The sequence below is a fragment of the Dermacentor variabilis genome, chromosome 5, assembly GCF_050947875.1.
Source record: "Dermacentor variabilis isolate Ectoservices chromosome 5, ASM5094787v1, whole genome shotgun sequence".
NCBI classification, from domain to species: domain Eukaryota; kingdom Metazoa; phylum Arthropoda; class Arachnida; order Ixodida; family Ixodidae; genus Dermacentor; species Dermacentor variabilis.
The window spans coordinates 163,085,825-163,157,913 of NC_134572.1; positions in this window are offsets into that span (position 1 = coordinate 163,085,825).

Here is a 72,089-nt window from a genome sequence, read left to right on the forward strand (position 1 = left end):
TTGTATGAGGCATGTGCCATAAGTGTGTTAAATTGAGCGACTTCAGTCATTCTGCGCCGACTTTCCGTGTGTAAATCAGTTTGTAAACGCGTTACGTTGTGTTGCAATGTATAAAGCCTTACGTGTTAAAGTTGAAGCGGAGGAAATGCTATCTTGATTGTGGTGGTAGTAGTAGTGTCGCGGATCTCTCGAAGACGACCAAATTTCGTTTGATAGGAACCCGTTCATGTGACCCGCCCGTGGCAGGCGCACAAAGTGCCTCTGCTGTATCACTGTCCACTGCTACGCCACAACTACAGGAGCCTGACTCTGACGCAACGCCCCTTCACACAGACAGCCATACAGCAGAATTAGGCGATGATGGTCAGAATGAAGCTGAACTGTTTTCCCAGTTTTCTGATAACAGTGAATGTTCTGCAGTGTCTAGAAATATAAAATAGAAAATATAACTTTTTCGGATCTGGTGACCGGAGCAATACTGGGACAGCTTCTGCAGAAGATGATGGTGTCCATGAAGACGCACACAACAGTCTCCCGCCGCATGACTTGCTTGCCTTAAAGTGAATTTTGCTATATAGTTTGGGCTTCTGTGGGTTGGCGTCGAAGCTCTCCAGAAGCTGATCGCGTAGTTCTTGACAGGAACGACGTTCCTGCAACCTTTTCGAGAAGTATGTTGGTGCAGGTGTCGAAGCCGCGAGGTTTCACGTCTACTGCGCCGAATGCCTAACGTGGCTGGCTGAAACTTCAGGAAAATTTCAAGAAAGACACAGCGTTGAGGGCTGCTGTTCAATCTGTCATAAAAAAGTAGAGTGGCCGCAAAATGATCCTCGATGGCCACATTTTATTGATGTTGCCACTCCAACAGCAAATCTCCTCTCTCCTTGCTGATACATCTGTGGCATCTGCCCTTTACAGCCAACTTTAAGACATTGCTCAGAACAAACATAACAGCCAAATGACTGATTTCGTTGACGGTCAGTTGTGTAAAGACATTAAGGCGAATATTTCACGTCACGACTTAACACTGCTGCTCAATGTAGATGGGGCTCCGATTTTCAAATCATCCAAGTATTCAATTTGGCCTATTCAAGTTACCATGAGTTGCCACCACACCTGCGTAGCAAGAATGTCCTGATACCAGCTTTGTGGTACGGACAGTCTCATGCTGACATGACTATGTTCGTAAAGTCATTCGTGGAGCAGATGAATCAGCTTGAAACAGCCGGAGTCGCATGGAAAGCTGGGTCGCAAAGCATTCACTCCGAGGTAATTGAGGTCAGGCAGATGTCTGTGATAACTACTTAGCAGTATTTTAATCTCACATCTTACTCTGTCATTTCAGGTATACTGGTAAGTTGTACTGCTGATGCACCGGCAGGAGCGCTCCTCCAGAACAGCGTCCAGTTTAATGGCTACCATGGCAGTAGCCGGTGTCTTCACCCAGGGGAGAGAGTAGATGGTGCGAACATTCTTGTGACTATCCTTTTTTGTCTTTTTCTACTCTCTTCATCCAGCTTTTAAATCCTGCTCATGCATTGTGGCAAACTTGCATCTGTTCAACTTACATGGCTATCTCTGTGGCATACGTATAGACTTCATTTAAGACAAAGATACTGTTGAAATTAGTACCTCTTCTCAAACGTTCAATTTAATGCACTGCCATCAACCGAACCTTCAATTCAACAAAATTCATATTGAAATACCTTGGGTGCGATTTCATAGGTTCGTTCGATTCACCGGCACCAATGTGAACCAGTCCACATCAACGCTTGAGAAGGTCATAAATGGTGCAGCTGGATTACAGCAATGCAAACAAAGCGCTACACTTGAAGACAGAATGCTGAGTTGTAGATGTAGCGCACGCCTTATGTATGTCTACATAATGTGCGGTGTCTGTGCAAGTTTGGTAGGCCTTAAACCACAGGTACATGGCAACATCTGAGATGTTTGGTCTTAAATACAGCAGGAAGGAGTATGCATTTACATAATATACTTTCGGTTAACGAATAAGAATTTTTACGCTGCCAAAGAACAAACACTCTAACATAAACATGTCATGCCTTCACTGGCAAACATGTGGATGATTATTTTTCCCTGTAATTTTATTGCTTGGCTTTAGAGGGCACTAAATACACAAGAAAACCACCTGCGCTGACCATTTACCGACATTATGTTGTTTAACCCAAAATAGTATTGCTAATCGATGGGCACAAACGGTGGAATTGTGTGTTATGGCAAATACACATACACAACATCCTAGCATACATGTTTGACTTAAACAGCGCACCCCACATTGCATAGACACAGCAGATGCATGCGATCAGGGTTTCAACGGGGCTTGTGCACATGTGCTGCATTGTCTGCTTCGTATCTGCAGGTCTGTGCTAATGTGGTACTGTCAGTAGAAAAGTTGCAGAAAAATCGGGAATCATCCCAGCAGCTTTTTCTGGCATTGTTCATAGGCGGCCATTGCTAAACCGCTGAAACAAACTACAGGGTGCAGCACCTCTTGGCTGGTTCAGGTGGTGCAGGCAAATTAAACAGACCTCATATAGTGATGCATTGTAGTTTGATGTGTAATATACCATGTTGATTTAATTTTGTAATATTTAAATTTTGCAGTCCTCTAAACTTAGAGCATATTGTATTCAACTTCCATTTGTTTTTTCTTAATCTTAGGAGTACCTATATTTTTTTACTAATATCTTGCAATCTTTTCAGTTGCAGTGAAAGGTAAAGCCCAGCGTTTGACGAAATTTCGTCTGGTCGGGAAGAATGATGGCGAGAACAGGAAACAGCCAAAACAGAAAAAGATTGATTGCCTCAAAAGTACTGCAGTCAGTTCTGTGGTATGGTTAATTTATACTTTTATGTACATGCATGTAGGAACCATCAAGTACCCAGCAGATAACATTCCCAAAGAACGAACGCATGACCTAAGAATTCAAGAGATGGCTGTAGCTGCATCATATGGGACATGAATCAGTGGTATCAAAGGGCCGTCTCATCTCATCCTGAGACACTTCGATATAATTTGGGGATTTACTCCTGATTATATGCACTGTGTGTTGCTTGGAGGGACTCGGCAGCTCACTCATTTGTGGCTAACAGATGTCAATGAGCCATATTATATTCGGGCACCACAGGTTCTTGAACTGCTGCACAACCGCCTCCAAAGTCTATAGCCGCCACTCTACTTTGTTCGCCTTCAGCGTTCTTTGGCTTTGAGAAAGTACTGCAAAGCTACAGAATGGCAACAGTGGCTTTTGTATTTTGCACTTCCATGCCTTCAAGGAATTTTGCCGTCCGAATATAGGAAACATTTCTCCCCTTTTGTAAAAGGCATTTTCCTCTTGCTGAAGGGCTGTGTCTCCGCGAGATGTCATGGAAAGCACACACTCCCTTGCGAGATTTGTTGTAGACACACAGTTTCTGTACAGCAAGAAGCAGATGGCTTTTAATATGCACCTAATCATGCACTTGCCGAAGAGTGTAGCTCTTTCGGGACCACTTTGGGCACATTCATGCTTTGCATTTGAAACAAACCTTGGTAAGCTGAAAGAGCTAGTGACATCAGCCAAACGTGTTTCATTGCAAATTGTTGAACGTTTGCTGATGAGTAACAGCAGCAAAAAACTGAAAGCATTGGCCACCATGCAAACACAGAAATTAATGTCAAAAGCTAAGAAAGCCTTGTGCAAGAACGCGGTGCTGCAGTTAGGCAAACGACGAGAACTGCATGAACCACTCCTTGGCTTTGTTAAATGTAAGCTTCGTGACATTGTAACTGATTCTATAGTTGAACACGACAGAGATGAAGTCTGTGGGTATGTGTTCCACAGTGAACAGTACAGCAGGCCACACAAGACAGATTCTACGGCTCTCATGACCTCTTCGGGTTTATTTGTAAAGATTGAGCACATAGTGTCATTTAAGAATACGTCAACTAACCTAAGGTGCTTTGCAGTCTGCAAAAAATTTGTAGTAACAGCAGCACTCATTTACTGCACATATCTTGAAAGCATACCAGCTGCCCCAGCAGAGCCTTGTAGAAATACTCCCAGGGGCTTTTCCACGTATATATATATAGACCTAGGGACAAAACCTATTTTGTAAAAGTAGTGCGAAATGCTTTGCATATAAGTGATTGATCACTTGTTTTCTCTACATGCTACTGGCCTCCATCTGAGACCTTTTTCTAAACCTTCATGATGCCTTAAACATAATATATATGGTGTGTAACATAAGTATCAAAGAAAATTTGTTAATCATGCAACGTTCGTAACACCACCAAAGACTTGGTCACCTATAAAATTGCTTCTGACACATTCAAAAATATTTATGGGGTGCTAATTATCAGTAGTTTAAGCTTGCAATGCCCAGCATATCACGTTTGCTATGCTTAAATTGATACTTCATTATTCAAATTTAAGCATTACAAGCTTAATGCATAGCCTGTTCTAGCATTCTTGATGTGCTGGAGTGGGGTTTCACTTGTAGATACGTCAGTTATTAATTATTTACTATAAAAGCTCATGTGTTGCTCAAAACACATTTTATTTTGTTCAACTGTACTCTCCATGGCCAGAAATAAAGCTGCCTAAGTTGTTTTCGCTTTGTGTGCACATTACAAGGCTAATGAATGTTTGCTGTCTGTGATAAAGATAAATCCGAAGTTTTGCAGTGTTGCAAGATTTATTTTGATGGCTTTTTTGACATCATTGACATCATGTGGACCTGATGGTACAAACACAAGACTGCATAAAAATACAAATGCTCCCTCAGTTATCAAGTGTTCAATCTCAAGAATGGTGGTTTAGGAAAGGCAATGTTCCATGGTGTTCTTTTTGACATTAGCGCAACTCTAAGTGAAGGAAAAATAGTGCAAAAAACTGGAGAACACTTTATTACATGATACCTGTGAATTGCTTTTTACTAAGTGTGCAAAACAAAAACTACTCATTCAACACTTTCTGACAGGCCAAGAAATACCAACTCCTTGCATAATAAAGGTGCAGCCGGCAAGCTCATACGTCATTAAAATCATGTTATAGCTTCTGCTTTTGTAATCTCGCTTGTAAGCAGATCATAACTATTATAAACAGTGGATCTGCTCTTGCATCGTGCAAAAAATCTGTTTTTCTTAGTCTTTTGTCACATATCACATGATCTGGTTTTCTTCACTCAGTATAAAAGCACTTTAAAGTGACATGTAATAAAATGTTCAAAGTTTAGCACACCTCCTGTCTTCTATTTCTTAATTTGCCTATTTTTCCTTCAATCATTCTGAGTTCCGTTAGTGTAAAAACACCTTGGCATGGGAAGTTACCTGGACACTGAAAGGAATGTTGCACGATTCCACGCCCTAAATGTCACGAAAGCACTCAGCAGCTAAACATTGTCTATCTAGTCGTTTCCATTGAAATTTGAGCTTTCAAACTGTTTGATAGATAATTGTGTAGATTTTCTGCATTTAGTTTCTTCAGCCTTCTCTGCTTTACTCCATCCCATCATGACCTTCAAAAGTATTTCTTGATGTCTTTGACATTGAGCTTACACTCTTTTGTTTTGCAAAGCAGTTGTCAGAATTGTTTGCTTTAGAATGTGGGTAGCCAGAACATTGACCGTTCAAACTGTTCACAGTATGTGCGCACTAATGGTCATTACTTTTCCTTGTTAGTGGTCTCCGCCCTGCCCTGAGGCTCTGCTTGTGCCATTGTTATTTTTGATGTGCATAAGACTTCCCTGGCAACCTCACATCACCAATTAAACTTTTCTGGTGATTGCATACCAGAACAAACAATATAAAAAACTGACCCTAATGTCATTTCTAAATGATTATAAGTGAAAGATGGCCCTTAACACAGATAAATGCAAAATCTGTCTTTCATGTTGCGGCACATTGTCCCCTTGTTCTGTAGTACAGAACAATGCCTCATTCCTCTGCTATATCGTAAATGTCCTACATTAAATCTAACACCCAGCCTCTCCTAGCATGGGCATGCCACATCTATTTTTGCCAACACTAATAGGATGTACGGTTCCATAAATAATTTCGTGGCGCACGTATCCATCAGCACTCAAGTTGCATCTGTATAAAGCACTTGTATGCTAGAAAATTGAAATGAAATGTTTAAGTATGGGTGCCCCGTTCTTTACATTATTGCTCTTGAAGCCGTGTAGAGTCGCGCTGCATGATTATTCTTGTTTATAGAGCGTTTTATCGGGCAAGGAGGATAGGGCGCGCGGAGAGCCTTTCCTCCTCTCTGGCTTGGGCGATCCGGCGCGGCGCTGCTTGAAAGTATTGCTGTCGCGTGCTGCGGAACGATTTCGAGATGTTTTAGATCTTACTTTGCGAAATTTACGCCATGTTCGTTCATATAAGGTCGTCAGGGAAGCCTTTCGGTGCATCGGTAACTACTGTAGACGGAAATATGTCTTGGGGGCGCAAAAGCAAAAATGTGACGCGCATAATCAGTCGTGGTGTACGCGCATTATAAGTCGCGGTGCGTATATGAGTTCTTTACTAGTTTGCTTATATTGATTTTAATTTAACAAAGGAAACCGGCGTCTCTGTAATACTAGCATTAAATGATAAATCAGCTCACTGTCTGATCGATTAGCGTAGGGAGTAAAACACAAAACATAAGAGCGCATGCTCGTGCACGGCCAATCTAAGGCAACCACGAAACATCTGAGTGGCAGGCGCTATCAAATATTTGTGATACACTGGCATCGTTCTCACGCATTTCAAGTCTAGTGTGCTTGAAATTACCATATGTCTACGCTAGCCTTGCTGCATGAGGCCCATGGCGCTGCTCAACACAGCGATCCCTGCGGTTGGTGAGCCAGCACGATACATACATAAGTTCTGTGCTTCGGCATTGCCTTCTTGGCCTGTATACAGGCATAGTAATTGAGAGGGTTCGCATAAAAAGAATGCGATGGCTATTTGTGAGCGCAAAATTTCCGTAATACGTGTCAGGGCGTCGTAGAGAATTGAACGAACACAACCGAAAAAAAATTCGGTTATCATCCTCTTTCTCTAAAAAACAAGTTAAACGGGCTAACGCCGCACAACGTTTCTAAATATATAACCGCTGATGCCGCATGCTTGGACCATACGCTATATAGAACAAATATATCTGTAACCCAGCGCCTACTACTGCTTAGGACGCTCGCGCAGTTCGTCAACGGTCGCTTTGCTGCACAAGCTTATTTCAGACTCTAAGATATGCTGCTATTAGTAGCCAAAACTATTTTATTCATGGGTGGAAACCTCATCCATCCAACCAAGTAGTCACGCGATGTAACCTGCATCGAACAGTTTGAACGCTTGTCAAAGTAAAACAGCACAGCTCCTATTGTAGCAGAACGGTACCCACGCTGTTACGATCGTCGCGTATTTTTCATGACTCCTAAACCGCAGTTTAGAAATAGAGGATAATACTGCAATACGGTCACATTATTGATTGGAACATTCAGAAATACACAATTTATCTCCAAGGCTGATTGTAGGCTCAAAATATGCGCGCACACATCGCGCTGCGTGTTCCGTCCACCTCAACGCCAGCAGAAATTCCGGCCATGACGCCTTAAACCACTTCAGCACGTCTCACAGAACCGTTTACCACGTCGAAGTTGCACGTCATACTAAACAGACCGCACGACCGCGAAAACAAACGCCGGAACCTGCCGCCGAGCGTATACCTGCCATGCAAAAGACCGCTTTCACCCAAGCCAGTATGGCGCTGCTCATAGGCGGCGCCACTGCGTTCACAATATGGCAGCGCCTACGAAAAAACGGTCTATAACTGTTCATCCAATGCAACATACATGGATTTCACAGTGCACTAATTGCATATGTTAGGTTGCTGACATGCCTATATTTGTCATTGTTAAGAACGGCCAGCTGCAGTGCAAGTTTTGCCAACCAGTTGCGACTGTGGAAGCAACATCTCGGGAGCATCGCCGCCAACCTCTATGCACGGCGTGGCGAAGACAACTTTGTGTCGATATCAATACGCGCATCCTTCACTCTCCGTCGGTTCAGCTAGGATGCGTTGTGACTGAAGGAGTTCGACGAAGCAGGCTTTGTGCGCAACACGACAAAGCGGACCTGATCTCCTACGGGCGGGGGATCTGCCGTGGGGACACCGACGGACACTCCTTCCCACGCACCGACCGAGACGCAAGACAACGCGCTACCCGGAACGGCTCCGAGTTCTATGAAATTCGTGTGGTGTCGGTTTCGGAACGTAAACACGTGTGTGTATGCGTGTGTGTGTGTGTAAACCGTGCCGCAGGGAGGCGGCTAGTTTGCGATGACTAAACGAACGTTCGCATCACCTTGTATCGGGAGAGGACCGAGTGTTTAAATACCGCTGTTGTGCGGCTGCTCAGCTCACTCTCTCTCAAACAGTCATGTTAGACTGATATAAATACTGTAAATAAACCCATATTCCTCGTTCTCGATGAGAAACAGTCCTTCCCTTCATCAACGTCCTCAGCGTGGATAAGTTCGACGACGGCATGGGCCAGCTACCTTCTAATTCATGCCCGACTCCAATCTTGACAACGGGTCACGAGCGATGGTATTGAATCCCCAATCATAACACCATGCAGTAAGTCAAATGAATTCATTTCTGGAACATATGGACTGCAATCGCTCTGCATCATATATAGCAGCAATCAACACTGTTTAGGTATTTAAGAACAAATTGCTTAGGCTTTTAGAATGTCATGCTAATTAAAAGGTTTGTCCCTTTCTTTTCATTCTTATTTACTAGCTGCTTATATATTTTACCATAATATCACTAGTGTGCGTATTACATAAATTTATAGAGTAATGAAGTAGAAAAGAAAGTTGTGTAATATCCTTGTTTATCATGTTTCAATGCCACTTAAGACTTACCTCAAGGCATTTGAATGTTCATTTGGTGTTGTTTCCTTGTAATCCAATTAGTGTATGCTTTATTCACTATATCATCCTTGTAATTATGTGTTGTGTTAAACTGACCGTAACATAGTCTATGCCATCCAGGTCATGAGGCTACAGAAAAAAATAAACAAATCTTGCATCGGACAAAAACCATTTGTTAGAATTTTACACTGTTGTTTTCCCGTCCGACTTATTTTGCCTCATACTATTTGTAAAGAAGTGCATTTTGTGTGCCTGTACAACTACTGCATGCATTGCACTTGGATTTATAGTGATCTTTTCATGGCCTACAAATAAAGCAGTTGCATCCAGTTTTGGTGTCTCCTAAGTGAATGAATATTCATTTCCATTTGAAAGCTCAGATGGCATACCATGCTTTAATAAGTGCACCTATGTTTATAACGACCAGACATACACAAATATGTTAAACCTTTCAAGTAGGTTTAAGGTCACTTTCCAAACTGAATTACTCAGTATAAATAAGACTAGCTGCTCCTGTTTCGCAAGTACTGCATGTCACTTGCTTTCAGTTAAACTACTGATCACCATTCCATTTGGATCCTAACTGGAACCAGCTGCGACCCGTGCAATTGGCCAATGTTTCAGTTGGATGTTAACTGGAACCAGTTGCTACTGATACAACTGGTCAAATTTCCGAACGCAACGGGAACCAGTTGATCCCAGTACAACTTGTCAGATTTCCAGTTCGATCCCAAGAAGGACCAGTTGGTTTCCAGCTGAGACCAGTTGGTTCCAGCTGAAACCAGTTGGATCCCAGTGTGAAATTTTCACCTGGGAGGGATAAGACTAGATACGAGCGGGAAATGTTAGAAGCCTTCACATTGCAAATGAGAAAGAAAATTATGTCAGGGATGCATCAACGTGTTTAACCAACAAGGAACGTGCTTAGCTATCGGGTAGGTAAAAGGTGATTAAAAACTGACATTGATTCACGGGGTTTGGGAGGAGTTCGAGTTGCGCATGCGTCGGTTGTTTTCGTGCGGCAGTGTACTTTTCGAGGTGTTATCCATGCACATGTCTTAGGAGGAGTTGAAAATACGCATGTGTCGGAGGTTATGTGCGGCAATGGGAATTCCAATAAAGTACAGTTGAAGGTTTGGCGTCCGTCCGTGTCTAATGCCCCAACCACTGGCACGCGCCGAAAGCTTCGGCGCGCGCTGGCAAGCGAACGCGTCGGTTCGCTTCGGCTGGAGGGAAAAGGCGCGCAACCACTGGAGACAAGCTCTGACGCGCGCCGGCGCTCGCTCCTCAGCTGCGGCGCATTGTGCCTTGACGATTTTGCTTAGCATGGCCTAAAACAGCGTGCTGTCAACTGAGCTAGAAACTGTGACTTTGTGGTCTGTATGCGTTTTGAGGTATAAAAAGACATTTGATTAATGGATATACGCTAGTTTGAACAGCTTTTTTTCTTGCCGTTGAAGTAACAACGAACGTTTTTGGATGTATAAAGGTTCGTAAAAACAGCCAGAACATTGTCCGCAAGTCATCGACATCAACGCTTGCGCGGGCAGTGCAATACAGACGCGCGGTTTGCGAGTGGCCTGCCAGCGCGCGTGCACGACCATCCCAGCTCTGTCCAGGAATAACAAAGTCATCCTTTTCATGAAGATGGCTGCGCTGCTGCTGTTAATGAAAAAGAAAAAGCAGAGACGAGAGCAGCGGCGTTCGTGCCGTTGGTGGGTTCGCCCTGTTTTCATGGCGCGCAAACAGGAAGGTCTCTACCACACCTCGGTAAGTTTCATTCGCTGCTCTCTTCTCTAATCACGCGGGAAAGGAGAAATTGTTTTTCTCCTTCAGTAGTAGTTAGGAGGAATGTAGTCACTGCTGGGAGCAAAATTTCGATTTACGCTGTTGATTTTTGTCCTATTAATTATTGAACTTAATGTTCTCAACCCGACACTATAGATTTGCCTGCTTCGTAACTCTGCAACGGAAAACGATATCACAATTCCGAAAAGTGAATATTATATATATATATATATATATATATATATATATATATATATATATATATATATATTGGTTATCTATTGAATATATATTGGATCATCTAAAGCAGACAAGATTGATATATTATACATGGCTCTTAAACACAACGCTGATATATGAGTAGGACTTTCGTGATACCCTTTTAAACATTTCAATAAATTTCAATAAATTCAATTCAAGATTTCAATAAATTCACGTAAGATATAAATCACTATTTCAACTTTGTCCACTTTGGTTTTTCTAACGGATGCAGTTTACATAAGTGTGATATTTGTTTTTGGTAGAGTTACGTATTTGGAAAATTCGTGCTTTTTGAACTTGCCGATTTTCGGCGATTGAGGTAAAACAACTGAGGTTCTCACTCGAAATTCTCCTTTCAACAGTCACCACTAGAATTTAATTGTTCTCTCAAATGCCACAAATTTCAATAAAACAGGCCGAGGGGTTATCTAGAAAAAGCATTTTTGTGTATTACATGTATTTGGATAGGCGCATCGCAGTTGGGGCCGAGCTAAAGGTTCCTATAGAACGAAACACGGGACTAATTTATCCCTCTCTCATGTATAGATTCGCCGAGCTTTGCAGCAGAATACTTGTGGTTGGTGGCATTGCCGCATTTCAGCATACCTGTGAAGTTGACTGACAGAACTTGAGCAGGCACTTCCCTTTCAGCACCACGCATATGAGTCTTGCCTTTGACAGAGGACATCACTTCGTGCAATGCATGAGATGCTGTTTACAAGCTCTAAACCACCACACTTTCTGATAACGGCAATGCTATTAAAATATTAATTTCACATGCGGAGTTTCCTGATAGATGTCACAGTGCTAAATATTTCACCCAAACAATTGGTGATACTGCACAACTGTAGAATATGCCATTGTGGCAAGCATATACAGTTTCCCCTGAGATTTGGAAATGTACATATCAGCCGATAGTTAAATATTATAAATACTAATGCAACAAGATTAGTTGCACATGTATGCACACTTCCATGTAATAACTGAGCTTCCTGCACTACTAATTGTTCACTTGGAGCACCAGTTATATTGCTGTGATTGCTGGGATACATAGCACAAGAATGACACAACGACGAAGCAGGAATAAGGGACGAGTGTCCTTGTGTCATTTTTGCGCTGTGTACGCAGTTTGTATGTTTCCCACCAACATGCTCAAGCTTATTCCCTGCTAATGTTATTGCTGGCTTAGCAGCAATGACATGAAATAGCCAATGAACAGCTGCTGCGCATGCATGTGTGCACTACCCCGATATCCGTAGTAGTGAGATACAGTATACTTAGTTGTGGTGTAATATTGATAAAATGCTGTCAAAAAAATTGGAAACCAAGGCTATATATCACATTTAATGTGTGACTTCTTCGTACATCCTAATTGATCAATTTGAGGAGAAATGTATTGAACGAAATTGTGAATCGGCTAAAATAAAATGTACGCATGCTGTTGTATGTGTGTCAATTTTGTCGGAAACAGTTTCGTTCACGTGAATTTTAACTTAATTTTCCTTTTGTCAACAGATGCGTCGTATGCGTGAAGGGGACCATGGCTTTTTTTTTGTTTTTCCGCATGAGAGTCTCCGCTAGGGGGCCGTGAAGTACTGACCTGCCTCACATGGGCTCCTGCGTCTTGCGCTCACATCTACAGAAAGGCCACTCCTCCCTTTCATTTTGCACCGACAGAATCGGCAAGCTCCAAGGAACCAGCGGATACCACCTACTTTAAACGTGAGTGCGTTTTTGTCAAGATCTCGAGCTTCATCTTCACCGACCATCCCGCGCCTTGTTAAGCCTAACGCCGCGCGAGACCCCACTGGCCCGCCGGGGAGAACCGCCGTCGCACGTGCAACAGGCACACGGTGCGCGTGGAAGGAGGCCGACAGCGCTCGCTGCCGCACGTGCATGGCACGTGCACTGTGGGCCGAAGAGGAGGCTCGGCGCTCGCAGGCGCTGCGGCTGACAAGCAGACTTTGAGATGAGCCAAGAAACACCCGCGACGGACGCGACGTCAAGCGAACGACAAGACGAAACCAGCGCAATGCATACAGACTCAGCGGAAGAAGCCGACGTCACACAATCTTGGACCTACGATAACAACAGCGGCAGAACTATAGACCTCAAAGACCAATGGCTGACATGGGAAAGGAAAGGCAAGAAGGAAATCACGCGCATCAAAGCCCCCGCAGTGACCCAATCCACACGACAGCCAGCCATGCCGCCGCCGCCGCCGCGCAAATCCAGAATGCCACCGCTACCTTTGGACGACATCAAGATTGTCTACCGCCCACAAGCTGGCCTTGAACTCGCCAAATGGTCACTCGTCGCAGTCACTCACGCAGTCGGAACATCCAGCGGAATATTGCTAAAGGAATTCCACGACAACGTGCGAGTACAAATGCAAAAAGAAGAAAACCTCATTATTGCAAGTGCAGCAAACAAGAACTATGCTCAAAACTTAGCCAAGGTCACTAACATACAGCTTGGAGGCAACATTTACAACGTAAAAGCCAACTGTCGTCTACCCGAAGATGTCAGCAAAGGTGTTATTTACGGTATCACGCCTGGGACTTGCAGTGCGGAACTAATGAATGGAATTCGAGTGCCAGCACGCTATACAGTCCTCAACGCCCGCATGCTCGGACAGTCCACGGCGGCGGTCATCTATTTTGAGGGCCCACACGTCCCCTACAGCATCATTTATCAGAGCGGCGACTACCGATGCAAGCCCTACCGCAAATCAGTTCAGTATTGCCGAACCTGTGGCAACCTCGGACATCGTCAAGACGTTTGCCCAAAACCAACCCCAAATTTCTGCTACAAATGTGGCAAAACAAACGAACCCCCGAGCCATGACTGCCATCCCACGTGCAAGATTTGCGGAGAAGGACACGAAACGGCTGGGAAAGAATGCAAGAAAAAGCTCAAGCCCAACCCACCGCCTTACCAAGTAAGGCAGCAATGGCAAAACAGGATCCAAGAGCGAGACAGTCGATGGAGCTCCAATCGCGATGAGTTCCCTGAACTAGGCGCTGCCAATGGATGCACCGCCAACTCAAGTGACGCCTCCAGTAGCACCGCAAGAAGTAACAGACCCATGTCAAGATCACGATCAAGATCGCGATCGCGTTCCCGAAAACGCCTGAATTACGCTGAAGTGGCCGGCAGCTCAGGCAGTGCCAGCGTCGGATCGGCAGAAGCGGTAGCCGTAACAGCCCTCGAGAGCAAGCTACAAAATCAACAAAGTCTCATAGACAGGCTATTACAAAGATGCAAAGAATATGAACATGAAAAATCAAACAATCATTTACAGCGCTAACCACGGAGGCAGTTGATTCCGCGATCGAAGCTAGAGTTCAAAAGCACCTCCAGCTTTCGAGGACGTCTTCACAAAGAACATCCTTGCCCTGATTGAAAACATCACCAAGCCTATCGTCGAGAAGATTGCGACCCTTAACACCCAAGTCACCACCCTCGCAAATCAAGTCGCCACTCTCACAAGCCAGGTTACCGGCCTAACAGCCCAGGTCAACAATTTCATAGCACAGGCGAAGAACAATTATGTCACCAAGTCCTATCTCGACAGCCTTCTCAGCACGACCGAGCAGGGTAGAAAGAAGGCTCGCACGAACAGTCGCAATGCCTCCCGCTCGATCTCACCCAACCATGAAGCTGCCTGTGAAGCTGAAGTGCTTCATGATGGCGACACCTGAACCCACAACAAAGAGCCCGCAAAATACTCTGCGCATCTGGCAATGGAACTGTCGATCCTTCCGTCCCCGGTATGCAAACCTACAAGAACTCGTCAAACTGGACCACCCTGATGTAATTGCCCTACAGGAAACCAATACCCGCAATGTCCGACTTCAAGGATACACCGCTCATGCACAAACTCAACGCACAGCCATCCTTACCAAGAAAACTCTCACAACGCAGGAACACGATATAGAAGACATCCCCATCGAGTACACCCTAGTGGAGATTATACCCGACAGAAAAACGCAGTAATGCCTCTGTATCGCCAGCATATACAGCGCTCCTCGTGATCAACTTCCGGAATTCGACCACTTTGTCCGTGAACTCAGGAAACGCACGAAAGGCCATCAAGTTGTCATAATGGGAGATTTCAACGCCCCACATACATCATGGGCTTATCCAAACACCACCAAGAAGGGAGCGCGAGTGCACGACACTGCTCAACAACACAGGCTGACACTCTGGAACGACCCACTGCAGGCCACGAGAGTCGGGAACAGTGTCTCCAGGGACACCAAGCCGGACCTTACGTTCACAGCTAACGGCCACTGGGCCGAGTGGAGTCGACTCTCGCAGACGCTCGGAAGCGACCACCACATTATCCAACTTGACATCGCGCATAACGGGAAAACAACCAAGACTGGAGTTGCTCGACTAACAGACTAGAAGTCCTTCAGAGGCAACCTCAGCGGCAACACGACAATCGACGACATCGACCATTGGCTCAAGGGCCTTCTCATCACCGCGGAAAACCACACCAAGAGCATCCAGCTAAGCACCAACACCCCCGCAGTCGACCCGCATCTCCTTCATCTATGGGAGGCCAAAAGAAGCCTCCTGAAGAGGTGGAAGATACAAATGCTCAATAGCAAACTTAAGCAACGAATCGCCCTTCTCACCATACAGGCCCAAGATTACGCGGAGCAGCTTAGCAAGCAAAATTGGCACACCTTTTGTGACAGCATACAAGGGACACTCAGCACCAAGAAAACCTGGCATCTCCTACGCGCTCTCTTAGCTACCGATCGCACCAAAACGCAACAGAGGCAAGATCTGCGCAGGCTGATCCACAATCATGCTGGATCGGAGCATGATCTCCTTTGTGAGCTTCAGCAAAAACTTAGCAGCGATAAGCCCGCTTCATCAGCGAGCGGGAAGACGTACGACGGTGCACCAAACCCGGATCTCGACCGACCATTCACCCAGGCAGAGCTCCACGCAGCATTAGCCAAACTCACTAGGAACACCAGTCCCGGCTAGGATAGAATAACTAATAAGCTCCTACGCAACCGCCCGCAATCTGCCACTACAGCACTGCTACAGTACTACAACGACTGCTGGGAAAAGGGGGACCTACCAGCAGCCTGGAAGCATTCCGAGGTCACCATGATCCCCAAACCCAACAAACCCCTTCTCATCGAAACCTACGTCCCATTTCCCTCACATCTTGCGTGGGCAAACTCCTCGAGCACATGGTGCACGACCGGTTAACAACCTATCTCGAGGACAACGGACACTTGCCGCACACCATGTTCGGATTCCGACAGCATCTGTCCACGCAGAACGTACTCCTGCTCCTCAAAGAAGACTTGCTGGATTACCTCGATCAGAGATGCAAATCATCAATACTGGCAATCGATGTAAAGGGCGCATTCGACAACGTGAGCCACGAAGCCATTGTCCGCAACCTCGAAGATACAGGCTGCGGAGCCCGTATCTGTAACTACATCAGCAGCTTTTTGACACACCGAACAGCAACAGTAGACGTCTGCAACCTCCGCAGCGATAAATTTCGGCTACCCAACAAAGGAACCCCACAAGGATCAGTTATTTCACCCCTCCTTTTGAATATCGCAATGATCAAGCTACCGAAACAACTCAACGCCATCCCAAACCTATACCATGCCCTTTACGCCGACGACGTCACGCTCTGGACCAAAGCACCTACTACTGGACAACAAGAACGCAATCTACAAGAAGCCGTCGATACTATCGAAAGATACCTGCGACACTGCGGTCTCCAATGCGCACCCGAAAAGTCGGAGCTTCTAGTCCTGAGAGCACGGACACGAGGAAGACCACCTAACTATATCGACCCCGATCCAAGCGTCTCGCTCAATGGAACCAAAATCCCTATAGTAGACTCTCTTCGCGTACTCGGACTTCACATCCACAAGGACGGATCAGGGGCGGCCACTCTGCCGCGTCTCCAACGCACACTGTCACAAGTTACGCACCTCGTCAAGAGGATCACAAACCAAAGAAGCGGACTGAAGGAGCACGACACACTAAGCATAATTCAAGCTTTCCTAACTAGCCGTATCACCTACGGAACTCCCTACTTGACGCTCAAGACGGCAGAAATCAAGAAACTCAATGTAGTCATTCGAAAGGCAATCAAAGTAGCCTTGACCCTCTCACCCATGGCATCAACGGAGAAACTCCTCAAGCTCGGCGTCCACAATACGTGGGAAGAGCTTGTCGAGGCTCATAAGATCAGCCAACTAGAGCGGCTCAAGCCCACACCCACCGGACGTGCAGTTTTGCGCTACCTCAACTACAGTGAAAGCTTCATTGCAGACGCAGACCAGAAAGCAAGAATCCCACCTGCAGTCCGGGACTGTATCAGCGTTGCAAATATACCGCGCAATATGCATCCAACTTATCATAAGGAGCGTCGGCAAAGCAGAATCCGCGCACTCAGCAAGAAATACGGAGAGACCCTGATACAAGGTACACCGATGCTGCCCGGTATATTAAACGAAACGCCTTTGCCTTAAGCGTCACGGATCACCAAGGCAAAGAACTTGCAGCTGTCACCATCCGAGCAATAGCCTCCGAGACTGCAGAGGAAGCGGCAGTCGCTCTGGCAATGACAACTTGCCCTGAAGTAGCAGTAATACTAACAGACTCCCAAGCAGCAGCGCGCAACTATCAAAAAGGACGCGTATCAGAAACGGCGCTCAAAATACTAAAAAATCACATCGCACGCGCCCCGCTCCCCGACACCCACATCAACTGGGTCCCAGGCCATCAGGGCATGACAGGAAATGAGGCGGCACACGCCGCTGCCCGCAAGCATACCAGCCGGGCTTTCCTGCCATCCCACACTAGGCCGGCCACCAACGTTGATGACATCACCCTGAAGTACTCGGAGCTTCCGCAACACCACCGACTCAGCAGAAGAACGTACGCTTCATCATACAAGAATCTGAGCAAAGAGAAAGAAGTCATCCTGCGCCGCCTACAGACCAACACCTACGTGCACGGAATAATCATGCACAGACTGTATCCTACGCAGTACTCGTACACATGCCCCCATTGCGACGTTCCACCCCCATTGCGACGTTCCAGACACCCTGCAACATATGGTCCAGGATTGCCCACTGCGTGACAAAGCCGCAGACCCTACCTCACAAGCTCCACAAGACGACTCCAAAAGAAAGCCGCCCCGTAGAAGCCATAAAAGAGCGCCCCAACTCACCTCAGATCCATACAACTGAAACGTGGGAGGCCAAGCTTTCCTCCGATGACCTGGACGACCAACGCAGTCTCGTCGCCCGGGCCAAGGAGGCAGCCCAAGCCAGAGGGTTCTTGGAATAAGGAATCCTCCCACCTAGGGTGAACCGGGTTCTGACTCGGTTTACCGTTTCGGAAAATAAAAGTTTAGTTCTCTCTCTTTCCGCATGACGCCAGCACTGTTCGACACGTTGTTGGGGTTTGTGTCAGCAGACCTGACACGGTGGCATGTCTCCAGGGCTCCCCTGGAACCTGGTGAAAGACTGGCTATAGCCTTGAGGTTAGTAGATCTTTAGTTAAAAGATGAGCTCATCATAAGCAGAAATTTAAGATTCTAAAATACCTTTTGCTTGCATTTGCCTTTTTGTTGTTGCAGTTACCTGGCATGTGGGCAACATATTCCCTCCATTGCATTGGCCTACCGGGTAGGAAATGAGACGGCACGTTTGTGCCTTCACCTGTCATGTCGTGCTATCTGGGCACGACTCAAAGACCATGTCATGAAGGTAAGCTAAAGCACTGACGCTTCATGGAAACAGACAAACGTCCATTGTAAAATGCTTGCATAGGTTCATATAATATCAATATGCAATTATTCTGTGCCTTTAATAGAGTTGAAAATGTTCAGTTTACTCACATTTCCACTGATGCATGGATGCTCAAGTGCTCATACACAAAAGGTCTGTTGCAAGCACAGCAATCAGTAGAAACTGCGCTTTAATATACCTTAATTTTATGTACTGACACTTACCAGCACACCAGGAGATGCACACATCAAGGTGCACTGCAGTATAGCCCACTGAATGTTCCTTTATACTGCATTCATGTTCTTTCTCAAAGTGGCCAGACAAAAAGTAGGCATGGGGAGGTATAGCATAAGTATCGCTTGCAAAAATGCAAACACGGTACACTGTTGATATGTGAAGTATCGAGTTAGAGTGATTGTAATTTATTGTGAGGCATTAAATAATGGTATAAAATTTAACACTCAAAGCTTTTTTCTAATCTGAATGGCCCTTTCATCCTGGTTTCTGTAGCCCAATAAAACAAGGCGTGATAGAGCAGGAAAATCTGCAATGTGTGCCCATTTACCGGTCATGCTGCTCGACTCGAGAAATGCCATAAGTGGGTGGCCACAGAGATGATGTATCGGAGAGATAGGGAAGCTGCACTTGGATTCATGGGAGTAATTAGAATGAATGAAAGGATAGACGTCACTGTCTGCTAACTTTGGATAAACCAAGTTTCACGAGCATGAACACTTTAAATCAGGATAATTGGATGCGCTTCTGAGAATTCAGCTGTTTGCTGTGTCCGAACAGGTAACACAGTGCTTGTCATACATGTACCTAATCAGGGATAATCATCAAATGGCATGCCAGTATGGGGGTTACATTGGCTGTGTCACTGAACAGCTGGGCGTTTTATTTCAAACTGTATCATGCGCGTAGTTGTTGAACTGATGGGCGCAAGTCTCCCTTGTTTAAAAAAAGTGGTTCTAGGCTGAGGCCTCTCATCTTGCTACTGTTTATTGCACCTGTGTTTCAAATATAATACATATTTGTTTATCACATGATATATTGTGCAAAAACAACTCTTAATTGGCTCACTGCATTACCACTGTTTACTTCCAGAATCCTACCAGAGCAGACTGGGCACATGTTGCGGAAGGCTTTGCCTCGCGGTGGCAGTTCCCCAACTGCTTGGGAGCTGTTGATGGCAAACATGTTGCAATAGTCTTCCTCGACAGTCTGGCAACACATACTTCAATTATAAGGTAAAAGTTCATGTGGATTCGCATTGTGGGTCCCTCGCTCATTTTATCATTGCATGCTAACAACGGCACTAGAGAGCAAAGTAGGTTTACTTGTTCTAGTAGTCTCCAACAATTCCAAAAAGGACACTTTTTTGTAAAAGGAGGGCCAGTAAGCTTAAAAAGGTGCAAGAAATGAGACTTGTAACATTACCTTGAAGTCCCCACACCAGCTTCCTGTGATGTGAAGAATTGTGACACCGTCTGTTTGTGCCTGCTGTAATAGTTATCCTTACATCTGGAGAAAATTGCTTTATAAAGCAGCGGCCACAAAGAACCAACAGATAATGAAGTCAAGCAGAAGACTAAAGGAAGTGTTTTGTTGTTTTGATTGAAGTGTAGAAATGATAAATTGAAGGAGAAATGAAAGTAAATGACAAAACTACCTGAGTCCGGTGGCTACTGAACCTACAACTTTTGCGTTATGCGAGACAGTTAGAGGACCAAGTTTCCAGAACTTGTTCATCAAAAGAAGAGTCAAGATACCAAAGAACGCACAGAAATTTGTGACATCACGCTAACATTGCAATTGAAGAGTTTTGCTGTAAATTTTAAGGGATGAATGTATGGGCCGTCATTTTCCATTCTAGTAATCAGTCTGCAGCTGTGGCGTAGAGCTAGAACACCCGCCTCCCATGCAAAGAGGTCCCTGGTTCGAATCCTGGTGCCGGCAATTTTCCACCGGATTAAAAAAAAATTCGCGTGTTGATAAAATTGCACAAACAGGCCTGGAGTGTGGCCTGATCCCGGTGACCACAACCGGTAACGCACCCCCTCACCAGAGCAGGATTGGCTACCCTGGTGCAGTATTTGGCCACAACCTCCTATATGAACACAACAATCAAACCCTGGCCCTCAGTCCCCAGCAGCTGCGAAGCAACTGACCACGGCGGCAGTCAGACCTGCGACGCAGCAGAGGGTGCTAAGAATTACTGGCTCCGGACAGGCCGCCATTGGAATATGAACCTGGCAACGTTTAACGCTAGAACGTTATCTAGTGAGGCGAGTCTAGCAGTGCTATTGGAGGAATTAGAGGGCAGTAAATGGGATATAATAGGGCTCAGTGAAGTTAGGAGGCCGAAAGAAGCCTATACAGTGCTAAAAAGCGGGCACGTCCTGTGCTACCGGGGCTTAGCGGAGAGAAGAGCACTAGGAGTCGGATTCCTGATTAATAAGAATATAGCTAGTAGCATACAGGAATTCTATAGCATTAACGAGAGGGTGGCAGGTCTTGTTGTGAAACTTAATAAGAGGTACAAAATGAAGATTGTACAGGTCTACTCCCCTACATCCACTCATGATGACCAGGAAGTCGAAAGCTTCTATGAAGACGTGGAATCGGCGATGGGTAGAGTGAAAACTAAATCACTATACTAATGGGCGACTTTAATGCCAAGATAGGCAAGAAGCAGGCTGGAGACAAGGCAGTGGGGGAATATGGCATAGGCACTAGGAATAGCAGGGGAGAGTTATTTGTAGAGTTTGCGGAACAGAATAATATGAGGATAATGAATACCTTCTTTCGCAAGCGGGAAAGCCGAAAGTGGACCTGGAGCAGCCCGAACGGAGAGACTAGAAATGAAATAGACTTCATACTCTGCGCTAACCCTGGCATCATACAAGATGTGGCCGTGCTCGGCAAGGTGCGCTGCAGTGACCACAGGATGGTAGGAACTCGAATTAGCCTAGACCTGAGGAGGGAACGGAAGAAACTGGTACATAAGAAGCCGATTAATCAGTTAGCAGTAAGAGGGAAAATAGAGGAATTCCAGATCAAGCTACAGAACAGGTATTCGGCTTTAACTCCGGAAGAGGACCTTAGTGTTGAAGCAATGAACGACAATCTTGTGGGCATCATTAAGGAGTGTGCAATGGAAGTCGGTGGTAGCTCCGTTAGGCAGGATACCAGCAAACTATCGCAGGAGATGAAAGATCTGATCAAGAAACGCCAATGTATGAAAGCATCTAACCCTACAGCTAGAATAGAACTGGCAGAATTTTCGAAGTTAATCAACAAGCGTAAGACAGCTGACATAAGGGAGTATAATATGGATAGAATTTAACATGCTCTCAGGAACGGAGGAAGCCTAAAAACAGTGAAGAAGGAACTAGGAATTGGCAAGAATCAGATGTATGCGTTAAGAGACAAAGCCGGCAATATCATTACTAATATGGAGGAGATAGTTCAAGTGGCTGAGGATTTCTATAGAGATTTATACAGTACCACTGGCACCCGCGACGATAATGGAAGAGAAATTAGTCCAGAGGAATTCGACATCCCAAAGGTAACGCCGGAAGAAGTAAAGAAAGCCTTGGGAGATATGCAAAGGGGGAAGGCAGCTGGGGAGGATCAGGTAACAATAGATTTGTTGAAGGATGGTGGACAGATTGTTCTAGAGAAACTGGCCACTCTGTATACGCAATGCCTCATGACCTCGAGCGTACCGGAATCTTGGAAGAACGCTAACATACATCCTAATCCATAAGGAAGGGGACGCCAAAGACTTGGAAAAGTATAGACCGATCAGCTTACTGTCCGTTGCCTACAAACTATTTACTAAGGTAATCGCAAATAGCATCACGAACGCCTTAGACTTCTGTCAAGCAAAGGACCAGGCAGGATTCCGTAAAGGCTACTCAACAATAGATCATATTCACACTATCAATCAGGTGATAGAGAAATGTGCGGAATATAACCAAGCCTTATATATAGCTTTCATTGATTACGAGAAAGCGTTTGATTCTGTCGAAACCTCAGCAGTCATAGAGGCATTACGGAATCAGGATGTAGACGGACCATATGTAAAAATACTGAAAGATATCTACAGTGGCTCCACAGCCACCGTAGTCCTCCATAAAGGAAGCAACAAAATCCCAATAAAGAAAGGCGTCAGGCAGGGAGATACGATATCTGCAATGCTATTCACGGCGTGTTTACAGGAGGTATTCAGAGACCTGGATTGGGAAGAATTGGGGATAAAAGTTAATGGAGAATACCTTAGTAACTTGTGATTCGCTGATGATATTGCCTTGCTTAGTAACTCAGGGGACCAATTGCAATGCATACTCACTGACCTGGAGAGGCAAAGCAGAAGAGTGGGTCTAAAAATTAATCTGCAGAAAACTAAAGTAATGCTTAACAGTCTCGGAAGAGAACAGCAATTTACAATAGGCAGCGAGGCACTGGAAGTCGTAAGGGAATACATCTACTTAGGGCAGGTAGTGACGGCGGATCCGGATCATGAGACGGAAATAATCAGAAGAAGAATGGGCTGGGTGCGTTTGGCAGGCATTCTCAGGTCATGAACAGCAGGTCGCCATTATCCCTCAAGATAAAAGTATATAAAGCTGTGTCTTACGAGTACTCACCTACGGGGCAGAAACCTGGAGGCTTGCGAAAAGGGTTCTACTCAAACTGAGGACGACGCAACGAGCTATGGAAAGAAGAATGATAGGTGCAACGTTAAGGGATAAGAAAAGAGCAGATTGGGTGAGGGAACAAACGCGAGTTAATGACATCTTAGTTGAAATCAAGAAAAAGAAATGGGCATGGGCAGGACATGTAATGAGGAGGGAAGATAACCGATGGTCATTAAGGGTTACGGACTGGATCCCAAGGGAAGGGAAGCGTAGCAGGGGGCGGCAGAAAGTTAGGTGGGCGGATGAGATTAAGAAGTTTGCAGGCATGGCATGGCCACGATTAGTACATGACCGGGGTTGTTGGAGAAGTATGGGAGAGGCCTTTGCCCTGCAGCGGGCGTAACCAGGCTGATGATGATGATGATGAATCAGCCTCTCACCATGAAATTAATAGAGCTTTGAGATAATGCTGCTTGTCTAAACTAGAGTCTGTCTTTAGTAATCCTGTATGCAGCCTGAGTGAGTGTGTTGGGTGAGCCTGCATGCATCTTAAATTGTAGGTCACATTTTTAATACATTTCAGAGTGCTCATATTTCTCTTTGCAATGACTTACAGGGTAAAGGCACTCTAGCCCTTCGAGACAGCATATCAGCTATATCAGCTTTTCCAATTAGTTGCAGTGGTGTACTTACTGAAGCAGCACACATGTTTTCACTGCATGAATGGCCACTTCAGTTACTGACATTGCATGCTGCTTGCGAAGCGCTAATAAACGAGCAGAATTTATGTGGGATGCAGCACTGCTGGCACAAGACGTTGCAGTTAGATACTCATGATGTCATACTATCATCGTGTGGTATACTTACACATCAGGTATACCCAGTGGTGTAGCTAGGTCATCTGGCACCCGGGGCCCTTGGCTCTTCTGTCACCCCCCCCCCCGAGTGTAGTCGAGGAAGGCGAGGATCTGGACAATTTTCGGGTGTCGTCAGATGTATATGACACTCCTCCCCCTACAGGCCCCATGTACCCGGGGCCCACGGCCCCCCGCCCCCCCCCCCCCTCCTCGTTGCTACGCCACTGGGTAGACCTATTGCTTATGTGCGGTTGCGCCTATAAGCCCACGTAAGTTGTCAAAAAAGAAAAAAAGTGTACCAGTAATATTGCACCCTTTCATTCATTTTGGGCATATAAATGTTCATGGCTGATGATGATGATGATGATGTATGGGGTTTTTTGGCGCAAGGGCCAGGTATGGCCAAAGAGCGCCATGTCTGTGCTAATCGGTTTGCAATGTACTAATGATTACTATGAGGTTGGTGTGACGTGGCTGTAAAGGGGCCTTAAAATATACGCAATAAAGTGCGTAAAATCTGTATAATAAAATTATGGCGATGACGTATGACTTGTACTATGAACATTTAGATGCATTTAAAAAGAATGATACGATAGGTAAAATATAGCAGATTATAAGAAATGCTAGAGCACTGCTGCCTCCATATGGCCCTTGAAAACACAAGGGCCTGGAGGCATGTGCTATTCAGAACAATTATCGCAGCAGCATCCTGTGGAGCGAGGATGCTCTACGAATTTATTGGGCTTATAACGTGTAGAACTACATCCTTTAAGAAGTCGAGGACTGCCTTGGTATTAAAAAGCGGTTCCTTACCAAGAAACATAGCTGGGTGAAGAGGTATGCAATGACGATATGCAAGAGGAAAATGCTTCTTTCTTTCAGGTTCGGCTTCGCGACACTCCAAGAGGACGTGGAGGACGGTCAGCCTCTCACCACATCGACCACAGGTTGGCGGTTCGTTTCCAGTAAGAAGAAAATGGTGTGTACCAAATGTGTGCCCTATTCTCAGGCGGCAAAATAGGACATCTGTTCGCCGTGATTTTGATGGGAAGGGCCAAAAACCTAGCTGTGGCTTTATAACGTGCAGTTTATTGTTTATTTCTGCGTTCCACATGCGTTGCCAGTGTTGTCGCAGTTTCTTACGCAAGAAAGGCTTCAGATCTGTGACCGGGACAGCAACTGCAGAAGAAGTGTTTAGTGATGTGAGTGATGTGGCCATTTGATCAGCCAGTACATTGCCCTCGATACCTCTGTGGCCAGGTACCCAGCATATTATAATGTTCTGGTTAGATGTGTACGCTTTACACAATACCGAATACAGTTCATTGAATACGGGATTTTTATGTTTGTAGAGTGACATTAGGGCCTTCACGACGCTTAGAGAGTCTGTATAGATCGCTGCTTTTGGAAGTTTTGATCTTCTAATATGCTTCACAGCAGCGAGTAATGCGTAGGCCTCGGCCGTAAAAATGCTGGTTTCCGAATGCAGTACATCGGATTCCGAGAAGGATGGGCCGACGGCTGCATAGGATACCCCGGCATTTGACTTCGAAGCGTCTGTGTAGTACTCTGCGCAGGAGTGTTTGTACTGCAGTTCTAGGAAATGCATTCTGATTTCAGCCTCAGGAGCGTGCTTTGTAATTTTTATAAAGGATATGTCACATTGTATAACCTGCCACTCCCAAGGAGGTAAGAGATTGGTTAGGTGCATTAAGCGATGCTCGAGGAGTGGGACATGCATTTCATTGCTAAGCTCCTTCACACGCAGCGAAAAAGGCTGTCTTATGGAGGGACGGTTGCTGAAAAGTGTAGCGCACGTCATATCGGTAACGGTATCAAAACATGGGTGTTCAGGATTAGAGCGCACTTTAAGGAGATATGTAAAGCTGATGTATGACCTCTGTAGGTAGAGAGACCATTCATTGGATTCGGCATATAGGCTTTCAATCGGGCTTGTTCTGAAAGCGCCTGTGGCTAAACGGATACCTAGATGGTGAACAGGGTCTAGCATCTTTAGCGCGCTCGGGGCGGCAGAGTTATACACAACGGCACCATAATCCAATCGAGACCGAATTAGGCTCTTGTATAGGTTCATTAAACACTTCCTATCACTACCCCATGTAGTCTTGGATAGAAGTTTCAATAGGTTCATTGTTTTCAGACACTTTTCTTTAAGATGTTTAATGTGTGGGACGAAAGTAAGTCTATTGTCAAGTATAACACCTAGAAATTTGTGCTCTTTGTTTACAGGTATCTGTTGTCCACACAGTTCTAAGGAAGGGTCCGGAACCAGGCCTCTCTTTCTTGTAAACAACACACAAGAACTCTTGTGAGGATTGATTTTAAATCCATTTTTCTCTGCCCACCCTGACACCTTGTTCAAACCATGCTGTACCTGTCTCTCGCAGACTGCGAGGTTACAGGACTTGAAACCTATTTGAATGTCGTCCACATAGACAGAATACAGAATGGCCGGTGGTAAGGAAGCACGAAGTGTTGTCATCTTAACAATAAAGAGTGTGCAACTGAGCACGCCACCCTGGGGTACACCAGTTTCTTGCGTAAAAGGACGTGAGAGGACATTGCCAACTTTTACCCGGAAGGTGCGATTGGACAAGTAGCTTTTTATTACGTTTAGCATATTACCATGAATGCCCATTTCTGACAAATCTCTCAAGATTCCGTAGCGCCAGGTCGTATCGTACGCCTTCTCCATATCGAGGAATATCGATAAGAAGAACTGTTTGTGTACAAACGCGTCACGAATATGTCCTTCAATACGTACAAGATGGTCGGTTGTGCAGCGCCCTTCTCGGAAGCCACACTGATAGGGATCAAGCATTTTGTTCTGTTCAAGGAAATGGATGAGACGCCGATTTATCATCTTTTCAAATACCTTGCACATGCAGCTTGTGAGGGCTATCGGGCGGTAGCTTGCCACTGAAGAAGGGTCTTTCCCTTGTTTCAAAACAGGGACCACAATGGCTTCTTTCCATGCCGTTGGAAGGTACCCTGCGTCCCAGATGCTGTTGAAAAGCGTAAGTAGTGTTACTTGCGTGTCATTGTGCGTGTTTTTGAGCATTTCGTACATGATTCTATCAGAGCCCGGTGCAGAGCTTTTGCATGCGCTCAAGGCAGCTCTCAACTCGGCAATGCTGAAAGGACAGTTGTATGGTTGATTCTGTTGACATTTTCTCATGAGTGGCTTACATTCTTCTATTTGTTTATATTTCAGAAAGGATTGCGAGTAATGGGTGGCACTTGACACGCTCTCAAAGTGCTCCCCAAGCGAGTCCGCCTGATCATGTAGGGTATCGCCTTCTGTGTTTACCAAAGGGAGTCCATGTGCTTGTCGGCCTCTTATCCTATTGACCCTGTTCCAGGCTTTCGCCTCATCTCTGAACGAGTTAATACTCGATAGAAATTTCTGCCAACTTTCTCGTCTGGCCTGTCGGCGGGTTCGCCTGCCTTCGGATTTTGCTTTTTTAAAGTTGACTAGATTCTCTGCAGTGGGAGAAGCGCGTAGCAACCCCCACGCCCTGTTCTGTTTTTTACGAGCGATCCTACAATCGTCGTTCCACCATGGGACACGCCGTTTGCAGGCCAACCCTTTTACTTCTGATATGCATTTAAATGCGACATCTATTATGAATGCTGTAAAAAACTCGACTGCAGCGTCAATTCCTAACGAAGACAGGTCAGCCCATGAGATACTAGCTAGAGATCGAAATTTCTCCCAATCAGCTGTCTCAATCTTCCACCTAGGAGCGTATGGTGGATATTCGTTTTCTTTATATGATCTTAGCAGTATAGGGAAGTGGTCGCTACCGTAAGGGTTGTCGGTAACTTCCCATTCAAGTTCAGGCAGTACAGACGGAGACACTATACTAAGATCTATTGACGAAAAGGATCGGTTTGCAAGAGAGTAATATGTGGGTTCTTTCTTGTTGAGAAGGCACGCTCCGGAAGAAAAAAGGAACTGTTCAATAAGGCGACCTCGCGCATCTATACGAGAGTCGCCCCACAGGGAGCTGTGCGCATTGAAATCGCCAAGAACAGCATAAGGTTCTGGCAATTGATCGATCAAGGAGTGAAATTCATGTTTGTTCAGTTGGTAATGCCCGGGTATGTAAAGGGAGCAAATGGTGATGAGTTTGTTTAGTAGGACAACTCGGACCGCCACTGCTTCAAGGGGCGTTTGTAGCTGTACAAGTTGACACGCAATACTTCTATGAGTAAGAATCGCAACACCACCCGATGATGCGACGGCATCATCGCGATCTTTGCGAAACGTAACATACGTACGGAGAAAGTTTGTGTGTTTAGCTTTTAAGTGTGTTTCCTGTAAACACAGCACTTTTGGATTATGTTTGTAGATGAGTTCTTGCAAATCATCACGGTTTCTAAGGAGACCTCTGATGTTCCATTGAATTATTTGTGTATTCATGTTTAAGGTAAATTGGTGCTGTGTTTACGGAAACGGAGTGGATGCCTTAATTTACAGAGCCCTTTCGAGGCCCTGTAATAGGTGTTTTGTTCTTTTTGAAGCGTTCGAGCGGTTCTCGACGCTCCTTAGGCGTTTGTTGCGCCTTGGGGTCAGGTGTAGTGTCCATTGCCTCGTGTGAGACGCCGGACAAGCGCTCTTGCGAGAGAGAAGTTTTTAGAGGGAGTCCCGCCTTGGAGGGCAAGACCCCTGCGCCCACCAGCCCGGAGGTCGATGGGGCTCCCTGAGGGATTTGGCTGCGCTGGCCGTTGCCTGCGCTGGAAAGGGCCGGGGAGGTTGGGACAGCCTCGGCGGCGGCAACCTTCGCGGTCGATGGTCCCTCATTCTGGGTCGACGGAGCAGCGCTAGCTGCAACCGCCGCGGGGGCAGATGGCGTAACTGCCGACTCACTGCCTGTGGGTCGGACAGTTGCCGGAGGCCGTTGTGGCGCTGCCCCCTGACGCGCCACTTCGGCAAAGGTTTTCTTGGGCAGGTACGATACCCGCCTGCGTGCCTCCTTGAAACTTATATTTTCCTTTACTTTAACTGTTACAATTTCCTTTTCTTTTTTCCAGGATGGGCACGCACGCGAGTACGCGGCGTGCTCCCCATCACAGTTTACACAGTGGAGAGCATTCTCACAAGCTTCAGATGTGTGTTCGTGGGCACTGCATTTTGCACATGTTTGGCGGCCGCGGCAGCTCTGCGAACTGTGGCCGAAGCGCTGGCATTTGAAACATCGCAGTGGATTTGGCACGTACGGCCTGACACGGAGCTTGATGTACCCGGCCTCGATTGACTCGGGTAGGACACTTGAATTGAAGGTGAGTATTATGTGTTTGGTCGCAATCTCTTTACCGTCGCGCCTCATCTTTATTCTTTTCACATTGACAACATTTTGCTCACTAAAGCCCTCCAAGAGCTCTGCGTCTGTTAGCTGAAGCAAATCATCGTCTGAGACAACGCCGCGGGTAGTGTTCATAGTGCGGTGCGGAGTCACTGTCACTTGAACGTCCCCAAATGACACGAGGCTTGGTAGCTTTTCAAATTGTTTCAGATTCTGGAGCTCCAAGAGGAGATCTCCACTTGCCATCCTTGTTGCCTTGTAACCTTGACCAAGAGCCTCAGTTAAAGACTTTGAAACTAGAAATGGGGAGATTGTGCGTACTTGTGTGTCTGACTTTTCGGAGTGAATCACGTGAAATCGTGGGAAGTTGGGTCTTTCACGACCAAAGAACTTGAATACATCTTCGGTGCGCCCTCTTTTCTGAGGGCGATCAAGGAGGGGTGGGAAGGAATTTGCCATAGGAGAACTTAATTTTCGGCAATAACGCCAGCCACCCACCGTGGAGCCCTACAGGGGGACGCTACAGGTACTGTAAAAAACAGGTCCTGTAAACGCCAGCTGTACGTTATCACTATAACCAAATATGAGATAACCTAGGTTGGCTATTCACACAAGGTTAACCCTCGCTGCCTGGAAAAATTGGAAGTAAATGGAAGCTAGGAGAAGACAGGAAAGATGAAAAAGTAAGAGAAAGACGAAGGCTGGAGGGAGAGAGAGACAGGAAAAGGCAACTGCCGATTTCCCCCGGGTGGGTCAGTCCGGGGGTGCCGTCTATGTGAAGCAGAGGCCGAAGAGGTGTGTTGCCTCCGCCGGGGGGCCTTAGAGGTCCGAGCACCCAGCATCGGCTCAACCCCCAGGATCCCCTTTTCCCCAGACACGGCTAAGCCGCGCACGGCTACACGCGGGAGGGTCCAACCCTCGTGTGCTCGGGTACGTGGTGACGCAACACACCAAACGCCTGCTTGCGCAGACGCCCCTGCGGGGAATGTTCATGGCTCCAACTGTGTTAATTTTATGTGCCGCGCTTGATCTTTCAGGGACAATTTTCCATAGTACTGATGGCAGTCGTGGACAGTGAGTGCAAGTATGTACTCATTGATGTGGGCGCCGAAGGTCGGATGAGCGACGGTGGGACATTCAAGAACTCTGACTTTGGCTGTGTTCTCAGTCATGGCCAACTTGACATCCCCTCGCTTGGCTGTCTACCGGGAACATGAACAAACGCTCCATATGCCTTCGTTGGGGACGAAGCTTTCCAGTTGAGGAAGGATTTCATGCGACCATTCCCAGCCAGGCACCTCAACGACAACAAACGGATTTTCAATTACAGGCTCAGCCGGGCAAGGTGTGGCGTAACAGTGTTTCTCTGATTTCATAGCAACACCAGCACTGTTGGCTAAAAAACAAGTTCACATCCACCTACAGATGGTAGCCACAACTCGGTGGTCCTTGTAAGCAAGTTTGGTAAAATGCACTTAGTCTCTGCAATGTAGAGCACTGCAGTTTAGCGTGAACATGAACACTTCGAGTAGCTATCGCACAAGTGGTTAGTGTACAGTGGTAATGCGGAAAATGTTGTGAACATTTTGTTATCAGAATTTTCCGTTCTGCATTCCGGATGTGGTTGTGTTCAAGAAACATGCTGGAAACAGTAAAATGTGAATGTGATAGCGATTTTTACGCAGGCATTGGTCGAAAGTAGAAGGCAAGTACGACTCTATCTGTAACAAAAGTAATAATTTGTTTATCATGTCAATGTAAACTGCAGTTCATGTTTCCTGAAGCGTTGAATTATATTTATAATAATAGGTGGTGTCTGAATCTCCAGCAACAGCTCCCTCCACGTAACATAAACTGATCTCGAAAGCCATGCTTTTGCAGGCTGCATGCGCGAAGCCTTTTTCAACTAAACCAAGCTAAGTGGTAGGATATGCCAGTAGTGGTATTATTGCAGGGCTGGCACCCATTCATGGCACAAATGGTCGATGGCATTTTGTTTCTCTCAGTGCTCTGGGCACCAAATTGCAAACTTGGGTGCATACAGCAGCCCTAATATACACCACAATACATTGAATGGATCCGCCCGCTCTGCTGCTCCACTCGTTACCATGAAACTAGCGCCGCTCATTAGTGTGCACTTTCCTGCTGCATAATACGTGTACAATAAATCGCAAAAGCCAAATTACATAAGTCTTGCAATTTTAAACAACTATGTGCCACTTTATAACGACCGGCTAATCTACAGTAATCTCATATACCACATTCAAATTACGAAGGCTTCATTGCCTATTCATGCTGGTTATTGCGATTTTGTATGCCAAATTAATATTATAATTTCCATTGAAGTCGTGATCGGCAGGCTCGATTGTATCACTATAAATAACGTTTTTTTTTCTCATTTTTACCAACAGCTCGCAAAATGTTCTGGCTGGTTGTCAGTCCCTTAAAACAATTTGCAACACAGGTCTTGCACAAAGTTGTCCCGTGTAAGTGTTGCTGACTTGGAAATGCATAGTTATGTTTGCTGGTGAGCTGAAGTGGTATTCCCAAGTGATCATATTTAAAAGGATCCACCAAAGAAAGCCCGAAAGGCACCACGGTGTGGGGGAGCACGCGTCTACAATTCACAAGATACTAGGCAGATGGCACTGTGTTTACAATGAACCTTTACCCCGGACGCAAAGCTGTCATTGCTTTGCCACTTGCGCTTATCCGAGTACGTGCTCATGACGTGTTTGTAAGCCCCATTGTTTGTCATATCTAACGTCACTGCTCAAACTGTGTTTTGTTTCATTTCTGCAGGCGCTGTGTAGAAAATGCCCTTCGCATTACTGCTGCCAGGTGGAGAGTACTGTTGCGCACCATGAACCTGCAGCCAAAGAATGTTGATTTTGTTGTGAAAGCTGCCTGTGTGCTTCACAACTTCCTAACTATCTATAACCCCCAGGCCCATTGTGCATCAGTGAATCTTTCGTGAGGCTCTGTTTTAACATGGTGTGAAACATTGGTGCATGCTCAGTAGTGTGTGTAGTTTTCATGATTGTGTTCGAGTAGTATGACACGGACCTTGAGTTTTTCTCGTGTGGGCTCCTTTTATCCATTAGCGTTTCAAGAGTGTATGTGATATCAGGTGATAGAGAAATGTGCGGAATATAACCAACCTTTATATATAGCTTTCATTGATTACGAGAAAGAGTTTGATTCAGTCGAAACTTCAGCAGTCGTGGAGGCATTATGGAATCAGGGTGTAGACGAGATGTATGTAAGGATGCTGAAAGATATCTATAGCGGCTCCACAGCCATCGTAGTCCTTCATAAAGAAAGCAACAAAATCGCAATAAAGAAAGGCGTCAGGCAGGGAGATGCGATCTCTCCAATGCTATTCACAGCGTGTTTACAGGAGGTATTCAGAGACCTGGATTGGGAAGAATTGGGGATAAGAGTTAATGGAGAATACCTTAGTAACTTGCGATTCGCTGATGATGCTGCCTTGCTTAGTAATTCAGGGGACCAATTGCAATGCATGCTCACTGACCTGGAGAGGCAAAGCCGAAGAGTGGGTCTAAAAATTAATCTACAGAAAACTAAAGTAACGTTTAACAATCTCGGAAGAGAACAGCAGTTTACGATAGGTAGTGAGGCATTGGAAGTGGTAAGGGAATACATCTACTTAGGGCAGGTAGTGACTGCAGATCCGGATCATGAGACTGAAATAATCAGAAGAATAAGGATGGGCTGGGGTGCGTTTGGCAGGCATTCTCAGATCATGAACAGCACTTTGCCATTACCCTCAAGAGAAAAGTATATAACAGCTGTGTCTTACCAGTACTCACCTACGGGGCAAAAACCTGGAGGTTTACGAATAGAGTTCTACTAAAATTGAGGACGCGACGAGCTATGGAAAGAAGAATGATGGGTGTAATGTTAAGGGATAAGAAAGAGCAGATTGGGTGAGGGAACAAACGTGAGTTAATGACATCTGAGTTGAAATCTAGAAAAAGAAATGGACATGGGCAGGACATGTAATGAGGAGGGAACATAAGTGATGGACATTAAGGGTTACGGACTGGATTCCAAGAGAAGGGAAGTGTAGCACGGGGCGGCAGAAAGTTAGGTGGGCGGTTGAGATTAAGAAGTTTGCAGGGACAACCTGGTCACAATTAGCACATGATCGGGGTACTTGGAGAAGTAAGGGAGAGGCCTTTGCCCTTCAGTGGGCATAGCCACGCTGATGATGATGTTCATCCTAATACGAGCAATACTCCGCGTCGTGTGGAGCTTGCATTCACAGAACAGCACACAATCGATTTCAGGCGGATGAAATAAGCTTTTCTAGCAGTCTAATATCTCACTTTTGATACGCTGCCTGTTCAATTGCCCTTTTGCATTACTGTACAAATACTTTACAAAGCCCATCATGGTTTCAGTACAAGTTCTGGATACATGACTACACCCGTTTGTACGCGAGGGGCTGATCCAACAGAGTAATCAAGTATAAGGAGGCTTGTGCATGCTCTGCAACCTGACAACTATTACTTGGATAGTCTGAAGAATGCAGGAAGAAATGCTGCGTGTGCTTGCTTGCATGCGGAAGAAATGCTCCCTGCACCATATGTAGCTGCCTGCCTGTTTTCGTATTTGCAATTGTATGGCTTTCCTACATGGAATGAGCACCGCTATGGCTAATATTCATGCTACCAAACCTGCATAAAATTTGTTTTGTGTGCCTACGTTCCTGAAGTTGGGAACTAAGAGCAAGGCATATTTATACTCAATATTTAAAATTTTGTCACTTTGATACCTATACTAAATAAAACTTATTACTTTCAGTCATGCTTCTTCAGGTGCTCATTTAAAGTTTCACATATCAATTCTCCAGAACTCTGAGCAATTATGTGTGCCTTCCAAAACCAGCCTGTACAGTGATCTAGACTCCACTTCCTTGTTCTCATCAACGAGCTTAAACAATGACAAGCATTGAACTAGCATGGTTGCTTGGGCTAGTTGGTAATTCATGGCAAAAACGTGTTACAGTGCGAAAGACAAGGACTGCCAAAGATGACAAACAGTGCGCTGACATCGAACAATATTTTATTGTGTGGCCACATCATATATATATATATATATATATATATATATATATATATATATATATATATATATATATATATATATATATATGCAAGAGAGGCAATGCACAGAAAAATGAAAGGCAGTCTCAAGGGGTGTTCTAACAAGTCATTGTACTAGGAACATGGTCACATGAAAGAAATGCACACTAGTATTTCTATCTGTTGAGATGCATGACTTCATTAGGTGGCAGCGCAATAGAGGGGGCACTAACGCACAAACTACCCCTTTTGTAATGAAATCTGCAACAGCTTACAGCTCATGTGGGAAATTGCAGAAGCATATTTCATCAGAAAACGGGGTAGTTTGCACATTAGTGCCCCCTCTATCGCATTGACACCTAGTGCAGTCATGTATCTCAACAGATAGAAATAGTAATGCGCATTTGTTTCATGTGACCATGTTCATAGTACAATGACTTTCGGTTAGAACACAGCTTGTGACTGCCTTCCATTTTTCTGCGCATGCTCTCTTGTATATATACACATGATGTGGCAACACAATAAAATTGTTGGAAGTCAGCGCAGTGTGTGTCATCGCTCGCAGTCCTTAAGTTTTTACCAATCTCAAGCATGCTGAGTGTGCTTATTACTCTTTGAAGGAATCCTGAAATGACAGAATTGTATTGGTCAGTTATATGACTAAAGTCCACACAAGTATGTGCAGCAGCAAAGCTGAAATCTTCAATTTACGAGTCTGTCCTGAGAATTATTTTTGCTGCTCTTGAGGTTCTTTTTGTTCAGTGCTTTCTTGCTATTTTCCTGACCTGCACCATCATCAAGGCCTCTGGCTGTTCATGGGCACAGCAGATTTTTGGATTGGATTGTAAAACTTTATTTGTCCAACAGATGTAGGGAAGGCTTTAAGCCTTCCCACCTAGACGACGGCCAGGAGTCCTTGGACCCTAGCGGCAGTTTCGGCCAGTCGGACGGTCTTCAGTTGAATCTCCGGATCGGAGCTGAGTAATAAGGTCTCCCATTGTTCTAAAGACTTTATTCTTCCCTCAGAGGGAGCGTGTGGGCATTCCCACAAAATGTGATTAAGATTAGTCCTGGATTTACATAGCTTACACTGGCTGGAGTACTGACCCGGGTAGTAGAGGCTGCACGACACCGGGCTTGGAAACTAGTTGGTTTGCAGGCTACGCCAAGTGGAGGCCTGGCTTTTGTTTAAGGATATATCAGCCGGAAGCTATTGAACCCGCCCTAGTCTTTAGTGTTGTGTAATCTCCCTGTAACACACTAAGCGGTCCCGCCCCGTGAAGCCTTCGGCTAGCCCACCAGCTCGGAATGCAAGTCCTCGAGCTAATTCGTGGGCCGCCTCGTTCCCAGCGAGGGAGGCATGCGCAGGTGCCCAGATTATTTCAATTTTCATGCTATCTTTGCAGGTCTGCAGGATTCTGTTCGCCTCGGGAGAAATTCTGCCTCTGGCAAAGTTCATCACCGCAACCTTAGAGTCGCTGACTACAATTCTGGCTGAAGTACTTGCAATTGCAAGTGCTATGGCAGATTCTTTTCTAATCTGAGAGCAATCTGTTGGAACTGTGCCACTGGCTATCAATCTAGTTCCAGCGCTCGGTACAGCTAGGGCCATGCGGCCGTTGCCGTAGTCTGCGGCATCAACGTAGAGCCCGTCCTTCGAGTTTTTGAAACGCTTCTCAAGAGCCTCGGCCCATTTCTCTCTGCGTTCCTTGTGATGGATTTGGTGCATGTTTTGAGGTAGTGGTGGGATTATTAGTCGGTTCCGCACGCTTCGCGGCAGGTCGACTTTGATGCCTTCCTGCCCCTCACTGCTTCAATAATCTCCTCAAGAGTGTTGTGGAGCCCTAGAGCTAAGAGCTTTTCATTTGCAGTGCGGATGGGAAGCCCCAGCGCCTGTTTTATACTTTTACATATGATGCCCTCAATCTTCTTTTTCTCGAATGACCTAAAACTGAGGAAGGTAGCAACATAAGCTATTCTACCTAAAACAAAGGCCTGGAGTAGCCTAACTAGACTCGCTTGTCTCATCCCGGACTGCCTGTTGGCAATCCTGCGGATCAGCCTCATGGTCTGCAGCGCGCAGCCGTTTAGTTTCCTTATTGTTTCGCCATTAAAGCTGTTGGTCTGAATCAAAAGTCCCAGAACTCTGATTTTGTCCACTTTTGGAATGGGGATCCCCCCCCAGCTGTGAGGGAGATTTGCGGTTTTCCCAGCAGAATAATAGTTATCTCGTGAGGGTAATGACAATGATGCTTGATAGGTTAGACGTGATAGTAGGCTGAGGGGCATGCCAGACACAGCTTATATTTCATAGACAACTGTGCTGTGGTGTCAATTTCTAGACCAGTTTGACAAATTGCTTCCATTGGAGTTGTGTAACAAGTATTAATTTAGTGTGAGCTAGCGTTTTCACTATAGCAAGCCATAAGTGGGCAGTTTCCTCGGGAGATGATGTGTGTTTGACACAACTACATTGTTTGTATTTTTGTCAGTTTTGTGATGAGGTGCATGCATGGTTGCAAGTTAAATTCAAGTTATCCAGTGAAGGTCAACAACCATACACTGGCCAAGATGCAAGGTTAAGATCATACTGAAAAATTTAACACAATTGCAATGAACCAAAGTGTACTTTGTTAGGATTCGAAAAGGTGCTTTATACACAGATGTGGAACCGCTAGCGTCATTAGGGGTACATAAAATGTTCTGCAGCTGCATCTGCATAGCGCTCGCAACTGCTGTAGAAATACTTCCCCACCCTGGCCAACTATGCTAGCGAATAGTGCGGAATTAGCATAAATTTGTGCTCTAATTTTGTTGTGAAAGCTCCACAATACCACATTCTACTGAGACTATTCTTCTTCACCTAGTGGCCTACTATTTGTGGCTCATCTTCAGTTTCCTTTCCCTTCAAGGTGCTTCGGTCAACTTCACGTTAAAATGCGGATAATCTATTGTTGTCCATAACTGTGCGGCTACATATGCAATCTGCAACAAACTTGGCTCTGCATACACTATGTGTACACATATTGACACGTGTACTTATCTTTATCGGGCGACCACGTTTCGCCACCTAACAAATGTAATCGCACAGCGCGGGACGCGCCTGCATGTATCCGAAGTTTCTGGAAAGTTATAGATACTTCAACCCGGCTATCTGTTGTCGCCGAACGTTGTGTTATCTGATTTCATCGTGTGACGCGAATGGTGTAGAACTTTGTGGAAGGTACGCGGGTCCGAACGATTAGTCTGGAACGTTCGACGACTGCTGTATAAAAGCCGACGCGCTTGACTCGCTGATCAGATTTTACGACGATCGCCGACTGTGTTCGCCGCTCTCGTTGTGCTTTAAGTGTACCCTGTTTTGTGGGCACAGGTTCGCCCAATAAAAGCTAGTTTTTGCCTTTCACAGTTTTGCTACTGTGTTCTTTGACGTCACGACCACGTGACATCTGGTGGAGGTGCTTTGCGTTCATGTACCGGACGCCCCCACAAAGCCGTGACCCAAGCCCGCACTCGGAAGACACCAACGTCGCCAAGAACCAGCGAGGTAGCCGCAGGCTGCAAGGACTGCCCCCGGAGCACGGACTTTTGCCTGATACGACTAGGAAGATGGCCACCAAGTCCACCCCAATGACAGCCCCAGCGTCACCCGTCGTGCTGCAGCAGCCCAGGGAGCCTCCGACGTTCCGCGGTTCAACTTTCGAGGACCCGGAAAGCTGGCTTGAGACGTACGAGAGATTCGCTACCTTTAACAACTGGAACAGCGACGACAAACTGCGATATGTCTTCTTCGCTTTGGAAGACGCGGCCAGGACGTGGTTTGAGAACCGAGAAGCCACCTTAACGACCTGGGAACTTTTCCGAAGCGGCTTCCTGCAGACATTCGCAAGCGTTGTACGCCGAGAACAAGCCCAAGCGCTATTAGAAACCCGGGTGCAGCTACCTAATGAGACGACCGCGATCTACACGGAAGAAATGAGCCGTCTCTTCCGCCACGCCGACCCTGAAATGCCCGAGGAGAAGAAAGTCCGCCTGCTGATGCGTGGTGTGAAGGAGGAACTTTTTGCCGGAATGGTACGAAGCCCACCGAAGACCGTCGACGAGTTTCTTCGCGAGGCCACCAGCATCGAGAAGACACTCGAGATGCGAAACCGGCAATTCGACCGCCGCACAAACTCGACAAACTACGCCGGAGTTCAATCACTGGCCACCGACGACCTGCGCGAGACTATCCGAGCGGTCGTGCGGGAGGAGCTACAAAAGCTGTTCCCACCATCACAGCCTCAAGTGGCTTCGATTGCCGACGCCGTGCGTGAGGAGCTCCAACAACAACTTGGAGTAGACCCTGCATCGCCCCAGCCTGAGCCGCAAGCGATGACCTACGCCGCCGTCGCACGCCGTCAAGGTCCCCCTCCGCGACAGCGCCAGGGCCCTGTCACGCCGCAGTTCCGTCGTCCGCCGCCGCCAGCGCCAGCACGACCACCCGTCGCCCAGCGCACCTACGCGAGGAAGACGGACATTTGGCGCGCTCCTGACCACCGCCCGCTCTGCTACCACTGCGGAGAAGCGGGGCACATCTACCGCCGATGCCCATACCGTGACTTGGGACTGAGAGGGTTCGCCGTCAACGCGCCGCGTCCACAGCTTGGAGAGCGCCCACGTGACATTGCCGACTACCTCGCCGCTACTCAGTGGAGCCCTCGACGGCCGTCCCGTTCGCCATCACCAGGCCGCTACCTGTCGCCGCAGCGCCGACCATACACTGGCCCAGTCCGGGGCCGGTCAGCGAGCCCATATCCGGAAAACTAAAAGCAGCAACCGATGGAGGTGCGGTTGCTGTTCGTCGAACTGACGAAGATCCTCCGCCGCCGACGAAGACACCGACGAAACTACCTCGACGACATAACGACACGCCGCCGTCCCGACGAAATCAGGAAGCCAAGACTACACCGACGAAAGAAGACTCGACGTCGCGACGTACCAGCTTCAGTTCAACACGACGCAGCCGTGATCCGACGCCAAGACCCAACTGCAACGCAAGACAAAGAACCACCGACCTCGACGTGCTTCTAGACGGCCACGCAGTCACCGCCTTAGTCGACACAGGCGCCGATTCCTCAGTCATGAGTGGACACATCGCCGTCCAGTTGAAGAAGGTTAAGACTGCATGGGAAGGCCCTCAAATTCGGACCGCTGGAGGACACCTGATTACGCCGACAGGAATGTGCACGGCAAGAATTACCATCCACGACCGGAATTACCCTGTCACCTTCGTTATCCTCCAACAGTGTTCACGAGACGTCATTCTCGGCATGGACTTCCTCAACCAACACGGCGCAGTCATCGACCTGAAGTCGAAGTCAATAACACTGTCGGAAGATCATGCGATACCGTCGGAGAGCCCTCGTAGTCACCACGCCTTGAGTGTGCTCGAACATCACGTGAGCATCCCGCCTCGCTCCAGCATTTTCATTTATGTCGGCACCGAAACACCCGCTGACGTAGAAGGCGTCATCGAAAGCGACCAACGTCTAGTGCTAGACCATGAAATTTGCGTCGCAAGAGGGATCGCTCGACTGCACGGAGGACACACGAAAGTGTTGCTGACAAACTTCAGCCAGGAGTTCAAGCACATCAACAAGGGCACGACGATCGCATACATCGAGGAAATTCTGGAAAACAGCAATGCGTTTGTCCTCTCTGATTCTGCCGCATCTACCCCGACGACCGTAGTTCCCGAGCCAGACTTCGACATAAATCCAAGTCTCCCCACCGTTAAGCAACAACAGCTCAGAAGTCTACTTCGACAATACAAAGAGTGCTTTTCGACGTCATCAAGGATTCCACGAACCCCAGTCGCAAAGCATCGCATAATAACCGAAGAGGGCGCTCGACCTCTCCGCCAGAGCCCATACCGAGTTTCGACGCGAGACCGTGAAGCTATAAGGCACCAAGTCGACGAAATGCTGCGCGACGACATCATCCAGCCGTCCAAAAGCCCGTGGGCATCTCCTGTAGTCTTGGTGAAAAAAAGGACGGAACCCTGCGTTTCTGCGTCGATTATCGCCGTCTGAACAAGATCACGAAGAAGGACGTCTACCCCCTCCCACAGATAGACGACGCACTGGATCGGCTCTGCAACGCTAAATACTTCTCGTCAATGGACCTCAAGTCTGGCTATTGGCAAATAGAAGTCGACGAAAGAGATCGCGAAAAGACGGCCTTCGTCACCACAGACGGCCTCTACGAGTTCAAAGTTATGCCATTCGGACTGTGCTCGGCGCCTGCAACGTTCCAGCGCGTGATGCACACAGTTTTACCAGGATTGAAGTGGCAGACCTGCCTCGTTTACTTGGATGACGTCGTCGTTTTCGCCGGAAATTTCGACGATCACCTGAGGCGGCTTGCGACAGTACTAGACGCCATCAAGTCATCAGGGCTCACTCTGAAGCCGGAAAAGTGTCGATTCGCTTACGATGAGCTTTTGTTCCTAGGCCACGTCATCAGCAAATCAGGAGTACGCCCCGACCCACAGAAGACAGCTGCCATCGCAAAATTCCCGCAGCCAACCGCCAAGAAGGCAGTGCGCAGATTCCTTGGCATGTGTGCCTACTATAGGCGCTTTGTCAAGGACTTTTCACGCATCGCGGAGCCGCTAACACATCTAACCAAATGTGATGTCGAGTTCAAGTGGGAAACGCCGCAGGCCAAGGCATTTCAAGAACTCAAACGACGGATGCAGTCGCCGTCGGTAATTGCACACTTCGACGAGGACGCCGATACCGAAATCCACACTGACGCCAGTAGCCTAGGCCTCGGTGCCGTCCTAGTCCAGAGGAAAGAAGGACTTGAACGGGTGATATCGTATGCTAGCCGGTCGCTGTCAAAAGCGGAAAGCAATTATTCTACGACTGAAAAGGAATGCCTCGCCATCATTTGGGCTACAGCTAAATTCCGCCCTTACCTCTATGGCAGGCCATTCAAAGTCGTCAGCGACCACCATGCGTTGTGTTGGCTAGCTAACTTAAAGGACCCTTCAGGACGGCTGGCGCGGTGGAGCCTCAGACTACAAGAATATGAACGTCACGATAATATACAAGTCCGGAAGAAAACACTCCGACGCCGACTGCTTATCACGCGCCCCCATCGATCCCCCGCCGCAAGACGACGAGGACGACGACGCCTTCCTTGGGATAATAAGCGCGCAAGACTTCACTAAACAGCAACGAGCCGACCCGGAGCTAAAAGGCCTCGTCGAGTATTTGGAAGGGAACACCGACGTTGTCCCTAGGGCATTTAAGCGCGGGTTGTCTTCGTTCACGCTACAAAACAACCTGCTCGTGAAGAAGAACTTCTCACCAGTCCGCGCCAGCTACCTTCTTGTTGTACCGTCAGCGCTGCGTCCAGAAATACTGCACGCCCTACACGACGATCCAACCGCTGGGCACCTCGGGTTCTCCCGGACGCTGTCGCGAATACAGGAAAGGTATTACTGGCCGCGTCTGACCGCCGACGTCGCCCATTACGTCAAGACATGCCGAGACTGTCAACAACGAAAGACACCACCGACAAGGCCAGCAGGATTACTACAGCCGATCGAACCTCCTCGCCGACCATTCCAGCAGATTGGGATGGATTTGTTGGGGCCGTTTCCGATGTCAACATCCGGGAATAAGTGGATCGTCGTGGCGACGGACTATCTCACCCGTTTTGCTGAAACTAAAGCTCTACCGAAAGGCAGCGCAGCCGAAGTGGCGAAATTTTTCGTGGAGAACATCCTGCTGCGACATGGTGCCCCAGAAGTCCTCATCACCGACAGAGGAACGGCTTTTACAGCAGAGCTCACCCAAGCCATTCTGCAGTACAGCCAGACAAGTTACAGGAGGACAACTGCCTACCATCCGCAAACGAATGGTCTCACGGAGCGCCTGAACAAGACCCTCGCCGACATGCTAGCAATGTACGTCGACGTCTTACACAAGACGTGGGACGCGGTCCTGCCGTACGTAACCTTTGCGTACAACACGGCGGTGCAAGAAACAACACAGATCACGCCGTTTAAGCTGGTTTACGGCAGGAACCCGACGACGACGCTTGACGCCATGCTGCCGCACGTAACTGACGAAGAGAATGTTGACGTCGCTAGCTATCTCCAGCGCGCCGAAGAAGCCCGACAGCTCGCCCGCCTGCGAATCAAGAGCCAGCAGAGGACCGACAGCCGACACTACAACCTCCGACGACGCTCCGTCGAGTAGCAACCTGGCGACCGTGTTTGGGTCTGGACCCCGATACGCCGACGAGGACTCAGTGAGAAACTACTCCGACGCTATTTCGGACCCTACAAGGTCATCCGACGTATTGGCGCTCTGGACTATGAGGTCGTGCCAGACGGCATTTCGCATTCACAGCGGCGCCGCGCACGATCTGAAGTGGTCCACGTGGTGCGTCTGAAACCCTTTTACGGACGCTGACGAACTTCCTTATTTTGTTGTTTTCTTTGCTACGGGTGTTTTTCTTATTTCGTTTGTATGCAGCATCGGGTCGATGCTTTTTTTAAGAGGGGGGGGTATTGACACGTGTACTTATCTTTATCGGGCGACCACGTTTCGCCACCTAATAAATGTAATCGCACAGCGCGGGACGCGCCTGCATGTATCCGAAGTTTCTGGAAAGTTATAGATACTTCTACCCGGCTATCTGTTGTCGCCGAACGTTGTGTTATCTGATTTCATCGTGTGACGCGAATGGTGTAGAACTTTGTGGAAGGTACGCGGGTCCGAACGATTAGTCTGGAACATTCGACGACTGCTGTATAAAAGCCGACGCGCTTGACTCGCTGATCAGATTTTACGACGATCGCCGACTGTGTTCGCCGCTCTCGTTGTGCTTTAAGTGTAGCCTGTTTTGTGGGCACAGGTTCGCCCAATAAAAGCTAGTTTTTGCCTTTCACAGTTTTGCTACTGTGTTCTTTGACGTCACGACCACGTGACAATATTGCTACAGACCTTTCAGTGTGGTCAGTTTGTATTTCTTGTGTTCCGTGTGCATGTTTATTTCTATAATGTTAATCTGGACATTCATCTGCCAAAAAATATTTGCTATTTATTTTTTCAAGTGTTTCTTTTCAAATAAAAAAAAATTGCAACCTCATGCTTTGGTGTCTGTTAGTACAAAATAAACATGTAAATATACGCCTTACAAGTAATATGCTTAATTGGGAGTTGAGTGGTGCACTGGTCACATTGGTCACTTAAAAAAACACTAAACAATTACTCATTAGCTACAGAGCAAACTGCATGATGAGCAAGCTACGAGGATGAAACAGCTTCACTGCTCGAAACCAGAGCGCAAGGGGCCATTGCAGCAGGCCACCGCCCTGGGAGCGAATAATGGGATGCACGCCACTGTGCGGAACAAATTTCCGATGAACTGGAAGTTGACAACACAGTGCTACCCCGCATCTGACACCAACCCTTCATTTAGAAAGGCCTACTAAATTAGTCTGCTGCCTGTGTTATTGAGTGCTTTTTGTGGACGCCTGTTGAGCTTACGGTGAACTTTCTCTACTTATAGCATTGTTTTCCACTCTGACAACGGCTTCTGTGACGAGGGCAGCGCAGTAATGTGAATGCAGTGATTTGTAAAGAAAAAACATGAATTCGTGAATAAATACCATCGTGAAAAATACTGCTCTTCACTGTTTTGGTAATAAAGAGTCGCAGAGATTAAGCATGGCCGAAAATATTAGAGCCGAATGGCCTGCTTCCATGCAAGAGCCACACCCGGCTTGCGACCAGCTGAAATTATAAAAAATGTCTATGGAACTGCCCTTGCAAGCTGGGCAGAAAATCAATGGCAAGTCTCATGCAGCACGTAATCATTTTTCTAGCATGTCAGGGCATCAATACTGTATAACGAGGTCTCCACATCGAGCAGCTGGTGAAATGCAAGGCAAGCTCTGACTGAATAACGACCATGTTTTGTAACTGGTTTCAACATGTCAAGCGAGTCTTTGCCGACATTGCCAAAATGACAGCATCAGATACCAGAAACATGGCAATCTGAACGTTTGAATGGTTGCCTTTGGTTGTCCTTTCCCGACTTGTACTATAGAAGCACTGACAACGGGACCGAGCGCAAAGGTACATAATTGCTTCAAGTGTCCAGATTTATTTCAGAATACCAAACATTTTCCAAAGTAATTGTACATCATCAACACACGTCTTCAAAAGCTTCCTCCCCTGATTTCTTTGTGCATGGTGAATTTTGTGTTGATTCCCAACAAACTCATTTTCCTCACCTTCACATTTTAAGTTTGCGCCATGCACAATAGCTGTAGTATATTTTATTGCACAGCACTGAACTGCATAGCCAAGCATTGTTACACTCCAGAAGGAATATCAGGAAGCATACTGTTAGGCACATACAATTTTATTGCGATTGTTCACTACATATTAAAAAAGAAGGAAAGAACATTGTCAGACTAGAAAAAGATTCACGAAATTGCACTGAAATAAAGTACTCAAAATGACTCTACTAGTGTTGTATAAAAGAAAATTAGGCAAACTCGAAAAATAAGGAAAGTCTTTTCCTTTTTATGAAAGTCCCTCCACTATCTGGGCTTCACCAGAAATGATTTGCCAACAATACACTTTTGATGCAATTCATTACCCAGGCAATGTAAGCTTGGATGATCACTTTCAGTGCACACTGACTAAACAACCGCTTGAATCATACAATATGCCTTGTACTGTGTCACGATGAAATAGAAGGTGCTGCCAAAAACGAAAACCTGAGAATGTCACCACTGGACTCCGAACACAAAGATGCATATCAAGATTTCAGGTACAAGACATAAACTCCAAGACTAAACATGGCAAGTTTATGGAAAGGCGTACAATTGAAAAAGAACGGTGAAGAACATGCATCACAGGCGTCACCAAATTCAACAAGAAGCATTAAAGTTCAGCAGGCACAGGGGGCCCTCATGTCACAGTAGATTTCAGGTGTATTGAAATATTCTCGTGTGCTACAAGCACTTGCACTTTCCATCTGCTCAACGCAATGCACTCTGGACGTTACTACAGTTGCAAAGTCAACACTTCCACTTCAATACACAGTGCATAATGCAACAGATTTAATAACGCATGACACTAGCCAATGGCAGCCTATCTGCCATGCCTATCTTGCGGTGCTGTGTACAGGTGATGCAGCAGTTGTGAAAGGTATAGCATGTACAGTCGAACCCACTTATACCAACAATACACTTTTGATGCAATTCATTAACCAGGGAATGCAAGCTTGGATGATCACTTTCAGTGCACACTGACTAAACAGAACCGCTTGCATCATACAACATGCCTTGTACTGTGTCACGCGAAATAGAAGGTGCTGCCAAAAACGATAACCGGAGAATGTCACCACTGGACTCCGAACACAAAGATGCATATCAAGATTTCAGGTACAAGACATAAACTCCAAGACTAAACATGGCAAGTTTATGGAAAGGCGTGCAATTGAAAAAGAACGGTGAAGAACATGTATCACAGACGTCACCACATTCAACAAGAAGCATTAAAGTTCAGCAGGCACAGGGGGCCCTCATGTCACAGTAGATTTTATGTGTATTGAAATATTCTCGTGTGCTACAAGCACTTGCACTTTCCATCTGCTCAACGCAAAGCACTCTGGACGTTACTACAGTTGCAAAGTCAACACTCCCACTTCAAGACACAGTGCATAATGCAACAGATTTAATAACGCATGACGCTAGCCAATGGCAGCCTATCTGCCATGCCTATCTTGCGGTGCTGTGTATAGGTGATGCAGCAGTTGTGAAAGTTATAGCATGTACAGTCGAACCCACTTATACCAACAATACACTTTTGATGCAATGCATTACCCAGGGAATGTAAGCTTGGATGATCACTTTCAGTGCACACCGACTAAACAGAACCGCTTGAATCATACAACATGCCTTGTACTGTGTCACGCGAAATAGAAGGTGCTGCCAAAAACGATAACCTGAGAATGTCACCACTGGACTCCGAACACAAAGATGCATATCAAGATTTCAGGTACAAGACATAAACTCCAAGACTAAACATGGCAAGCTGATGGAAAGGCGTGCAATTGAAAAAGAACGGTGAAGAACATGTATCAGATACGTCACCAAATTCAACAAGAAGCATTAAAGTTCAGTAGGCACAGGGGGCCCTCATGTCACAGTAGATTTCATTTGTATTGAAATATTCTAGTGTGCTACAAGCACTTGCACTTTCCGTCTGCTCAACGCAAAGCACTCTGGATGTTACTACAATTGCAAAGTCAACACTCCCACTTATAAACAGTGCATAATGCAACAGATTTAATAACGCATGACACTAGCCAATGGCAGCCTGTCTTGCGGTGGCAGCCTATGGCAGCCTATGCCTATCTTGCGGTGCTGTGTACAGGTGATGCAGCAGTTGTGAAAGTTATAGCATGTACAGTCGAACCCACTTATAGCGATACCGGTTTTAATAATATGTTGGTTATAACAGCGAAAAGCTGCTGCACAGTCAACTTTTGTATGTTTTCTACGGTGAAATAACCCACTTACTACAATGTCCCACCGCTGCATTATCGGTTATAACGATGAAGTCTAACTGCTGGGTGTCCATGCGAGAAGGTATTGAAATGCGAAATGCTTTTCAAAAAGAAATTCGAGCTGCTGAACGGTGGCCCGCTGCCCCAACGGCCGCCGTGCGCTCATTTTCTAGCCCTCTTCGTGCACCTCTCTCCCGTCGCTCTTGCACTCATCGGAACACGAATGAGCAGCACCCACAGCTCTAAGCCGCACCACCCTCTCAAACATGAATGGACCGCGCCAACTGCACTGCTACCAGATTACTCACTGGCTCCTCATTCAGTGCAGTTATGCAAAGAGTTTAATCGCTTGTGTTCGTCTTTGTTGGCTGCAGTGAAATTATTCCTGGCCACGTGGTTTTTCAGCCTTCTCTGACTTGCTGCTGAAACGGGAGATGAATGATCCGCCCACTGATCATCGACAACACACGATGTTGCCAGTGTAAAGAAAGCACACAGCTATAGATGTGGAAACTAAGTGCTTCTAACCGATGAGGAGATCGTCGCAAACATGCTTGCATTGGATACTGACGGCAACGACAGCAGCAATGACTCGGTAGGGCAGGCTGCCTCAACGTTTTCTTCACAGAAGGACCGCCAGATGTTGCAGTGCCTCCAGCGCTTTTTTTTGTGAGGAACCTTTCACTGCACTATGTGGAGCTCCTGCCCTATTGAAAAATTTGTATGAGAAATTGAACGAGATGTATGCATGTCGCACAGATTTGACGAGAAATGAACGATATGCTATGCATATTGAACGACCTCTCGTAGAAGATGAGCGAGATCTCTATGATGTGCTACGCAGACTTTTACGAAGTGCACGAGATTTATGCGATTTGCCATAAGAATGCGTAGAGAAGTGCACGAGATTTATGCGATGTACGATAAGAATGCGTAGAGGTTGTATGACGTGTGCGATAAGAATGCGTAGAGCTTGTATGAGGTGTGCGATGTGCTGCGTAGACCTGACGAGATTATGTATGAGGTGTGCGAGGTGGCATGCGATGTGTACGCACTGTAGTCGTATGAGCAACATGATCTTTGAGGATGACTATGAATTGCATACAAAGTATGTGCACTTAAGTCGTAGTGCATACAAAAGCTCATCAATGACAGCGAGATTTATGATGAGTTGTTTGTAGTACATGCAAGAGCATTATCAATGTACTGTATGACACTGAACCATTGTGACACATATTTACCAGAGCAAACGAGATGTTCAGAGCTCAACTTCTGGAAATTCATGCAACGAACACATACAGCCCCATCAAAGCAGGTGTCGGTACTTTTGATGCAACGATTTTCACTTGGGGACATAGTCTCGGATGAACGCTTATGGCAATACTACTGCCTTTGCATAACGCATTCCTCAACCAACCAATAAGCACTGCATATAGCACGATGATATTGTCAAAAGCTATCAAGAGAATGAATCCCTTCTTGAGAGTAGATCTGCCTAAGATTTTAATGCAATATAAGAGTCGGGTACCATCAAAGTTTTATAATTAAATGCTACATGTTTGTTTGTGCACACAATAAAAGAATCTGGCAATGTGATTATAGCGCATTGGAAACACTTCAAACAAGGACGAGTTGGCAAAGGAGTTTATTGCAGGCAGTTTGATCAGTGAGAGAAGACGCATGCACTTTGTCACATCCTAATAATATTGCTTGCATCAGAGATGTAAGTCAGGGATATTCATGGACTTAATGCGTTGTACAATATCACCGTAGTGTTTCATGATGGAAGTGCACATGCCCAGTGTACAGCAATTATAAACAGTGTGAAAAATGACTTGGGCAGTCATTCCTTGCATCAATGCCTCCAGATAGAATGGACAGAATTGGTTGTGAGTGACAACACATATTGTACCTTGGGATTAGCGAAATAGTTCTGAAAAAGCTTGACACAACAAAGAAGTTTCATAATTCTTATGGTGATAAAAAATCAGTACAGTGCAAGTTCACGGGAATGAGTATTGGAGCATGTGAGCCAGTTTGTAAGAGCTCGCCTAATAAACAAACAATAAGCATAAGAAATTGTGCTTTTCAGTGAAAAGGTCACTGTTTCACATTCCTTCAACTTTGTATCTGTCCCGCTTCAGACAGCACATGCACTGTGTCAGGTTCTCTGTAGATGACACTTTCTTTGAAGCAACATGAAGTACCTCATGGACAAAAGGTTAACAAAAGGTGCTGTCCTGCAGCATTGCACGTTTTGTTAACCTTTTGTCCATGAGGTGCCAGGAAAAATGAGTGGGCAGCTGGAGTACACACTACTTCTTTTACAACAAGGCATTTGCATTACATATATGTCATTCAACAAGCTGCATTATACAATGCATTTATTTGTAAAAACAGAATGGTTACATTCAATCACTTCATGGAGAACAATTAAGGTTTGTGCTGGATATAAAAACTGTTCATAGCAATCTGCGACCCAAGCAAGTGGCGTTAAAAAGAATAGTGAAGACCACAGATTATTCCACATTAATACTTGAGCACAAATAAGCAGTTGTGTGCATGGATTGAGAGCAAAATTGTATGACCCATTGAAGTGGTGGTCAAACAGCACCGCTGCGCTCTATGTACACTCATTGATATTGAAGAACGGCAATTCCTGTATCCTCATCATGGGTTTTACCTTTTTCTTTTTCATATAATCGTATGTGGTTTTCATTATTTCTTTTCTGTATCATGTCCCCAGCGGCTTTGCGTTGTCTTTGGTGCATGTTCCAGGACATATGGTATTTTACACAAACTGCAAACACGCACACATGTGAACTGGGGAAAGTTAGTTAGTTAGTTAAATGGGGGTTTAATGGCGCAAAAGCGGCTAAGGCTATGCTGCGCCAAACACGAGGTGTTCTAAAATACAGTTTATGAAGTGAAAGACTATGTTAAGAATCTATATTTTATGTAAAAATCCAGTGTCGTCTAGAAATTTAAGGACGTCACATAATGGGACTAGCGGATCATCACCTAAAATTAGAGCAGGGTGTAACGGTATGTGTAGTTTATATAATTTGTGCAAAAGTGTTCGTGTATGTGTTTCAATCTGCGTGCATGTGAGTAATATGTGTATAACTGTTAGTGGCTGTTGACATTTCTCGCATGTTGGTGTGTCTTCTTTCCTAAGTAGGTAATTGTGTGTGAGGTGTGTGTGCCCAATGCGTAGTCGGCATAAAACTACTTCGATGAACCGCTCCTGATGATAGCATGACTTCCACTCCCCAACTACGGGTTTCGTGAGATGTAGCTTGTTGTCGGTACAACGGTCCCATTCGCGTTGCCATTTTACCGTTAAGGCTTTTCTAATTGCGCGGATGCTATCTCTATATGGGAGTGTTGTGTTTGTAATGTCTTTGTGTGCTGCCTTCAATGCATATCGATCAGCTGCTTCGTTACCCGGTATCCCAACATGGCTTGGGACCCAGCAGAAACGAATTGACCTCCCGTATTCGTTAAAAGCCACCATGTTTAAAATGTCTCCAATCAGGGGTTCACACTCAGATTTCAGATGTAGTGCCTTCATTGTGCTTAAAGAATCTGTATATATGACTGCATTTATGTGTTTATCAGGGATAATTTTTTTAACAACAACCCATATAGCGAAAACTTCGGCCGTGAAAACAGAGGCGTGTTGTGGCAATCGAATACTTTTTTCCCAATTTTCCGTTATGACCCCCACACCCACGTGTTCTTTCGTTTTGGAGCCATCAGTGTAATATTGCACGTTATTTTGATATTTGTTCTGAAGTTCACGGAATTCTTGTGTAATATGTTCGCGTGGGGTGTCTTTCTTCTTTAAATGTGTTAATGTCCAGTCACACAGCGGTTCAAAGTCGTGCCATGGGGGCAAACGCTTTGGCTTTGTGGCAACCTGGAGCAGTTCGCGTGGAATGTCGTAATCCCGGACATAGTCCTCATATCGCAGGACAAGCGGCTTAATCATGTTCGGTTTATTTGTATAGTGTAGGCGTGAGTTGCATTGTGTGAGGATGTTGTAGCATATGTGTTGTGGTGATGACTGAATTCTTAGTACGTAGGAAAAAGTGAGTAATGCTCTGCGCTGCTGTAATGAGGGTTCATTACACTCAACATATAAACTTTGGACAGGTGACGTTCTGTAGGCGCCACTTGCCAGTCGCAGTCCAAGGTTATGTACTGGATCAAGTCGTTGGATGTAGGATTGTCTGGCTGAGCCGTAAACAATGGAGCCGTAGTCTAAAAGGCTACGAACAAGAGACCGGTAAATACGTAAAAGACACGTTCGGTCGGAACCCCAGTGCTTATGAGATAACCCTTTGAGGATATTCAATGCTTTATTTGCCTTAACCTTCAGTGCTCTAATGTGGGCAAGGAAGTTTAGTTTTTTGTCGAAGATTACTCCCAAGAATTTATATTCCTGTTTTACCTGCAGCGCAACATCATTCAACTTTAAATCCGGGTCTAAGTACAACCCTCGTTTTTGCGAAAATAGCACTGCAACAGTTTTCTGAGTAGAGAAGCGGAAGCCATTTTTCTCAGCCCACTCCATTAGTTTATTTATTGTTATCTGGAGCTGCCTTTCACATGTTGGTAAGTTTGAAGCGCGGCAGGCTATTTGCAAGTCATCGACGTATATGGAGTGCATAACAGAAGTGGGAATGACTTTGTTGATAGAGTTCATTTTTACAATAAAGAGTGTTGTTCTAAGTACGCAACCCTGTGGCAAGCCGTTTTCTTGGATAAACGTGCGCGAGAGCGCAGTGCCTAGACGGATTTGGAATGTTCTGTTGGATATAAAATCTGCGATACAGTTTAGCATTTTGCCACGGATTCCTAGCGCGGCGAGCTCACGTAAGATTCCAAACCTCCACGTGGTGTCATACGCTTTTTCTAAATCGAAGAACACTGCCAGGCAGTGTTCGTGTACGAATGCCTCACGTATTTCGTGTTCAAGTCGGACGAGGTGGTCTGTTGTTGAACACCCTTTTTTATAGCCGCACTGATGAGAATGAATGGAGTTCTGTATATGAAGCGTGAAAGTTAAGCTGGCATTTACGATACTTTCATGTTTTCGCCAAATAACTTGTCAGGGCAATGGGTCGAAAGCTGCTTGGGGATGTGGGGGATTTACCTGGTTTTAGAAATGGCACAACTATTTCGTTTTTCCAACTTTTTGGCATGCTTCCAGATTCAAATATTTTGTTAAAAAATTTAAGGAGAACATCTACGGATGCTTGGGACAGGTGTGCGAGCATAGAATAATGGATCCGGTCCGGACCTACTGCAGTTTTCTTGCCAGTACAGAGAACCCTGTTAAGCTCTTGTAACGTAAATGGAGCGTTGTATTCGTCCCTTGACATACAAGTAGTTGGTAGTTTCTCTTTTTCTGCCGACAGTTTGTATTTTAAGAACCTGTTTGTATAATTAGCCGAGCTAGAGACGTTATCGAAATGTTCCCCAAGTTATTCGCTTGTTCTTGTAGTGTTGTCTGAGTGCCTGAAGGTGTGAGTATGGGTATCGTGTATGATGAGTAGTCCCCCTTAAACTTCCTGACCTGGTCCCACATCCTTTTCGATGTGACGGTGCTATTAATTGTAGATACATATTTTCGCCAAGACAATTTTTCCGCCTGTCTCCGAATAAATCGGGCTTTCGCTCTGGCTTGTTTGAAATTGAGAAAATTGTTTTGTGTTGGGTATCTGCGTAAAATTCCCCAGGCCTTGTTCTGCTGCTTTTTTGCTACGGTGCATTCAAGTACGATTCAGGTTTTTCCGAACCACGCCAGAAGACTGCGGAATGGCCTTTTCAGCTGCAGAAATTATGCAATTGGTAAACTTTTTGTTAATTTCCTCAATGCTTAGGTCTGTTAAATTAAGTTCCTCCAGCCTGGCACTTTCTGTAAAAACAGTCCAGTCGGCCATTTGTAACTTCCAGCGGCGTGGTTTGTGAGCTATAATGGGTAGTGTTGATGGAAGGTGGATTAAAGCAGGTATATGATCACTGCCATACGGATTCTCCAGTACGTCCCATTTAAGATCGCTAAATATATCCGGAGAGCAAAACGCTAAATCAATGCAGCTAAAATTATGTGAGCTCGTTGAGAAATGAGTTGGCGCACCTGAATTTAAAAGACAGATGTTATTAGTCAAAATAAAATCTTCGATAAGTTGTCCTCTTTGGTCATTCTTATCGCTACCCCAAAGAGTACAGTGAGCATTGAAATCTCCAACTAAAACAAAAGGCTCCGGCAGCTGGTCAATTAAATTTTCTAAATCTCGAGTTGTGGAATGGGTATGGGGAGGGATGTATAACGAACAGATGGTGACAGTCTTAAAAGTTAAAACGGTGGCAGCTACTGCCTCAAAGGCAGTATTTAGTGAAACGTGCCGTGTAGGAATGCCGCCTTGATCGACAATAGCGACACCTCCTGATAGACGACTAGAGTGCTCGCGGTCCTTTCTTATGATTGTAAAGCCTTTAAGAAAATTTGTATGCTTTGGTCCTAGGTTCGTTTCTTGAAGGCAGAATGCCACTGGTGATAACTAATTTAAAATGTCTTTGATGTCACCTAGATTGTGAATTAGGCCTCTGCAATTCCAATGAATGATGAAAGCCATGTTATTGGGATTGAAAAAAAGAAACTTGTGTGTGTGAGCTTACGAGTTGTAGGTGACATGTATTTAAAAGCTGATTACTCTTACGAAAGGCGGTAACCGTTCAGGTTACCTTTCCTTTTCTTAGCGAAGGTATAATATGCTTATCCTTCTGTAAGCGCTCCAAGGAACGCGGGTCTTTTGGCGTCAATGACGCAGGGATTTTCGGATCGACATCCATCGCCTTTCCCGAGGCGCTGGACGATCGAGAGCCAGGCGCCGAGACACGCGTCTCGGGCCGCGGAGTGCGGTTCAACTTAGGGCCCTGCGGCACTGTGGTCTGCTGGGCCGTCTTCGTTGCTGATGGAGCAGCAATGGCTGCAGCCACCAAGGGGGCACTTGGGGTCTCTACAGGGGTACCGGACGTGTACCCTGTAGATTCCTGAGGCCGGTGTGTCGCTGCCCCCTGCCGCGTCACACTGGCATAGCTTGTTTGAGGTAAGTGCCCTAGTCTTTTCCTCGCTTCGTAGAATGAAATCTTTTCCTTTACTGTGAGTGCAATTATTTCTTTTTATCTTTTCCAGCAAGGGCAGCTCCGCGAGTAAGCAGGATGATCGCCCTTGCAATTGACACATTGTGCGGGAGCATTGCAGCTGTCAGATGGATGGTCGTTGGCACCACACTTCGCGCATGTTTCCTTTCCTCTGCATGATTGAGATGCATTCCCGAACCTCTGGCACTTGAAACACCGCCTTGGGTTGGGTATGTACGGTCTGACGTTGATTTTCAGATATCCAGCGTCGAGTGAACTAGGGACAGTGCTACTACGAAATGTCAAAATCACATGTTTCGTCGGGATCTGTTGGTCATTTCGTCGTAGTGTTATTCTCTGAACCTTAATTACGTTTTGCTCTTGAAATCCTTCGAGTAGCTCTTCGTCGCTGAGGTTCAAGAAGTCTTCTTCAGATATAACTCCCCTGCTAGTGTTGAGTGAGCGGTGTGGAGAGATTGCTACTTTGATGTCACCGATATTGGTGAGTTCGGCGAGCTTTTCTAGTTGACTTTTCTTGGTCAGTTCAAGGAGGAGGTCTCCGCTAGCCATGTTTGAGGCCTTGTAACCCGATCCAATTGTGTTTGCTAGGCATTTCGATACTGTGAATAGTGACAGTTTTCTAACGGTGGTGTTGCCTTCACTATGAAGAACGTGGTATTTCGGAAATGTGTCTTCGCTTGGTTTTAAAAAGAACTGGAATGCTGCTTCGGTGCGACCTCTTTTCAGAGGCCGATCTGAAAGTCGCGGGAACGCTTCTGCCATTGGATGGTTTCAAAATTCGGCGGCGGTGGTAGCCACCCACCACGGAGCCCAACAAGGGGACGCTACAGGTTCCAAGAAACCTGCAGACGCCAGCTATACAGCGCCACTATAACCTAATGTATATACCCAAGGTTGAATATATCACACACGGTTAACCCTCGCCGCCAGGAAATACGGAAGTAATAAGAAGTGAAGACAGGAAAGATGGGAAAGTGGGAGAGAAAGACGAAGATTGCAGAGGAGGACAGGAAAAGGCGACTGCCGATTTCCTCCAGGTGGGTCAGTCTGGAGGTGCCGTCTATGTGAAGCAGAGGCCAAAGAGGTGTGTTGCCTCCGCCGGGGGGCCTGAAAGGTCCAAACACCCAGCTTCGGCTCAACCTCCAGGATCCCCCTTTTCCCAGACACGGCTAAGCCGCGCACGGCTACACGCGGGAGGGTCCAACCCTCGTGTGCTCAGGTACGTGGTGTCGCAACACACCAAACGCCTGCTTACGCAGACGCCCCTGCGGGGAACTGGGGAAAGCTGGACAGGTCGATACATTGTCTACTCTTTGGCTGTACTCTTCAACCAAAGTTTTCAAACATTGTTTGGCATTGCCTATGTTTCCCAAGAAAGAATGCTAAGTGCATATTCCACCCAACCTTTACTGTGGGGTCGCATTTCTTTGTTGGTGGCAGCCAACGTGTAACATGCAAATTTGTAGTTGCAAGTTAACACTTTTACCATTTAGTATGTAGTTATGATGTATTACCACCAGGTATGACACTGTACATACAAGGAACTGTTCGCATTCTCTCATCACAGAAAACTTGAGCCAATTGAGTTAGTGTTAATGCGCGGGTAACTGCGTTATGTACTATGTTTTCAGCATAGCACAAGTTTTAAAAATGTGCTTCAGTCCCATGACACAGGTGCAAATGCCACAAATTCCCACAATGCAGGTTTTCTTCATATGCTCAACTTTAAGATTGCTCTGCCACCAAAAATGCCCACACGACTGTGGAAACTCTATGCGACTCAAGCAACAACACATTACAGTTTCCAGAATTGGCCTAGTTCAGACCGCATCATCTCCGGGACCAGCCCAGTTTACTAAGAATGCATCAAGCATTGGCTAGTTTACTGAGCAAGAAACTTGCCAAGTATACTCAGAAAGAAACTGACTGAGCAAACATCCCTTGCAAAAGCCAAAGAAAGCTTTGCGTAAAAATGATGCACTTGGACAGTACAGAAGTTTCAGACAAAGGTACGCCACCACTGGAGAGCTCAGCCGTGCAGTTTGGCCACCATTCCCATGGTCCCTAGAATTTTGCTTCAAGAGCACATGCTCAATCTTGTTATTGTCATAATACCTGAAAAATTGTGATTCACTGCCATGATCTAGGTTCCAATATGTAGAATATTAACTACCGACCTGGCCGATATATTCTACAGCAAAAACACCCCTGCACTTGTTCAACTAAGCACATTACATGTTTCCTAATGCATAGCTTACATACGTAAGCTCAGTGCAGTGTTATTAAGAATTTACAGTACTACATGCTTATCAGTGGACAACATGTACCTTATAGTCTGAATTCCTTCAAACTAGTGCAGGCAGTAGCTGTGATTTCAGATTTCCATACGCAACAGAACTATACTGGTGCACCTCTTCCGGGAAGAGGATTTAATTATCGGCCATCAAAGTATTTCTCCAAATATAATGGCTTATAAGTGTGACGGCTCATCGTCAGAAATGGCAATAAGTTTTCCCAATGTGGATTACAAAACAAGATACAAAAAGGCTAACTATTGATGAGTTAATTAATACTACAAACATTATGTTGCAGTGACTTACTGTACAAGAATACAGTAAGACATCGCTAAACTGTACCTGCTTACACAGCAGTTTCATTTTAAACGTAGTAAAGTGAAACTCAGCGGCTATTCAACATAATCTGTTTTGTATTCGCATAAACCGTTCCAGTTTATTGCGTACGTATTGGTTAACACATAGTGTTTGCACTTTTCCTAGCACAATCACGGCGGTAGGTCGGCCACGCAGAATGAGCCTGAGATCAGAACGGCCTCGAAGCACGAACGCAGAAGCCGCTTGGAAGGGTGAAGCCACACTAACATCAACATTATTTCGGTGCCGAGCCAGATAGTGTTGTGGCATCGTGCAAGCTAGGACTTGCGTCATGCCAAAGTTTGGACAAAAACCAGGTGCTCAGCACAAATGAAAAATTGGAATTTGTTTATGCTACCGAACGTGGCACAAAGTTGGCGCTGGCATGCGTGAAGGATCTACCGTTCAATATGGTATGTGGCATTTGGAATGCGAAGGAGAAGATGCTCGGCAGTGCTGCTGTGACCGCGAAAAGACGTTGGCTACGAAGTTAAACTTTTTGAGGTTTGTCTTTTCACCGTCGTTGCCTCTGTTATTGCTGAAGTGTCCCCTAACGACAGTGATGAGGACGACACAGAAAACGACAGCACGGGCGATTCAGGCCCGACAGTGGCAGAAGATGCGCATTACGTCAGCCTCATGCGAGTGTTTGCCGAGCTTAAAGGAGTTTGATGCTGCTGTCGTCGCTGCTAGGCTGCCGCGGCATCAAACGAATATAAGAGACTTTTGTCGTGCAAAATGGATCATACTGCATGTTTCTTGCCCTTTTATTGCACTCTCTCTGACTTCCGTTTTTGACAGGTAAGTGAGCAACCTAACACTATTTCAGTTTAGCAGTACTACCGTTTAATACATACTTTTTCCAAGCTCCGGCCAAATACGGTTTAACAAGGTTTCACTGTACATGTAAATTTAACATTCTCATGTACAGATACTGAGACCTACAAATGCAGGTAGCATAAAAGTTAAATATTTGAATTGGCTAGTTGGTTCATGTTTCCAACACAATGTGCTACAAACATGGACAGGAAAAACAAGTGTACTAACTTATGTGCAGTGTAATTGTAATGCCGTAATTACTGGTCGATACTTCTAAAAAAAATGAAGTACGGAAGCAAGGGGTCGGCTTAGATTTGAGTCTGTGGTTTAGCCGCAACTGCCACATACCTATCGCCACCTCACAGTCACAGACTTGTAGCAACATATGCGTGCGCCATTGTGTTTTCTGGAAGCGATCGTTCAGAGCAGGTTGTCCAAATTTTTTTCAAGTGTTGCGCTGTAGCCTCGTGCAAGCCACTGTGGTGGCACTGACCAAGTGGTGCCACTACACTACAGGCTAATGGCAAAAGGTCGTTTTACAGATGGAGAAAACCTCCAACCTCCAACTCCTGCACGAGTTCGGCATGGACGAAAAGAACATGCTACGGCGGCGGAAATGGAACAAGCTTTCCAACTGCAGTGCAGCCCGCATGGGTTTCACCGGACCACAGAGGAGTCAACACCATGAGGTGGAAGATACGGCGTATTCATTAGGGAACAGAGAGAAGCAGGAATGCACATAATGATGGGGATTATACAGGCAAAGGCAAGGGAGGTCACCAATGCTAGGGGTATCACACAAACCAATTTCAAGCGCAGCAAAGGCTGGGTAACGCGTTTCATGAAATGTTTCGGCTTCAGCCTCAGACGACTGGCTTTCGTGTGCCAGAAACTAGCCAGCGAATTCTGAGGAAAAGCTCATGGCATTCCAGTACTACGTCATCGAAAAATGGCGGCAAAAGAGCTATCAACTGGAGCAGATTGCAAGCACTGACCAGACACCTGTGTTCTTCGACATGCCCATGGCATATATACACAGTAAACGAAGAGTGAAAGAGATCAAGCTTAGGCCAGCAGGTTATGGGAAGAAGTGAAAAAGAGCAATGCTGTGCTGTTTTGTTGATGGACGGACACAACACACTACTGGCCAAATAAAAGTTCCCCAGGAATGTTGTTGCGCACGTTCACGAGAAAAGTTCGATGAACAGCGCCACGATGGACTGGGTGAAGACGATTTGAAGCAGCCTGCCCTACAGTGTCAGCGCTGCTGTCGTGGCCGTCATTGTCGCTATCCGATGCACGTTCGTGACGATCGCCTCAACAGTTAGAAGCATTTGGTTTCCAAATCTATAGCAGTGTGCCTTCTTTTCGCCATAAACATAGTGCATTGCTGATGATCAGCGGGCAGATCAGCCATCTTCCATTTCGGCAGCAACTCATACAAGGCTGAGAAACAACATGGCCAGGAATGGCTTCGATGAAACAAACAGAGACAAGCATGAGTGACTTAATCCATTAGCAGAACTGGGCAGAATGAGGACCATAGAATAAAGAACCAACAGTGAGGACCCAGCCATAGAGATGGCGCAGCGAGCAATCTGGGAGCAGTGCCGGCAGTGTAGTTGGCGTGGTCCATTTGCGTTTTGGAGAGTGGCGAGGCACAGAGCTATGGCCGCAGCCCATTCTTGTTCGGAGGGGTGGAAGGGCGACGGGAGAGATGCGCGAGGCTGGTGTGAATCTCTCATGGAGAGAAGCGCGCGGCGGCAGTTGCAATGGCGGGCAAGCATGCAGCGGCTTGCATTTCACTTTTTTTCTTTTCAAGGATTTCAGATTCCATTACCTTTCAGCACGGATATTCAGCAGCCAGAATTCATCGTTATAACCGATAATGCGGCATGGGGCCACTGTAGAAAGCAGCTTATTTCCTCATACAAAACGTACAAAAGTTGACAGTGTAGCAGCTTTTTGTTGTCCTAACAGATATCTTTATAATTGGGTTCAACTGTAGTATCACCCGCAATTGCACACTAATTGGCTGATTGAGAAAAATCGGATGAGCTGATTGTCTGTTTGAGCATTACGTCACATGAAGACAATGGTATCACTAAAGTGATCATTGCAGAATAGATGCCCTGGTTTGCAGTGGCATGGGATGAAACTCCAGCTGAAATGATCACCAGAGCATTCCGAAAATGCTGCATTTCTAACACGCTGGACTGAAGTGAGGACGATGCCCTTTGGGAAGAAGTGAGCAAAGAAGAGGACAGCGATGTTGTGGATGACAAGTGAACTTAGGACGTGCCTATGGTACGCACACTTATATAATAAAAATCATGCTTTTCTGTCAATTAAAAGGGCCTTTTTTAAATTCTGCTTGCATTTGAGGTAAGTTTTCTTTCTGTTTTTTTACAATAAAGGGCCGTTTAAATTTGAGTAAATACGGTAAGCTTAGACTGCCACAGTCTATTCTTTAATTTCTGCAAGGTTACAACTCTACTCTGGCTTCACATTGAGGGCAATGAGGAATGAAATGATCATGGATGTGAAGATCAGCACAGGTGCAAGGACATCAGCTAGCTTCGACACTATCCAGATTGATTGATTTAAGGGCAGGCAATCTGCATGACGAGCGCAGACTAATAGGATCATTCAGGAAGCCCAATCCTAGCTTCATTCTCCTAACATCGACATTGCCAAACATTCAGCAATGCAAGCTCGTCTCTGCTTTCGCAGAGTAAAGCCCAGTTTGAGGAATTTACTCCGACCAAACCGCTCAAAGAGCAGTATACAGCCACAGTAGAACACAGCAATGAAGGAACCAGCGTGCTTGCCGAGCTTCATTGCCAAATCACCTATATAAAATGAGCACAAAGCATACAATCACAAACTTCAAGCGCACAAGGCAGTCATATTGCCTAGAAACGAGACAACAGCCAGATTCGTAGGACCTCGATTGCTACCTCTACATATGTCCACATTCAAGGGGACATCAATGAGTGGACAGGCTTCTGAGAACAATTTGACCCAACTATTCACCCCAACTGATTTGACACATGTTCCGCCAAATTTGACTACCTAAAGTGTTTTCTGGCTGGTGATGTCGCAGCAGCAGTCTCTTGTTTGCACGCACTTGAAACATGCTGTGTGCATGCCACCTCACTGTTGAAGGAAAGATTTGGAGATTGAGCAAAGATTATTCAGGACCACTGACGGCACTTTGACATTGTTAGAATGAGAAGTCATACAATGACACACGTGGTCTGCAACGATTGCATGACGCCGCGTAGCTACACATCCATTGCCTTGGCACTCTATGTGTACCAACTCTAATGTATCCAGCTATGCTCATTGATATCGTCCAGCAGGCTCTACTTACGACAAAATTCTCAGCTTCACACGAGGGAAGACAAGTCACACTATGACGGTACACTTGTGTAATAGTCTTTCTGCAAAAGCCTGCGAGTCACTTTCACCAGCACCTTCGTGAGACACCGAACTAAAGAATGTCCTACTGTTTATGCAAGTGGACCTGGAAAGCAGTGAGTAATGCGTGTCACCATCTCAACTACTACAGTAGATTACCATATTGACAGGCAACTTAGTGGTACACCCATGGAATGTAGAAAAAAGAATAAACAAACAAGGCCAGCCAGTGTAGGCAGAGAAAAAAGTGAGTGGAAGACATCGGTGCTACGTACGCCATGGATCCCATCAGAGTATGTTCATTCAGTCAAATAAATAGTGCATGCCAGAATGAGCAACTATAACTTCATTGTGGAATAAACAAAAGATGTGAATTTGTTCCAAGATAAACTTCGAAAACGCAGACCTATACTGACACTGTACTTATGGGATTCTAACCCACTCAATTTTCACGAGATTAAAGTAACAAAATAAAATTATGTATGAATGCAACTCGCCAGATTTATCATAGAAAAATATAGCATGCCCTAAACGTTCAGGATCAGAATACGAGACATGTAGAAGTTACCTTCACCAAAGGGAATTTTTTTTTATATACGAGCTTTCGTAATGAAAGTGATGCATTGTCATTGAAGTTTGGCCTTTATTGGCCACAGATACCAAGCACACAGGGGTGGTAATCTCAAGCAATCACTTCTAGAGAGAATGCTGACTTTCAAGGGCTGTGGTGCTGTGCTGCTAAGCACGAGGTCGCAGCAGCCTCATTTTGATAGGGTGGATTGCAAACACGCCCATGTGCCGCATATTCGGGGCACGTTGAATATACCCGAGTGGTAAAAATTAATCCAGAGTCCCTCACTACAGCGCACCTCATAATGAGATCATAGTTTTGGCAAGTCACACCCCAGAAGTTAATTCAGATTATATGCAACTCTGCATCTGACTTGTCAAAGTATGCGGCAGCGAGCGTTCTTGCAGATACCGAGCTTTCCACAATGCCACAAACGCTGGTGGCCATATACGCAGCTTTTGTTTTATATAAGTTCAGGTTATTTTTGAACGCAGTTTCTCAGAAAAAACGTGCTAGTTAGATTTCCATAAATACAGTGACGCAGAGACTTTTGTTTTGTACTTCAGTTCAATCCCGTTCTACAATGTTGGGCAATGCACATACATACTGCTTGCTTTCAGCCTCAAAGTCTATAAACAAAGCCGGCATTGCAACAGAAGCAGGCTTTAAAACAACACAAGTGCCAACAGGTGTCAAAAAACACTCTTTGATGTGAGGAGGAAAACCATCAGCATTTTCAACCGCGTGAGGTGAAACTGAACGGGCGTTTCCAACAACGATCTCCAATCGCGCCCCGGATGAGTAGAAGCGTCGGTGATGAATGTAAGAGCCATGGCGCAGTGCCAAGCACTGCGGCCCGCATGGCCGGCGCATCCTATACCAAGTCACATGAAAATGAACCTGTTAGGAATAATGAATTCTTAATACCGCCTTTAGTAAGCTACGATGCTTACAACCAAAATGGGAATGACATCCTGCAAAGAACAAATGGTCACGTCTTGGCAGGCGGCCTGACCAAGGCATCCATGCCAAGAGTGCATGAAATGAGAACATTGTGACCAAGAAAAACACTTTATTAAAATGTAATGCTTATGCAAGGTTCAAGCAAAATGTGTGAGAAATGCAAATAGAAGTAAAAGTACATCAACAATGACAAAAATCGCAGAAAGGATTTGTAATGAACTCGAAAGTGAGCATTCACTAGCACACAAACAAAATTCCATGTACACATACAAGAATGAACAGAAAATCATGGAGTGTACAAGTTTCTCATTTATCATAGTAAAGAGCACGTGCTATTAGATGGACTAGAGTTATCCAGAAGTGACATCGGAGCGAATGAAAGAAGTAGACTGAAAAATGCAAGAGCTCGAATCGGATGGTAACTGCCTCCAACGAATGTTACCAATCAGCTAGAAGCTTGAAAAGAGCACAATAAGAAATACCACCGCATACTATCATAAAACAATCCTGTGACAGAAATCAAATAATGGGAACAATGCAAACTTGGAAATATTGCCTTTAGGATATATCAAAGAAGGTAATGGCTAGAAAAAACTATACAACAAAAAACCAATAAAGTGAAACTAGTACAGAATACTTAAACGCGGGAGTCAGTGTAACAAGTTAGCACTACTGTATTACAGTGAATGATGAGACTGAGTAATGCTGCATCTTGCCGCTCCAGAACGTGAGAAATGAGTATGCAAGCCTCATATTAGAAACTTACATAAACATGGAAACAAACTGGAATGCACTGGTAGCTGCATTTGTGCAACAAAGGAAGCAATAGTGATAATAAATAGTAATTGGTTTATCTAAAAATCCCCGTACAAATGGCAAATTTGTACCTCTCTGGCAAAAACAAAGTTGCAACGAATAGTTTGCAAACCAGCAAATACATTAATTAGCACACTGACATGTCACACTTTGCGCACATCTACAGTCTCCTAAAGTAAAAAAAAAGCACTCTGAATGAGAAAAACGTTTAACACATGTAGCCCAGAGCAATTTCTTTGCCAGTTCACTCACACTTTCACATCCAAAAACATTTGCCACAAAGTCCAGGAACAGTTCCACTGATGTTTACCAATTCACCCCCACTTTCACGTCCGAAAATATTTGGCACACAGTCCAGGCAGAACATCATAGATAAACAGCTTGAGAGCACCCTACTGATTATTGTGCAGTCCCGCTGCTGGAAATAGAACTGCCGCACATGCTGGTAGTGGTTTCAATGTAGACACACTTGCTGCCCTGGACAGGTATGCTCAGATATCTGCACTGGTGCTCCATTTTGTCGAAGTAGACACATTGATGCACTACGCTGGTAATTGAAATGTTTTGAATGCACAAGTATTGGCGTCACCAGAAAGACTTGCCCACATACCACCACTGGCATATATATGCACTTGCTCTTCATTCAGTAGCATTGAACTTAAAAGTGTTCCCTATGTGGGAGCCATGTGTAATACCGGTGTCACACAACCACTCTTGATCGCGATCAAGCCCGATCCGGATCGAAATTATCGATGCGATTCCCTCACCCACGCAGCTTGCGGAAAGGAGCCAATCACCACCGAGAAATTCGATTTGTAACGGACTGGATCGCGGTCGAAAGGGCCCCGTGTGAAACCGGTGTCAAATAATGCACAGACGTACGCTAGGAAAATGTGTTGCACAAGGACAAAGAACTGCGGCATGCCCTGTTGTGCGAATCGCGCGAACAGAACACAAATAAAAAAATAATAAAATCGCGCGAGCTCTTCGCAAACTCCATGCGCACACATGGCACCCGCACGAACTCGGCAGGCGGCCGACAAAGTAAAGCGCGAAGGGCGCACAGCGTACAGTCCGACACACGTCTTAAAGTGCAAACAATCGTGCTACCTGGAGCATAGAAGTTATTTTATACCAAGGGCATACCCGACCCGAGTATCCACAAGCGAGTTATGATGCGTACATGCTGTATCCATTCGCCAAGTAGAAAAATTGATAACAAGCACAAAGCTACAAGGGGCTCACTATATTACTGCCATATGGGGCGTCAAATAAAATTGAACTTGAGCGTTTCATATATTGGACACAAGTTTCCCGTAAGACCATGAAATAGCCATCACGTGGGTAAAGGGAGCGAAAACACAATCGAGAAGCTGAAGCGCAAACGATAAAAGCACGGTATATATGGTGCACGCAAAATTCTGTCAGCGCGCTGAAGCGCGAGGGAATAGGGCGGGCACTTGACCTTACCTCTTGGGATACCGTACTAGTACTGTATCATTTAAAAAAGCCCGTTTGTGCAAGTTCTCTTGTCTGCAACACTGTTGCTAAACGGGAGACTAAAATACCACGACGATGGCTGTATATTGCGGAGATCGGCAAGGTGCGCAGAGACAGCAATTTTGCTGCCTTTCTTCGCATTTTGCAAAATACGACTTTCTTGTTAGGATCACGCATAGCGGCCGATCCCGACGCTAGGGACACACAAGCACGATTTCGTCCCTCTAACTTTCGTCCTTATACTGCCCTTAAATTAATTACAGCGTTATTGAACAGGCGCCTCACATAAAATGACAATGAACTTGAAGAGCTGAATAGTGCCCTCCACTCGGCGCCCTCTAATTGAAAACACTACTGATTTCCAAATGAAAACCACACAAACAGATCGCACAACCCAAACTAATCACAGAATGTCGTTTTCTTGACGGCAAAACACTGCAACACTCACATGCCAAAGGGCCGCGGCAGCACATTCAGAACAGCCGCAAACATACCTCAGCGCAATGCGAGTGCGTTAACGCTATTATGCCCGGCTCAAACAGATCGAACAACCCAAACTAATTTGAGGATGTCGTTTTCTTAACAGCAAAACACTGCAACGCTTACATGACAAAGGGCAGTGGCAGCACATTCAGAACAGCCGCAAACAATCCACAGCGCCATGCGAGTGCGATAACGCAACTATGCCAGGCTTCACGAATAACGTGGCCGCCTTGGTCCCATGCCAAATGAAAACACTACCGATTTCCAAATTAAAACCACACAAACAGATCGCACAACCAAACTAATCACAGAATGTCGTTTTCTTGACATCAAAACACTGCAACACTTACATGACGAAGGGCAGCGGCAGCACATTCAGAACAGCCGCAAACACACCACAGCGATATGCGAGTGCGGTGACGCAACTATGCCCGGCTCGCCCGGCCACAGAACACCTATGGCCCGGCCGCCCGGCATCACGAATCACGTGGCCGCCTTGGTCACATGATATGACGACGGTATCGCCACCTTGCGCAAGGTTGGATCGCGTTGATGGGTTGAATATTGTACAAGCCGCTAAAGAGGCTGACGCGCCGTGCTCCGGCGCCATGGTGTGTGCGTCTTGCGTGTCGTGCGCATTGCGCTTTTGTAGTTCTCGACTTGTGAATCATGTTGCGCAGAGCCAGACGCCACGCGCTCTTCCATTGTTCTTTAGCCACTCCACCTGCAGCACGAGTGACGAGCTGGAAGTTGCCACTGGGCGTTCCGCAAGGCCTTTCAGTTTCCTCTCTCATTTCGGACGCTTTCCGCTTTCAGTGCCGCGTCATTGTGGTTACAGCATGTTAAAAAACTATCGCCGCTTCTATATAGGTGCAATCACACCACCCTCTGCGCCCAAGCGTGGCGAGCCTGTAAGGACGAGTTTCAGAAATATTAAAGCGAATAGCTTTCTGTCTCCCCTCCGTCAGATGTCTTCGTAGTTCAGTCGTCGGTGGTCGGTCGTCGGACTGTTGATGTGCAAGGAAAACGCTCGCGCGTTCGTTCGTTCGCGGTAACGTTAACTATATTTTGCTCTCTCTCTCGCTCGCTTTCTCTAGCGCTCTTTTGTTCGCTCGCTCGTTGGGACTAATCGCTTGCATTAACAATCATCGACGATGGTTTCTGCAAAATTTTTTATGTACATTGTGCGCACAGTTTAGAATTTGTTGCCACACTTCCTACGCAGCACCGTTACCAGAAACCACTGTACCGATGTGTCCCTCCGTTGGCACCAAAAGTGATGTTGGCTTATTAACTCGATACTTTTATTCATGATTTAGCGCTCTGGAGCCAAGCTCCAAGTTGTTCATGGGTCTCACGGGGAAGCGCGTTGCTTGATGAATAATGTATGCTTACTGTATTGCATATGCATAAGATATCACCTAAACTTTCATATGGAGTTAAACACACACATACACACATTATATATATATATATATATATATATATATATATATATATATATATATATAATAAACCGCAGTTTTCATTATTCAGACGACTCGGCACAAAATGTTACCTTTATATGCGCGAAAACTGTACAGCACTCGTGCCTCAGCAGTAAAACATAACATTGAGTCATTCAGCGGTAAGGTATTCACATCGCTGCATTGTGAATAAGAGGAAACAAGGCAAAGCTGCCTTGCCCAGCGGGAATTTTGAAGCATTTGCATGCGACGCTGCTCATTTTACAGGCGCTCGTTGTCACATTTAGTAATGACACCTTTGATACGCCAAACACACTGGAAGGAACCGGGTAGTCATACAGATCTTTCTTCCTGTTTAAGGCTCGGCCGGCTACCATTGCCGTAAGGGCGGCTTCGATGTTCCTGTACTCGCGCTCCACTTCGTCCTGGCGCAAAACACTTCCCTTTGGGATGCCACGTTCATCTCTTCTGACGTGAGGTTAACGCCACAAAAGAATTTCTTTTTCTTGCCGCACTCATTCTGATGTAGGTCGAATAGAGGAGCAATTGACACGACGAGTGCTGTTTGACAAGCGAGGAATTCTCCCGCCAAACACGGCGCTGTCGAAAACTTAACGGTACGCTTGATAACTAAACAGATAGAGCGAGTTATGTGAAGTCGTTTTCAAAACGTATTCACCCCTCGTTTTTAAGCTGTTTGGCTTTCAACGTTTTCAAAACGTATTCACCCCTCGTTTTTAAGCTATATTGTTTGGAACGTTTCTGATGCGTCGATTTTGGTCAAAAATCCGTTTCAGACGTTGAATCCCTTAATACGACGTTTTCAAGACTTTGTGTGCTACCTGGGCAGAAGTGCAGCAGTGGAACAAAACAAATGCAGTTCAGAGCACATAAAATGCAACCTATTGTAGTGCAGGACCAGATATAAGTCTTTTATGACTCTTGTTTACCCTCCTATAGAAGTTAGAGTGTGTGCGAAATGCTCCCACATCTGTGCGACCTCAAATACCAGACAAAACACAGCTGCCAGAAAATCGTGCAAACGAGGCTGCGGGAGCACTTTTTCAATGGGTGCACTGCTGGGTACAGGGACATCGAGGGGAATATGCAGAGTGAATGGACAATCAGAAATGCACCTGCCACAGTGGTATATAGCGTGCTGTATAAGTCATGAAAGAAAAGTAGTGTCAGGAGAAAAGCTTTGCACTAGAGGATGCATTTGTTTTACAAGACTCGATCCAGAGACAGGTACTTTTAGGGCCTTTCACTCTGCTATCTGAGCGAATCAGAAGGCTATATTGCAGAACAAGGTTGAATTCATTGACAAATCCAAGCCTTTGCCATAATCAGTGTCGCTTTGGGCTTGCTGATTACTTCAGCCTGCAAGTATAGTGGTTAGCTAAGATGGAAAATGACCACCTAGCAAGGTTCCACAGAACTGATTGGCTAAGGCACGTACTATGTGATGCTTTGATGATGCGCAAAAGGTTGTGTAGGGGACAGAGTAGTCTCTGCGCCTCTGCTCTAACCAAAGGTGTGCACATTGTTGCTCTTTGGCTTTTCAGTTTGTGTACAGTAAGTATGTAATGTGTATACTAAAATAAAATTCGCATCATAAAATTACCCTAAACAATGCTCTCGAAAATTTCGACTTTCGTTTACCTATTTCTAATAATGACATCCCTAACTTTGGTCTGAAGCAGACTTGTGACCAAATGGCCATGCAGTATTTTTTTGCCTTAACACTTAACAGCTGTCGCTGGGGGCTGCAGGTTTGATGAAGGACCAGCTAACGACTATGACAAGGGAACACTGGCAGCAGGAGAATGGTAATAACAGGCTCAGTGGTAAATACTCTTAAAAATTAGAAGCAAGATAGTCTAAATGCAAGTAAACAATTTACCTGCACATTGAAGATCAGTTGGTGAAATTTCACTCTTGAGCAGAGTGAAAATGGCTTCGGCCAGCATTGACATGTGTCTCCAGAACCGCGGTGGCAGCACTCCGAGTACTGTTGGCAGAGAGTAGTAGAGCAGCCAGTTCTTCCACTCGCTCGCCTTCCAGGAGCACCTGTCTGCCAAGGAACGTGGCAGCCGTGTGAAGCAGTGGGGTGGGCAAATACTCAGGAGACGTTTATCCAGCTTGGCTATAGTTGAAGGAGCACCTGCACAAAAATAAGCCGTAGTTACTACCACAAATTCCATCTATGTCATGAAGAGGATGTTTGCCTCACCGATTACAATACCTGCAATGGTTGGGAATAGTGAAATCATATGCCCAGTTTCTCAAGTACCAAGACTAGATGTTAAGCATGCCTTAGTAATAACCCTAGTTTTCACGCAATGCCATGTGGACAAAAACACATAAAAAACTACAGACTCCGCATAGTATGGTAGCTGTGGCAAGGCCACAAATATTTATAGCAATCCAAGCATTAGGCATTACTAAAACGACATTTATTAGTGCTTGGTGCATTATAGCCAATGTTGGCTGCTGCGATATGAAACCTATACTATCATCAATTTTCTTAATGCACAGAGAAGCACATTGCCTTTACAGTTATATGACATCCAAAGGCTTGCAGTGATGCCTGACACCGGCAAAAGATGCAGAGAGCGAGTGGGACTATACTAATCCAGGGACAACCAAATTAGGAAGGCACACTAAGCTTAGACAAAGACACTCCCTCACCAGAACAGGAAGTGGCCTCTCTGGTACAGTATTTGGCCACCCCCTCCCTTATGATTTCTACAAATAACCCATGGGCCTCAGTCCCCAGCAGCTACGGGGCACCTGACCAATGCGGCGGTCAACGCAGCCGAGGGTGCTAAGCATCTCTGGGTCTGGACAGGCCGCCAATGGAAAATGACCCTGTCAACCTTTCACAGCCGGACTCTGTCTAGTGAGGCTAGCTTAGTAGGACTCTTTGAGGAACTGTCACGTATTGTTTGGGATATCATCGGCCTTAGTGAGACTAGAACTGGTGACGCTTATACATTGCTGAATAACGGCCATGTCCTCTGCTATAGAGGTCTCCCAGATAAGAAGCAATACGGGGTAGGATTCCTAATCCATAAGGTCATGGCAGGCAACATTGATGAATTCTACAGCATTAATGAGAGGGTTGCAGTACAAGCCTATGCTCCAACATCCAGTCACGATGATGATGAAGTAGATCGGTTTTATGAAGATGAATTAGCCATGAGAAAAGTGCAAACTCGGTATACTGCAGTAATCGGCAACTTCAATGCAAAAATGGGGAAAAAGCAGGCTGGGGAACAGGCAATTGGAAACTATGGCATCGGTTCTAGGAACGCTAGAGGACATATGCTGGCAGAATTCACAGAAAGGAATAAGCTTCGAATAATGAACACCTTTTTCAGGAAGCGTAGAAATAAAAAGTGAACCTGGAAAAGCCGTAATAGTGAAACAAGAAGTGAGATTGATTTCATACTGTCTGCCGATCCCAGCATAGTGCAGGATGTAGAAGTGATAGGTAGAATAAAGTGCTGTGGCCATAGGTTAGGAAGGGCTAGGATTCACCTCAATTTGAAGAGAGAAAGAGCAAAATTGGTCAAGAAGAAACAGGTCAACCTAGAGGCAGTAAGGGTAAAAGCAGACAAATTCAGGCTGGTACTTGCAAACAAATATGCAGCCTTAGAACAGAGAGACGCTGACATAGAGGTAATGAATGAAACCGTAACTGGGCTGGCTTCAGAGGCAGCAATTGAAGTGGGAGGCAAGGCACCAAGGAAACCAGTAGGCAAGCTCTCCCAAGTAACAAAGGACCTAATAAAGAAACAACAAAGAATGAAAGTGTCGAATTCAAGATATAAGGTAGAATTCGCGGAACTGTAAGAACTGATCAAGGCGAAAATAAGTGATAGTCTTAACTATAACATGAGAAAGACTGAAGAAGCCGTAAAAAACGGACACAGCCTGAAATGAGTGAGAAGGAAACTTGGCATAGGACAAACCAAGATGTATGCACTAAAAATGAGCAGGGTAATACCATCAGCAATCTTGAAGGTATAGTAAAGGCAGTGGAAGAATTCTGTACTGACCCGTAAAGTGCCCAGAGGACTCGGGAGAACTCCATTCAAAACAGTAAAGAACAGAATAGAGAAACTCCTATAACTTGCGATGAGCTGAGAAGGACCTTACAAGACGTGAAACAAGCAAGAGAGCGCAGCAGGAGAAGATGGAATAACAGTCGATTTAATCAAAGATGGAGGAGACATAACGCTTGGAAAACTGGCAGCTCTTTATACGAGGTGACTATCGACTGCAAGGGTCCCAGAAAACTGGAAGAATGCAAGCATTATACTAATCGCCAAAAACGGAGACATTAATGATGATGAACATGCAGACGCTGGTAATACTGCAATGACGTGTTCAAGTTTCTTTAAGCCACATGCTTACCATAGGTCTTAGAACATGCAAGTCACAGAATATCACGTGAAATTAAAAAAGTACTAACAAAAATTTTGGATTGTGTCTTTTCTGTTGAAATAACTAGCCGACAACTCAGCAACCAGCTGTCTTATAACTAGTTCAACCCAGCTCGGCCAAATCTGTCAATTTCGGTTATTTGTACTTCTTACATAAAGGCATTCCTACTGTAGTCTGTAAACATTTCCTTTTCAGTGCTATTTCCAGGCAGGTATCCACACTGGACCAATTGCAAGTTTTAGTGGGATATTTTTCACAATGCTCGGCACTCCCCAGTATACTGGAATGGTTGATTGCCCCTTCTTTTTTTTCCCTGCAATTTAGAGCATGGCAAGCGCATTGCATTACATAAGTATTCTGACTTGTGCGCAGGATATGTAATACTTCTAAAAAAAAGAAATGTTCGTATGTATGTAACATCAGTACCACCTATATCATGGATGTTATCAGGCATACTCTTGTCAGATGCACT